The sequence below is a fragment of the Gopherus evgoodei genome, chromosome 11 (assembly GCF_007399415.2).
Source record: "Gopherus evgoodei ecotype Sinaloan lineage chromosome 11, rGopEvg1_v1.p, whole genome shotgun sequence".
Classification (NCBI taxonomy): domain Eukaryota; kingdom Metazoa; phylum Chordata; order Testudines; family Testudinidae; genus Gopherus; species Gopherus evgoodei.
The window spans coordinates 79,333,328-79,390,838 of NC_044332.1; the positions used below are offsets into that span (position 1 = coordinate 79,333,328).

Sequence of the window (57,511 nt, forward strand, 5' to 3'; positions counted from 1 at the left end):
CTGCCTGCAGCGGTGGAGAGTCCAGAGCTCTTTAAATCTCAGCCGCGGCCAGGATTCATAAGGCTCTGAGCTGCCCACAGCAGTGGGGAGTCCAGAGCTGTTTAAATCTCAGCCGCAGCCAGGATTCATAGGGCTCTGGGCTGCCCGCAGCAGCTGGGAGCTCAGAGCTCTTTAAATCTCAGCCGCGGCCGCGATTCAAAGGGCTCTGAGCTGCCCGCAGCAGCGGGGAGCCCAGAGCCCTTTAAATCCCAGCCGCCAGGGCCGGCTTTAGGCCAATTCAACCAATTCCCCTGAATTGGGCCCTGCCCCTAAGAGGGCCCCACGCCCATGCCCCAGTACGGTGTACCAGCAAAAGCCGGTGTGCTGTACTGGGGTGGCCCAGCTTCCCCAGGGGGCAATTTAAAAGGCCTGTGGCTCCCAGGCCCTTTAAATTGCCACCAGAGCACCACTTCTGGAGCCATGGGGTAGGGCTGTGGGGCTCTGGGGGCTATTTAAAAAGTCTGGGGTTCCCGTCGCTTCTACCGCCCCGGCCCTTTAAATAGCCACCGGAGCCCCACCACTTCCCCAGGGTTCCCGCAGCTATTTAAAGGGCTGTGGCGGTAGAAGCAGGGAGCCCCGGGCCCTTTAAATACCCCCAGAGCCCTGGGATAGCAGGTGGCTCTGGGGGCTATTTAAAGGGCCATGGCTCCAGCTGCCTCTGCCGCCCCAGCCCTTTAAATAGCCACTGAAGCCACACCGCTTCCCCAGGGCTCCCTCGGTTATTTAAAGGGCTGGGGCGATAGAAGCAGGGAGCCCCAGGCCCTTTAAATAGCCCCTGAGCCCCAGGCTGCTGCTGCTACCCTGGTGGGCGAGGGAGGTGGAGGGGGCACTCACCATACAGGATGGGCTGTACCCCCTGTACCTGCACCAGCTGTCTGCAGCCAGCCCCTGCTGCACCCCCTGCCCACACCAGCCCTGAACCCCCTGCCCTGCCTGCACCAGTTCCTGTCTCCAGCCAGCTCTGCACCAGCCCGTCTCCAGCCAGCCCTGCACCCCCTGCCCTATCTCCAGCCAGCCCCTGCCACAGCCCCCTGTCTGAAGCCCACCAGTCCCACACTCCTTTGTCTCCAGCCCTGCCAACCCCTGCCACACTCCCTGTGGCCCTGCCTGAAGCCAGCCAGCCCACCCTACACCCCGTCTCCAGCCTGCCCCACACCCCTTGCCCAGCCTGCAGCCAGACCCTACCTCCAGCCCCCTTCCCCCCAATCTCCAGCCAGCCCCACGTCCACTGGTGCCCTGCAGTTCCCAGGGAAGCAACCCTGCACACCTGCTTCAATGAGGTGGGCAGGGAGCAGCTGGGACCCACACATGTGCACCCTAGCACACCCTCAGGGAGTGGCGGAGCTCATTTCTAGTTCAGACCCATCTTTTTAAAAAGGAACTTTAGGTAGGGTTAACATACATCTGTATTTTCCCAGACATGTCAGGCTTTTTGGTTCTTAAATCGCCATTGGGAGGAAAATATGGACGTACGGTAACCCTATTGGTCCAAAAAATACATACTGTGGCAGAACTTTTTATAGGGAACCAGTTGCTAAGAAATGAAAGGCTTTTTTTTACATTTTTTTTTAAGTCATCCCTGCCAGGGCCCCGCCGAAAATGTTCGAATTGGGCCCCGCACTTCCAAAAGATGGCCCTGCCAGCTGCAGACGGGATTCAAAGGCTCTGGGCTGCCCTCAGCGGCAGGGAGCCCTGAGCCCTTTAAATCTCAGCCACAGCCGGGAATCAAAGGGCTCTGGGCTGCCCGCAGAGATTCCCGGCCATGGCTGAGGTTTAAAGGGCTCAGGGCTCCCTGCTGCCACGGGCAGCCTAGACCCCTTCGAATCCCAGCAGCGGCTGAGATTTAAAGGGATCAGGACTCCCCGTTGCTGCAGGCAGCTCAGAACCCTTTGAATCCTGGCTGCAGCTCCAGCGGATAGGCTGGGGCTGGGATTTCAAGGGCTTGGGCTCCCCTCAGCAGCAGGAGCTCTGGGCTCTTTAAATCCCTGCCCCAGCCCAGCAAAGCTCCGGGTTCCCCCAGCCGCTGGAGCCCTGGGCCCTTTAATTTGACCCTGAGGGCTCCCAGCCACCTCTTCAGCTGGGAGCCCCTGGTTGATTTAAAATCAAGTATCACCTCCCCACCCCCAACCTTCCTTTTTGGCCCACAGCTGTTCTGGTAGGGGGGCGCTGGGGAGGGTTTGTTTTTGCAAGGCTGGGCGGTGCTGGGGCGGGGTGTTTCCGCCAGGCCGGGAGGTCTGGGGGAGGGGGTGTTGTGTTTCCGCGGGGCCGGGGGGTTTCAGCCCTCAGCTGTTTTCTTTGGAGTAATGTGGCCCTTGCTGCTTTACGAGTTGTGCAGGCCTGCACTAGATCATCCTGCCTCTGAGCTTTCCAGGTCACCCCTGGTTCTGTTCCCCATCTTAATGCAGTGGGACCCCACCCTTGCGGTACACAGGTGCATCTTGGCCCAGATGATGTAGATCTGAGGACAGAGACAGAAGAGGGGAGCAGATCCTGGGCTGGGCTTACAGCTCTAGGGCTGAATGTTGTGAACCAGGGTAGAGGACTCTGTGGAGAAACACCCCTTTGAGGTGATTGTCTGTCTGAGACACTTGCTGAGCCCAGGGGGCGGTGTCCCCTGGAAGTCTGGAATCATGCCGCTGGTGGGACAGGAGCGTGTGCATCTTTGTGCCGTTTCTCCCTATTGAATTTGCCCCAATCACTATATTTTAAGAGCACAGTACAGGGCAGAGCGAAGACTCTCCTGCCACACCACTCTACAGGGCTTTCTTCCAAGGGACAGATAGAATCAGGACGCACCTGGAAAGAAATTAGCCAAAAGAATCCCTACGAACCGCACGGCATGGGTCTGGCTGTCCAGGGGTAGCCTTCTTGGCTCTTTCTCTCCAGCCTACTGTCTATGTACTTCTGCAGCTCTCGGCACCTGAGCCTCTCTCACAAAGGAAAAGTCTTGCTCTTCGGCCGTTCTACTGGCCAGGTGCTGTCACCAAGGTTAGAAATACCCCCAGAAAACGGGGATCCCACCCACCACCAATACCCAGGAACCCTCCCTTTGCTGATTCAGCCCCATCCTCCCTGAGCTGGAAGGGCAAGGAAGAGCTCTCGCCGCTAGGGAGCTGGCCTCCCCGGGAGCTCAAAGCAAGCTAATGAATGGGATCCATGCTGCGAATGGATTGTCTGGGCCTTTCCCCTTCTAGGGGGCAGCTGGCTTAAGAGCCGTAGATTCCAAAGCCAGAAGGGATCATTGCGAACTTCCCGTCTGACCTGCTGTGTAACAGGCTGGAGAACGGTCCCCAAGTGAGATGGTAACTGTCTGCAGCTGCCAGCTAATGAAGTGGCCCCTTTAGCTCAAGCAGTAGAGGCCTGTGCTTTCAACCTGCTGGGCCTGGGCGTGGTTGGGTGCCTTTGCTGGACAGCCCCAGGAAGCCTCTGGCACTGCAGCTGGACAGCCCTGAAGGAGAATTTCCAGGAGCGTTGAAACTCCCGGGGGAAAGGACAGTTTACAACAGGAAGACGCCTGCAGCCAGCTGACAAGGCAGGGGAGAGCTCCCTGGGTAGGATTCATGCTGGGCACTGGGTTCACCCCATTCTTGGTGTGATCCAGGAGTCAGCATGTCTACTTCTCACCTCATTAAAAGTGTGTTCCCTCCAGCAGCACCATGCTCCATTCCCCAAGCTGGGACACAGAGGTCTGCACTGACTCAGAGGGGAGGGGGACAGCACCCCCAAATGATTCACCCACCCCGCTCACTGCAGTACAGTGCCCCTACACTACAACCATGCTGGGTCAGCACTGACTCGGACGGAATTACCAGCACCAGCTCTTCCCCTCCCCGGCCAGGCTGAGCTTGCATGATGTGCCAGAATCCCGACCCAAGCAGTCCCCTGGACCGGGGCAGGGTCACCCCGGCCAGGCAGCCACGGAGCACAGGCTCCGCCCGGGCGGAGAGCACAGCCAGCACCCTGGTGCAATGAGCTGCACTGGCCGGTGGTGGCACCTCCCGCTGTGCTCTCAGCTTGGGTGAGCAGAAGGCCCTGCTGCAGGAGAACTGGAGCCCCAGCTGGGGGGTGGGGGAGCACACTGCTCAGAAGGATCCAGAATCCATCTGGAGCCCTCAGGCACCTGGCTGAGCTCTGGAGCAGCCAGATGGGCCCTCGCTGTCTCTCTGACAACAGGAACAGCCCAGCCCTGCGGCTTGGCGACATTTACAAACAAGCAACTGCTGCTCGTAGCAGAGTGCTGGATTCAGCTGTGTCATGCCCCCGGTACGGCAGGCGCCTCCTGGACCTCCTGCCAGCACTGCTCTGGGCAGCCAGGCCATACATCCCTCCCTCACTCCCCAGGCACCACAGGTATCGGCTCATGGGACCCGAATGTAGAGGAACATGCAGTGCCAGCGCTGCCTGGCCACCAGGCACAATGCACTGCCCAGGACCATGGTGCCAGCCCGCACTGCCCTGTGTGCGAGGCACAGCCAGGCCTGTGCCCAAAAGATGGCTGGAAAAAAGGGGTAGAGGTGGGAGGTCAGAGCTGCCTTGCACCCTCGTGTTACCCCACGCAGGAGCGGGCAGGAGGGGTGGGGCCCACTCTGGCTCAGCCACTCTCCTCGGAGTGACTGCCCCTGCCCAGCCACTCCCCGAACCCACAAAGTCTGGGAGCAGGAGAGGCCTGGGCTGAGAGTCTGGCTGAACCATTTGGGACTTTTACTAATGGTGCTGGTGCCACCTATTGGCAACCGCTAACCCTGCCTGTTTAGGGCGAAGCCTCTCTCCTCCAACACTCGGGCCTTGGCCCTGTTCTGCCTGCCAGGCCACAGGGTGCTGAGGGGGAGATACAGACAGGCCATGCACAGTGCCCAAGGGTCCCAATTCCCCCCACCCCGGGGGAGCAGCATGAACGGCTCTGCAGGGGCCCATCTGCCATAACAGGACTCCGGGTGGCAAGGGGGACACCCAGCAGAGGCAGGAGCTCAGTCTGGACGCATTAGCCGGACACATCACACTCTCCCAGAGAATGGCAGGGCCATACAGCCCGTTTTATTTGGGGGTAGCACCAAAGGGAGCCAGCTGCAGCCAAGCAGGTAGCTGCACGGCGGGCGGGCCGTTCCTGAGTGGAGCTGGCCCAGGTTCACTGACGTTGGGCATCGAGGCAGCAGAAGGGCCAAGGTTCCTGCCACCACTGCAGAGAGCGAGTGTGAACCGGAACAGCGCGCAGGGAGGGAGTCACCAGCACCAGGCTCGATTTCAAAGTAGGCGTGTTCAAAAACCACATCCCTCCCCCAGGGCTGACCTGGGGCATGCAGAGGACATTTCACTCCATATGCCCAGCCCGTGGCAAGGCAGGACGCCCTCCACACTCACTGCCAGGTGGGTGAACTCCCCTGGGCACAGCCACCCCCCTCCAGTCTTGGGGCTGGCTCCTCTCTGACCTGGCCGGCAGTGCAGAAGGCCTGGCCCCCAGGAGCCAGCTGCTGTGGGGGATTGCAGTAGGGGCTGTGGCCGCTGCCGTTCCTCAGAGAGCAGACTGAGCACTGAACTCGGCTAGCGTGGGCAGCGGTTCTGAGCCACGCCGGCCATCTAGGTGGACAGGACAATCTGAGGGTAACCCTCGGCCTCCTTGCCTTCAGTGGGGAGGCTGGGCCCAGGCCCGGCCATGCACAACAGCGATGCGGGGTGGCCAGGCGTGGCTGGGCTGATGCCTCTGAAAGAGAAGAGATTCCCTTTGGATCTGGCAGCATCCGGCCTGTGGCATTTCCTCAGGGCCTCCTGCACGTCACCCTCCTTCTCCACCAAACAGCCCTGGGGCTGCCCCCTAAGGCCGGGAGATGGGCAGGCTCTCACATGCCAACCACCAAGCCTCTCCCACCCCATCCCAAACACTGTGCCTCTGCCATGCCCACACTCCCCTTCCTCAGCACCCACAGCTGCCTCTTCCCTCATGCAAATGGTTTCTCAGTGCCCGCCCTGCTAGATGAAACCACTTGGCCCTGCCTCCCTTGGCCTCTCTGGCCCAGCCCACAAACAGCGGGCGAGAGCTCTGCCAGCTGCCTCCGACCTTTAAGGAAGTGCCCCCTGTGACAAAGTGGGAATGTTCTTAATGTTTTCTTTGAATCCTGGGTAGGAGCCTGTGACGCAGCAGGGAGAGGGGAGTGCCGGCCTGGAAAGGTTGCAGGGGAGTTTTGCTGGGACTGGCTGCATTGGGGATGGGAGACTTTCCTTGAGGGAAGATACCTGAGCATGTAACATGAGAACCCAGGAAGGAGTTTGGGGGCCAGGTGACATCTCTGCCCAGGAAATGGACAAAGGCTGGGGGTGGGGGGGTGGGCCTGAGTGAGATGTTGGAGGGAGTTTCAGTTTGGAGCTGGCTGGGGAAATGGAGGGAGGCCCAGAACCGGGGTCTGGGCTCCCCACCCCCCAAGATGGACCTGACTGAGGGGTCCGTTGTCTGTACCTACAAGCTCTGTTTTAGACCATGCGCCTGTCATCTAATAAACCTTCTGTTTTACTGGTTGGCTCAGTCACGTCTGACTGCGAAGTGGGGGTGCAGGACCCTCTGGCTGCCCAAGGACCCCGCCTGGGCGGACTCGCTGTGGGAAGCACACAGAAGAGCAGGGGATGCTGAATGCTCCGAGGTCAGACCCAGGAAGATGGAAGCTGCGGAAGCTTCTTACCTGCAGACAGTCTGCTCACAGAGAGGAGGCTCCCCAGAGTCCTGCCTGGCTTCGTCCGGAGCAGTTCCAGAGCATCGCCCAGGGACTCCGTGACACCCCCATCCCCACCCCCCAGGTTTCTCTTGGTGGGGCAGAGCTCAGGAGAGGTATGCGCGTTCACAGCTGCAGGGAAGTCCTGTTATGGGGCTGTCAGGCGTGAGCGTCAGAGTTGGCTGCTGCTCCATTATGCTCTGGGATTTAGATACTTACTGAGGATCATTCACCTGCTGACCCAGCCCAGCTCAGGACGTGTGGAAACCCAGAATCGCACAGACAGACGCTTACCAAGGGCGGGATTTCATCCTCACACACAGCCAGGCCCCTGGCTTCACCCAGTGCGACCTCCTCCAGCACATCCACAGGCACTGAGACACAGCACGACTGCTCACACATCGCACCAGGACTTTTGCATGGACATGAGCAGGCTGGGGTTGGACACACGTTCCTCCCCCACCGCGCTCCCAATTCCCAGGGGTAAATGCACAGGCCACGTTTTAAAATGTGACCAGTGTGAGGAAGGTTTGGACGTTTGCTCAGCTACTCCGTATTAAACAGGGGTTAACGAGTGCACTGTAGGGCCCCAAACGAGGGGTGTCCACCCGTCTGCCCCCCTTCCCCCGCTGGAAGGGAATTAGATGACACAAAGGGAGACCCAGCCCCAGGACCGGCTCCAGACCCCAGCGTGCCAAGCCCGTGCTTGGGGCGGCACGCCACGGGGGGCGCTCTGCTGGTTGTTGGGAGGGCGGCAGGCGGCTCCGCTGGACCTCCCGCAGGCGTGCCTGTGGAGGGTCTGCTGGTCCCGCGGCTCCGCTGGAGCATCTGCAGGCTTCCCTGCAGGGGGTCTGGTGGTCCCGTGGCTCTGGTGGAGCATCTGCAGGCTTCCCTGCGGGGGGTGCGCTGGTCCCATGGCTCCGGTGGAGCATCTGCAGGCTTCCCTGCGGGAGGTCTGGTGGTCCCGCGGCTCTGGTGGACCTCCCACAGGCATGCCTGCAGAGGGTCCACTGGTCCCGCGGCTCTGGTGGAGCATCTGCAGGCATGCCTGTGGGAGGACCACCGGAGTCACGGGACCACCGGACCCCCCGAGAGGTCCACGGGAGCCGCGGGACAGGCGAGTGGCAGAGCGCCCCCCGCGACGTGCTGCCGTGCTTAAGGCGGTGAAATTGCTAGAGCCAGCCCTGCCCCCCCCCCCAGAGCCCACACCCTTGGCCTGGATTCTCCAGTGCCCTGGGCCAGTCCTGCAGCTGCTGTGCCTGTGCCACACACACAGTCCTGCCCCCTCTGGACCCTGCAGCGGGGGGTCGCTCTCTCTGGGAGGAACCTGCCCATTTCACACATGGCAGCTGGGACGACAGAGTCAAGCTCTGTCACCAGGAGTGGAGGTGTGCCGGAGCTCTCAGGACACAGCGAGGCCTCTGCAAGGCATTCCCTCCCCTTACCTTTGGGCGGAGGAGGGGGGCAGGGCGATCACCCTGGGACGGGCTGTCAGAACCACCTCGCCGCGGCTGGCCTCCACCATTATGTTCTGGAGCGTGTTCTCCAGCACCAGCTCCAGCAGGTTCCCGAACGCAGGCAGCCTAGAAAGCCAGGAGGTGCAGGCTGGGGATGTTTAATGCCGCAGGAGAGGTTGTCCATGGGCGCAGGCCCTGCAGCGTGGGCAGCTGGGATTCCCCCAGCACACACGGGGCTCCAGCAGGTGCTCCTGGCGCACAGGAGGGTGCCGAGGGGCCATGGCCAGTTGCACTGAGAGCGGAGAAACGCAGCACTTGACCCCATGCCCTCCCCTGGAGTAGTCCAGCCGCCCTCTCGGCAGAGACTGTGCCTGAATCGGGGGCTGACGGGCAGGAGCCTCCAAACCGCCTCGCCTGAAAACCCTGCCTCATCTGCACTGAATCATGCTGTCCACAGCATTCGGGTCAGGAGCAATACATGCTGGGACTTGTCGTCTGCACAGGCCGCACCTCCCTACGCAAGAGGAGGGTGGCTAGCAGGCTGGGCGGAGAACTCAGTGGGTGGCCACACGGAGTGCATGGCTAGCCCACTGGAGATTCAATGAGACGGGGGAGACAGATCCGTGCTCCCTGCATCACTCTGGCCAGGGCCCCCCCTCACCTGGCGATTGTCTCCTTCTCCTCCCGGAGCTGTTCCTGGTGAAGGACCTCACGCAAGCTATCAGGAGGCTCCTCCCCAGCTGCCCTGGGAGAGGTGACCAGGCTCATCTCACATTCTTCCTGCCTCTCCTCCTCCTCCTCTCCCGGCTCGTCCTTAGCACAAGGGTCTGGGGAAGGAGACACTCTGGAGGAGCCACCTGGGCTTCGCTTCCTGCCCTGGTGCTTTGCTGATTCTGAAGTCCAGAACTGATGGAAATAAGGCACGGGCTCAGTCAAGCTCCTGCTCACTGCCTGGTGGAACTGCGTGTCCTCCAACAGGCCCCTGTGACGGGAGGGAAAGGGGCAAAGGGATCAGAAACAACCCCTCTGGCATAAGTAGACGCATGTCTGTGAGGCCAATGCCCTTGCCAGAGTAATGAGCCCTAGGGATCAGTGTAAGCCAGCTGCTCTCATTTCAGTCAGTGGCCAGCTTGGCCCCCTGCAAGCCCTGAGTGCCTGTGCCCAGAGCTTGTGCAGCCAGTTAGTCTTAATGTAGCGTCCTCCAGTGGGATCTTGCACTCCGCAGATGGGTGTGGTGCAAAGGCCACGGCAGGGGGATTGGCACTGCAGCTGACGCCAGGACAAACAACACCAGAATCCAGCAAGCAGCTGGGGCTGCACTGGTATTTATTACAGCTGGCGGGCCCGCGAGGGAGCGTACACCCTCTGTTCAGCCATCGCACGCCTGGTTTAGCATGACCGGCGATGCACAATCCCCAGGGTAGGGCTCCTGCACTTCTGTCTTTCGCAGGCCCGATTCCCCATTCCACGCCACTGGTCTGACACAACGTTCCCACCAGTGGAAAGGAGCGGAGAATCAGGCCCATCAGCTGCAGTTCCCCTCCCCGTCCCCCCACTTCAGCAGGGGGACACTGACTCCGAAAGGAAAGAGGGGCCTGCACCTGATCACAGCAGTCAGCAGGTCAGTCACCACCTGCAGCTCCTGTTCGGAAGAGCCAACCAGCGCCAGAACGGGGTCCGTCCTGACGCCTCCCCCATCCTTCCTCCTGTCCACAGCCTTGTCTCTCACCGGCTGCTGGAGATGCCTGCACAATGAGGAAAAGCAGAGGGGGCCTCAGAGACAAAGTACAGTGCCTGGAACGTGGCAGGAGGCCTGAGGGAAACCAGGATGTGATCAGGTAATTAGAGTTGGTAGCTTCGAGCACATCACCAGAGGCCGGAACAGGGCACCTGGCTCATCCAACCTTGCACCGAGGACGTTCTGGTGCAGAGAGAATCATTTTTACTGCAGCTCTGAGGATACACAACAACAGGGCTTTGGAAAGACATGGCCCCTCTCTCTCCTGGGACCCTGCAGGATCCATCGGGGGACGGTGCTGGCAAACAGCTGGAGGGGAACAAGGGAGGGCACAGAAGTGCCAATGTGGAGCAGAGAGGCACCTCTGGGTGAGAAAATGGACTGCAAGAGCGCCCCCCGGTGCCCTACGCAGGCACTGCGGAGACCAGCAGCAACCACCTCTGGTGACACGTGCAATGACCATATCAGTGTCGTTCCACAGGGATTTACGGATGCCAAGAAATTGCAGCCAGTCTGAAACCTGGCTCTCAGCGCCATGGCTGAGAGACCTATGCTCCCTGCCTACGATTCCAAGCAGCAGCCTTGTGCGCCAGTCACCCTGCATTACCTAGGCCAAGAGAAGATTCAGGGAAGGTGAGAGCAGGGAGGCTGCCAGCAGGAGAGAGGACATGTGCTGGCTGCTCACTCGAGAGCTGTGATGGAAGCCTCAATCACCATCCTCCAAAGGGCCCGATTCGCCCCTCCAGAGTAACTGCTCCTGATTCACATCAGGATCAGCGAGTGGGGTCTCAAGCCCCAAGTGTCTTCCAGGAGCCTTCCCAGTCTGTTACCAACTCCCCAGGCAAGTGTCGGTGCACTCAGGGGTTACAGTGCACGTGCATCGATGGGAGAGCGCGGGGAGCTCGGCCCTTGCTTGGCTCCAAGCCGGGGCACTAGGTGTTGAGGGATTTAATGCTGCAGACAATGAGCAGAGCGCTGCCATGGTCCCCACCAGCGGCACTGTGGCAGAGCCCTGCACACGCAGATCAGACTCTCGTTCCCCCTGAGTGAGGCAGGGAATCAGCTGGTGGTTTCTGAGCTAGGCCTAGAAGCAGCGGAGGGGAAGACAAGGTGCCACTTTGGTGGTTCTCAAACTTTTGTCCTGGTGACCCCTTTTACACAGCAAACCTCTGAGTGAGACCACCCCCCATATATATTAAAAACACAAACTATTTAACACTGTTATAAATGCTGGAGGGGAAGCGGGGTTTGAGGTGGAGGCTGACAGCTTGCGACCCCCCACGTAATAACCTCACGACCCCCAGTTTGAGAAGCCCTGAGGTAAAGGGACACAGAGGCATTACAGATCCACGGTTTCACTTCCCAAGAGCCAGGTGTCAAACCTGTTATCCCAGCCAGACCGCAGCTCAAGCTGCTGGATTCAGCCTCCCTAAATTCCCCCTGCAGCTCACGGAGAAACTTCCTTTGTCACTTCCTGTCCCAGTGTAATGTGAAAGAGCTGCCGTGTGTCTAGTCCGAGGGCCGAGTCGGCGTACACGGGCACGCGGCATAGCAGGAAGAACTCTGGGTCGGGTGGAGATGCAATTCCAACCAAGAGGCCTGTCTTTTCTTACCGGCAAAGGAAGAATGTGGGGAGCTCCAAGCAGAAGTTACTCAGGAAGTCGTCCATGGAATGGGACCTGGCTGTCACGCCAAGGTGTAGCAGATGGGACTTGGGAGGCTCTGGTTTGGCCCACAGCCTACTGGCTTCTTTGTCTATCAGGTGCCGCCTCTGACTGCGGCTGACGGGTGGATTGGGCGCAAGGAGGTTTTTAATGGGGGGAAGAGTCTGTTGGGGAAGAAGAAAAATTAGCCCTTTACCAAGCCTACTGCAGGCACTAACTTCTCCTTCAGCACTCAGCACTGGTGCAGGAAGTGATCAGAACTGGGTGTGGCTACCTGATCTCACATTGCCATCCACAGAGTGACCAGAGAAGGAGGAAGCATCAAAACATGGAGGCCAAAAGGGATGCAATGAAGACTGACCCCTCTACCCAGCCCTGCAACAAGTTAGCAGCAGGGCCAACTTCCTCCTTACACTGCCCGAGACCCAGCACCTCAGCCTGACCTACAAAGAGCTCCGTTCATGGCAGTGTTAGCCTGGGTGATCGGTGCCCAAGTCTGAGTGCCGGGTTAGTCCAGCCAGAGTGAGCCCTGACCAAGTCACTGTGCACCCCCAGGTGTGTCGCCTGGACTTCTGGAGGCAGACCCCAGAGCTCTCTGTGCTGCATTAAGCTGAGTCCCTCTGATTCTTTCCTGGTGAACTGAGGGACAACTTGTCAGTCTGGCTGGAAACAGGTGGAATTGTAGGAATGCTTTGGAAGACTATTGGCACTCGAGTGATTTAGCCTGCATCTTCACTCCAGAGTGACTGCTACTAGCCCACGTGAAAGCCTATATCCCCCGTAATGCCAGCTGGCCTCAGTTCACAGCACCATCAGTCTCAGGCAGGTGAGAGGGTTTTGTGAACGGCTGGCAACACTCGGGGAAGAGTTCATGTTAACTCTGCAGTGAAGACAGATCGACAGGTGAAAGGGCAATTCAGTCTCTATGGTCACACCCTGGCAAAGGCGAATTAGTGACATTTCTGTCAGGGACACCCAACCAGGCCGGGACCTCCCTACACATTTCACACTGGGGAGGTAGAGCGTTGCTAGCAGGTTCCAATCAGGGACTACAGTAAAAGCCTGCAGCTTCTACCTAAACAGCTGAGCCCTTCTCAGTCATCCCCCTTCCCCAGCCAGCCTCCCTTCCATTCCAGTGTGATCTATGGTGAAAGTCCCAGCCCCACGCTCACCCCAGGGATCTCCTCAGACTGGCTCTGGCAGCTCGAGAGACTCACCATGCTAGATGCACAGAGCCATCTTCAGTCCCAGTCTGTCCTACAGCCCCTGCTCTTGGAACTCCCTTGGGTGCTGGGACCCCTCATCTCACAGCCCTTTAGTACAGCCCCCCATGGAGCAGCCCACATTTAAGACACCCCAACATGCTGCTGACGAACTGCATGGCAGACAAAACCCTTTGTCCACGGTGCCAAACCTTTCACCCAGCAGCACCTGATCTCCAGCCATCAGTGTTTGGTTCTAACTAACCCTCCTCTTGTGTAAAGCTAGCAGCCGACAGGCTCAGGCAAACAGCCTAACTCTTCTATGTACCAGCGTCTCCTCCCAGCTTGGCAGTCTAGCCTCTCAAGCAAGAGTCCTGCTGGCTCTGTGCTCCCCAGCCAGCCAGCCAGCCTCCCCGCCCCGCATTCCCCAGTATCTCACTGCTGGGCTCATTCCACTTCCAGGGATTGAGCCGGCTTACCCTGCACTGTCTGGTCACAGCGGGCGACTTAGCGAGTTTTCCTTCTGCAGAGGAGTCTGATGAGCTCTAGAGGAAGGGAAACGAGAACAAGGTTCTGTTTTACCCCCTCCCAACCGCAACAGAGAAATCGCCCACGCAGCTGGTCAGTTTCCAGAGCCTCCGGCTCTGCTCTTCACCAGGCTCTGATCGGATATCCCCTCCCAAGTTTCAGATGATCTTTAGTAAATGCAGAGTCTGCTAGACAAGGATCACTACGATTTCCTACCACAGATGTCAGCCCTTCTCCAGTGTTACACATGCAGCACAGGGGTCTCAGGTATTCTTGTGGCTAAAGCAAAAGACTAGGAGCCAAGATCATCTTGGGTTCTGACAGCCAGGGAGCAAGTGACCCCGTGAGCATGAGAAAATCACATGACTCCCCCCTTGCTTGTCACTGGCCCAGCGGGGTTTATTTTTAGAGAAGGTTCCTCCCTGAAACCCAGATGCTCCTCTGCAGCTGAGAAGCTGGAAAAACAAATTACACACAAAGAAGCGTCTTGCCCCCTTGGGGAGCTGAGACTCCCCAGGAACTGTTCCTTACTCTGGCATGCTGCTTCAGATTGCTCTCGGCCCCCAGGTCCTGCTCGGTGATGGTGAATTCCACAGTTTGCCGTTGCTTCTCAGTCTCCCACTCCTGGAGCGCCTCCTCGTACTTAGCCAGTGGCTGCTGCATGACAACCTAGGAAACTAACCCTAGATTAGAACGAGGAAGGTGCAGAGAGCTGTTCTTGCCACGTTCTTCCTGAAACAGCCTAAGACCATGGACACTGTTCGGTTCACTCTCTCTGGCTCATAATACATGACCATCAACAGTCATGTGAGTCAAAATTCAAACCCGTGGTGCTGGACCGAGTCTTTTCCCTTACCAGGCCTTCCAGTACCTTGGAGGATATGTCGAGTCCTGCAGAGAGGTGGGCCGATCTCATATCACGTGAACCCAAGAGAGTGTCAGCAGCAAGGGTGCCTCACACACTCTGCTCCCAGCAGTATAAGAAGCAAGAGCCCAATTCAGTGACTGTCCCAGCTCAGTACATTACTCATTACACAAGCATGTCTCACAGTTAATCATAGTGTGACGAGCCACAGCCACACCTCCGTCACGAGTAGGGACTGTACCCGAATGCCCAGTGCTAAACACCAACGGCCTCCAGCATGTGAGCTAAAGGAGAACTCTGCTGTCAGCTGCTGGGGGCAGCCCTAGAGGGAGACATGACGGTGCCTCCCACGTCTCACCTCACACACCAGATCCACGTTGTAGAAGCATGCGTTCCCAGAGGCTTGCAGCGTGATGATGCAGTGGGTACTCTCCCCGGGCTGCACGACCCCCATCTCCGGTACAATCTGTAGCATCTAAGATACAGTGAGGACTCATCATAGTGACCTGTGTCCGGTATCTCTCTCCTCACCGGCTGGGTAACACAGAGCCTCAGGAATTCTCCCAGGCTGCCCTCCACATGAAATCACTAGACCTGGGAGAGATCCTGGATCAACATTTAAAGAGCTACCCCAGGTTTCATTGGTGTGGTAGGGGGATGGGGACCCAGGCTTCCAAACAGGAGGTAAGATGCACCGCTGCTGCTTCTCTGCAGATAGACCTCCACTCAAGTCCAGTCTCCAGACCTCCCAGTTCCTATCTTCTTCTGAGCTCTTGTGCTCTTCCCAAATCCCCAGTCATCACCTTCAGGTTTCTTCCCCCATGTATTAATGTACATGCCACCTCCACCAGACTGCCAGCTCTCCCATTGTTCCGATGCAGTCAGACAACTGGGCCCTTTCACAGCCCAGTGCTGCAGCGCTGGAAGCAGAACTTACCTTGCTGGCATTAGAAGTGCCAACCTGCCAGGCAAAGATGACTGCCTCGCTCTCGGAGGCATTGTTCAGAAAGACGAGCCGGCTGGACTTGCTGTACACTGGGATGTTTCCAAGGCAAATCCTGTGCTGAGATAAGAAGGCTGTCTGGAAAAGAGAAACCAGGCCGGAAGTTCAGGCAGAGAAGATGGGTGCACGTCCCAGAGAGATGAGCAGATGCACAGCTATACCCTGTATCTGTCTGATGGCCAGCAATCGATGGGTCACGTTTGGCTAGCCCTAGGTACACTAGTCATTTATATAATGCTGGACATACCATTCCAGCAAGACAATTACTGCCTGGTTCCAGGGCCAGTCCTGTCCTCCAAGGTGGGGTTAGCAAACTGGGGCATGCGGCTCCTCCCACTGGCCTGCCCAGATTACAAACGCTGTCTCTTTTCGGCAAGGTGGCAAGCCCTTCCAGCAGCAGGAGGTTCCAGGCTGTGCAGTGCAACGACACGGAGGATTCATGCCGCAGCTGGGTTAGGCAAGAGACAGCCTGGAGCACAAGAGCCCCAGCTAAGCCAGAGTCTCCAATCAAAGCAGCTGCTCTTTTGGTAAGTTCTGAAGATCCCCACGCAGTGATATTGGGCCAAATCCTGAGGTCCTGACTTGGACAAAATCCCCGTTGACTGACTGCGAGTTCCAGGTAAGGACTCCAGACCTCAGCCTGGTGCAAGGTGCTGCGAACACTAATTAATTACACTGAAGAGTCAGAGAAGTTTAACAACCTTCAGGGAACAGATTTCAGACCCCCCTAGGAACACTGATATGCATGGCATTCTAGAGCACATTGTAAATTGTCCTGTTTGCTTTCCACGAGAGTGCGATCTTCCTTACGAGAAGTCTGCTCCGTTCTTACTAAGACCTTGGCTACACTACAGGTTATGTCGGCCTAACTTACATCATGCAGGGGTGTGAATAATCCACCCCGAGTGATGTGACCTAAGTGCCGGTGTAGACAGCGCTCTCTCAGCAAAGAGCTTTTCCTGCTGCCTCTTGCAGCGTTATGAAGCCAACAGGAGAGCTCTCTCCTGCCAGCTTAGAGCATTTCCACCATAAGTGATCACACTGAATCCTCTCAACTAGTGTTACACCGCTGGATCTGGGCTCTGGCAGGCCAGCTCTCAGCTGGGCCAGGCAGCCAGCAATCAAGTCCCACTATCCTTTTCACTGTGCCCAGGTGGTTAGTTGCCCTGTTTAAGCAGCCACCCTGCTGTCTGTGTCTGGACCAAGCGCTGCATAGTGTACTGCTGTTAGCACATGGGTGTGCAAGGCTGGCCCAGGAATGAAGAGAGCAGAGCTTTCCCTTAATGAATACATGACCACGGAAAAGCTGCTGTACTCACTAAAGGTGACTGTTAGTAGCTTTAACCTTCAATAACGCAACGGTCACATGACAACACCCCAGCAACCATCCTGATTCCGGTGCCAGGGGAGATGGAATGGCGAGTAAACAGTCTTTCAGGACAACAGCTACTGTGGGCAGGAATCTCCCCGTGCAATCAGAGCCTCTAGAAACGAGGCAACAGCTACTGTGGGCAGGAATCTCCCCGTGCAATCAGAGCCTCTAGAAACGAGGCCACCCGCCAATTTCAAACCTTTTCATGCACTTCTGGGATGACTGCCTTTATCAGGCTGTGGCTATGGTAACATCACACCTGGTGCTTACCTGCCCAGGCACTGTTAGTTTGGAAGAACCTGGAGTCACTGAAGCAGACAAGACTTGGTCGAACTGGGCAGTCTCTCCCATAATATGTGGATCGTAGCCTATTCCCTGGAAGGTGATCAGAGCTGAATCTCCCTCGAAGATGTGGATGGGAACATCCACCTGCCACAGACAGGGCAACAGGGACACATTAAGGGCTGCATTCTGAGGGACCCCCATACAAAGCCATGTCTCTGCTAATGGAGCAGGACTGCAGCCTCCTCGTTTGGAACAGGTGACCTGTGCAGCACTGATTAGCCAAGTCCCCCCAAGACCCACTAAGAGCAGGGACACTAGCTGGGGATGTGGGTACAGAACAGTCCTGTACAACAGACACCTCTCTGGACTAGCTGCTTTTGAAAGACTGCCCAGGCTGATCCTATAGCCAATTATGGATGCGCTGCAACTTCAGGGGCCTGATTCTCCTTTGCACCAAGGCCCCTTTACACCACTCAGACCCAAAGTCCCTAGTATTTCGGCTCTCTCTGTTCTCACCCTGTTTCCTCGCCCCACACTTTCATGGTGGGGCTACAGGGGACTCCCTGTCTGGCCATGGGACCAGTGACACTAGATCCCTGCAAGCTAAGGTTCTGACAAGGCAGAGCACAGACCCCTGGCCAGGAGCACGAGGATGAGGACAAGACCCTGGCTGTGGGGCATTGCTGAATGGCTCCTGCCAGGGGATGGCCCCGCTCCCAGCAGTGAGTGAGTGAGCAGGGTCACAAGAACGGCCTGAGAGGGCAGCTGAACAGTACAAGTGCCAGGAGTGACACCAGGCCCCTGCAGGCGCTAAGTCCAGCGGAGGCTGTGCTTGCCCTCTGTAACCAACAGATTGTTTGTGGTCAATTTCAGTCTGCCAGGTGAAATCAATGTTCCCTGAGGACAAATGATTTAAATCAAATCCTACAAGCCAATTACTGGTGTGAACAGAGAGGGCTGCAGGATCTTGGCCTACTCAGCCACCCCAGGGAAAGTACTTGACTCTGTCGCTCATTTATGCTGAGGAACATCTTACAGAGTATGTTCTGGCTTCCAGTGGCGAGAAGACCCACTCGATGTGGCTTGTCGTGCCGGGAAGGATCTCCCCCCTGGGATTCAGACAGACAAATACAGGGTGCTGGAAATTCTCCTCCTGGATTTTCATCACAGAGTCCAGCTGAATCTCATAAGCCACAGCCATGGAGCCCCCGTTGTACAGCTCATAGATCTGCAGGCAACAGAAGAGGGGTGCAGCGCTCACTAGACCACGCTGAAGTTAAACTAGTTAGCAGCAGCCCTCAGGCCTCAGATGAGGATTAATGAAGTTCATAAGTCAGGGCATTTAACAGAGCAGAGGTTCAGAGGAAGGAGACCCCATAATGCCAGAATTTATAACAGAGGTAGGTGACCACACAAAGCCAACATCTATCACCACACCTACATACACTCTTTCTGCTACAGCGCCTCCCACACACTACATAAGAACGGCCAGACCGGGTCAGAACAAAGGTGCACCAAGCCCAGTATCCTGTTCTCTGACAGTGGCCAATGGCAGGTGCCCCAGAGGGAATGAACAGACAGGTTATCATCAAGTGATCCATGCCCTGTCACCCATTCCCAGCTTCTGGCAAACAGAGGCTGGGACACCATCCCTGCCCATCCTGGCTAATAGCCATTGATGGACCTGTCCTCCATGAATCTATCTAGCTCGCTTTTGAACCCCGTTATAGTATTGGCCTTCACAACACCCTCTGGCAAGGAGTTCCCCAGGTTGACAGTGCACTGTGTGAAAAAATACTTCCATGTGTTTGTTTTAAACCTGCCACCTATTCATTTCATTTGGTGGCCCCTAGTTCTTGTATTAAGAGAAGAAGTAAATAACTCTTCCTTATTTACTTTCTCTACACCACTCATGATTTTATAGACCTCTATCATATCCTCCCTTAGCCATCTCTTTTCCAAGCTGAACAGTCCTAGTCTTATTAATCTCTCCTCATACGGAAGCTGTTCCACATCCCTAATAATTTTTGTTGCCCTTTTCTGAACCTTTTCCCATTCCAATACCTCTTGTTTGAGATGAGGCAACCACCTCTACACACAGTATTCAAGGTGTGGATGTACTGTGGATTTATATAGAGGCAACATGATATTTTCTGTCTTATTATCTATCCCTTAATGATTCCCAACATTCTGTTCACTTTTTTGACTGCTGCTGCACATTGAGTGGATGTTTTCAGAGAACTATCCATACTGACTCCAAGATCTTTCTTGAGTGGTAACAGCTAATTTAGACCCATCATTGTATATGTATAGTTGGGATTGTTTTCCAATGTGCGTTACTTTGCATTGATCAGCATTGAATTTCATCTGCCATTTTGTTGCCCAGTCACCCTGTTTTGCGAGATCCTTTTGTAGCTCTTCACAGTCTGCCTGGGACTTAACTACCTTGAGTAGTTTTGTATCATCTGCAAATTTTGCCACCTCACTGTTTACCCGTTTCCAGATCGTTTATGACTATGTTGAATAGGACTGGCCCAGTACAGACCCCTGGGAGACACCACTATTTACCTCTCTCCATTCTGAAAACTGGCCATTTATTCCTCCTCTTGTTTCCTGTCTTTTAACCAGCTGCCAATCCGTGAAAGGAACTTCCCTCTTATCCCATGACAGTTTATTTTGCTTGAGCTTTCGTGGATGAATACCCACTTCGTCGGATGCAGGGTATTCACCCAGAAAGCTCATACTCCAAAACGTCTGTTAGTCTATAAGGTGCCACAGGATTCTTTGCTGCTTTTACAGATCCAGACTAACACGGCTACTCTCTGATACTTTATTTTGCTTAAGAGTCTTTGGCGAGGGACCTTGTCAAAGACTTTCTGAAAATCTAAATACACTATGTCCACTGGATCTCCTTTGTCCACGTGTTTGCTGACTCCCTCAAACTGCCCACCAAACGCAGTTTTACTCAGGTCCAGTAGCAGCAGGCGGCAGGAATCAACAATATACGTTTGCATCTTATGGGACAATCAGTCCAGTCAGCTCTCTGGAAATGGGAACCAGAGTTCAAAGATGGTGACCTCCCGCCCATCTCCTCAGTGCAGAATAGGCCCTACAGCCCATCTCCAGGGCTTTGGCTAGTTCCAGTCTCAAACCACCCATGTGATGGGCCCTCACTACTGCCCTTGAGAGGCTATTCCACAGCCCACAGCCTAACGCGTCCCACGGCTTCCTTCCCTCCCCTGCACAGGACGCCATTCTAGCTATTTTGCTCTGCCTGCTGGTAGGTGAGAGTCGTGACCACTCACCTGTTTGGGTGGGCTGGAGCTGCCGATGGAGATAGGGGTGAACAGATGCTTAGTGGAGGTAAAGTGAACATACCGCTGCTCCCGTTCCACCGTCACACCAATGAAATTCAGCTACGGTGCAAGCAAGGGAAAAGAACCAGTAATTCTCTCCAGGAAGAGAACATCACGCGATCACAGTCACAGAACTGAATCAGTAATAACAGGAGAGGCAGACAGGAGCTAAGAGGCATAAGTAAGGGAGGTAAATATTACTGACCTGAACATTCTTCCTCTCAGGAGGTTTGAATTGCACCAATCTCCACCCCTGCCCACTCCCAGCCTGACAGCTGTGAGACAGAGCTTTGGCATTTTATCCCCTGTAACAGGAGATGGTACCCGCCTTACCAGGGAAGAACTGTAAGCGACTGCCCTTCCTCCAGTTCTCAGTCATAGGCCCTCAGGCTCGGACAGTGACCCATTCCAGGGAGGTTTCTAAAGCACGGGAGCGTAGACGCTGCCACAGGAACCTCCAAGCATAAATGTGAAGTGGCAAACCAGTGGAGTTATCAAGAGTGTCCCCTCTGCAACACAGCAGGAAGAAACCCCAGAGACTGGGTGTTCTCCTCTCATCCGCTCTAAGGAGTCCCTGAGAGGGCAGACCTCATGCCGCGGGGGGCAGGGAACTGCAGGCTATAACTCCCAGTTGGAGCGCACCGGAGAAACCCAAAGCTGTTTGATCTAGAGCGTGACGGCAGCGTCGAGGGTGGAGACTGCCGAGGAAGCCCCAGATACAGCTGTTGGACAGGATGCAGGCAGAGTTCACAAGAAGCTGGGAGGCCTCAGAACTCCACAGCGAAATGGCTGAGCTGAATGTGAAACTGTTTTAAGAGCCCAGGTGGGAGAGCTACTGGAGCAAGGGGGAGACAGGAGCTGTGATGATCCACAGAATTCCTGGGTTGTCAGAAACCCACAGGAGATGCTGATGTAGTTCAGTAGTTAAACAAGAGGCTGGTGGTGCCCCTAAAGTATCTCCTCACCTTGATCAGGAAGCTGAGCCTGATACAAGAAGAGAACAGGACTAGACAAACGGGCAGTAACCTATTCCCAAGGCACGATATCAGTATTTATCATCTCAAATCACTGTACAAATACTTAGCACCCCAAGGATCAGGGCTCCATTGTGCCAGGCTCTGCACACATACAAGGGAAGACAGTTCCTGCTCCATACAGTTCAAAACTGAGAAAGAGAAAAGTGCCCAGGCATGAGACAGTCCCCAAACCCTGCACTCTGATGAGAGCGGGAGATTCCATTTCCTGAGCTTGACTCGGGGAGCCAGGCCTGCTGACTTTATCCAGTGGGCTCTGCTTTCACAGGACTCTGATCCCCAGTATGAGACACCTGTTCCCCTGGACACAGGGGCTGGTACCTACAGGCGGTTGTCTCCATATAACCGACAACCAAAGTAGCAGGATGGAACTTAGGGAAAGAGACCAAAAGGGTCAGGCTTGCTGAGATCAATACTTTTCTGACGGACTCTGTAGGCGCTGGAAGTCTGCCCGCAATGAAGCATGCAGAGCCCAGGGACAGCAGACACCCACACAGGAGCAGAGCTTGCTCAGAGAATGCCAACTCCAGGTAACCATATGTAATGAGCGGTTAATAAGCTTTGAAAGCTTGAAGCATTTGCAGGTCCACCCTGTGGATTCCACATGCCAGTGGGGATCCCCCCTAGGATCCTGCCCTTCAATGGAAGTGATCGAGCACCCTCTCTGATCTGAGCTCTGGGAACCAGGCTCTATGGCTCAACATCTGCAGCCTGCAGTGGGCTTCCTTTTGAAACCACCAACGGTGGCAAATTCTGCCCACTCACTCTCCTGACAGAGAAGTCAGAGCTGCGGTGTTTTGGATAATGGAGAGTGACCAGGCAAAGGGTTTCCCATGCCAAAAGCTACCACCTCTCTAGAAGAGTGGGGCATGCAGGTTCACAGAGCTGGGGATTTTTTCCTGCAAAAAGTTTCCTGCAGGAAATCAATGTGATTTCCCTCAAAACCCCCACAAACCTAGAGTCACCTCAAAGCCAGAACAAGTCACTTTTGACCATGAGCCTGCAATCCCAGTGGGAAGGGAGGGAGTGAAGATCCCATAAGAGACCTCACTCCAGATGAAAAAGGTCACTTATGAAGAGGGGCAGTGCCAGAGGAGGATGAGAGAGGTGGGAACAGATCCATCCTCCTGATCCTTTCTGGGCTGGCTCACTAGTGATCAGCACCAAGCTGTGCGTGGGGCTCAAAGATGGACAAAGAAAATCCATGCCTTGGGTTTGGCCCACATGGCCCTAACATGATGATACAGACCCCAGCCCGCAGGCAGTCTGCTCTCCAGTCTGGCGACGACCCCCACCCCAGAACTGCTCACTGATGCCATCTGAGATATCCCACGTTCAGTCCTTGGGCTCTTGGGACAAATACTAAAGCAGCTGTTTCCCATGAGGCTACAATGGATTCTTCAAATGGCTCAAAGCCTCAATGAATTCCCAGGCATGTGTCTCTCCCCCTTCTTTCCCATGAGTGCAGGCAGAGAGCAATCTTCTGCACCACCCCTGTTCCTCTTGAGAGGGGAGGAGCCATATTAGCAGGAGCGTTGTGAGCAAGACACAAGCAGTAATTCTTCTGCTCTATTCTGTTCTGATTAGGCCTCCACTGGAATATTGGGTCCAGTTCTGGGTGCCACATTCAGGAAAGATGTGGACAAATTGGAGAAAGTCCAGAGAAGAGCAAAAACAATGATGAAAGGTCTGGAAAACCTGAGCTATGAGGGAAGATTGAAAAAACTGGATTTGTTTAGTCTGGAGAAGAGAAGCCTGAGAGGGGACCAGAGAACAGTTTCAAGTACATAAAAGGTTGTTACAAGGAGGAGGGAGAAAAATTGTTCTTCTTAACACCTGAGCACGGGTCACAACACGACTGTGGTAAAAATGTTGAGGTCCATGGTAGTTTTTCAAGAAACGTTGAAGGACATAACCCTCCCGATATCCATCACTAAATACAGTAATTTTGCCAAGTGTCCGTCGCACAACATGGTAATGCCAACCCTTGCCTCTGAGGACAGGACAAGAAGCAATAGGCTTAAATTGGAGCAAGGGTGGTTGGACATTAGGAAAAACTTCCTGTCAGGGTGGTTAAGCACTGGAATAAATGGCCTAGGGACGTTGTGGAATCTCTATCATTGGAGGTTTTTAAGAGCAGGTTCGACAAACACCTGTCAGGGATGGTCTAAATAATACTTAATCCTGCCTGGAGTGCAGGGGACAGGCCTAGATGACCTCTCGGGGTCCCTTCCAGTCCTACGATTCTATATCATGCTTCAGCTCCTGTCTAGCATCCTCCACGTGCCATGGGCATGCGGAGGGGTCTCCTCACTACCTCTCCCTTTTCCCCTTCTCTCTCTCTCCCCACAATGTATCAGTGCAGGAGAGGGCAAGTGTGGGGCACGGGCAGCTCCTTTCTGATGCAGCATATCAGCACTCTTGACACACAGATGCTCCGTAGCCTGTGTGACACTTGTGAGTGCACTGGGGGAGGTGTTCCCTTTAGTGCACTGATGCTGCATTTGCCCCTTCATTGGTCCAGGTCTCCTTGAGCACAGGGGCCAGCGCAGCTCTCTGTGCACTGGCTGCGGCAGTTCCTCCAAGACTCCTTCAGCATCACTCCATTCTCGCTCTCCTCTGCTCCTCATTCTGAGGCAGGCTGGTGGCCACTGGTCTTAAGCCACCAGAGTTTCTGCTGGGCAAGGCAGGGCCACGTGCCTCTGGAGCTCTAGAACTAATCCCTCGCTGGCTGGCTGGCTGCCAGAGAGCTGCCGGCCCCGCTCTGGAATGTGCCAACCAGCAGCGCACAGGGAGCCCATCCAAGGGTTTCAGGGACAGGTACAGCTAAGCCACTGTTTGAACAATTTGTTCAACAGGCTGGATTTCCAGCTGACAATAGCCCTGAAAGAAAGGAACGGAAAGTAAAACGCGATGTGAACACAAAGCTCTCAGAGGAAACTTCAGAGACAGATAGGAAGGTTCAGAGGGGCCTGAGCCGCGCCCAGTAGAGCACAAGGTGACGTTGGCTCTAACTGAGAGAGAAAAATGAGTTCCAATTCCGACGAAACCCTCAGGGAAAATGCACACCAGGGGCAGCTCTGAGCTGCTTCAGTGATTGGCAAGGCAGGGAGAATGAATGGCAGCTCCTCAGTGATGGGTGCGGAGAAAGGAGCTGAGAGCTGAAGGCACGTGGCTGCTGTCCCACCTTTGCACAGACAGGACAGAATGTACCTGCTGGCACTGGGGGACCAGCTGCCTCTACACCTTGGAAGCCGTGGGAGCTCCTGCCAATCACATGCTGGAGCTCAGAGCAGCTGGTGCTTTAGGAGAAGGCCCATCTCAGAGGGATTTGAAGTGAGACAGTGTTGATGAGGAGGAGTGATGGAGGGAGGGTACATATATCAGAGAGAGGGCATGAACTGCAGAGGTGAAGACTCTTGCACCAAATGTGAGGAGCAGCAGAGAAGAGGCCAGTGTGAGACTAGGAAAGGGAGTCTGGAAGCAAATAGAGAAACAAGGTCTATGAGATACCACAGAGTGGGTAAGTGTGCAGAGAACTGAAACAGGGTGGGTAAGTGTGCGGAGAACTGAAGAAACAGAAAGGCCGTTTTGAGCTGGCTTCTGAAATGAGTGTGGAGCCAGCAGAGCAGTCTACGAATGGGGCTGCTCTGCATAAGCTGTACAATGTAACAAGACATCGGGCAGAGTAACAGACCCCCTCCAAGGAGAACACCAGTGGGGTTCAGGTTGCAGGACGCTGGCACCCGTGCAGGAATTTTGCCATGGCACTGACATTTATAGCTCACTCTATAGGGTTGAATTGACAAAGGATAGGAACAGAATTAATGTCAGCCAACGTGGTTTATGGGAAATTGGTCTTGTCCAACAAAGCACATTTTAAATGCATTGAGAACTGGCTAACACACAGGTCTCCAAAAATAGCCATCAGTGGGGAATCCTCATCAAATAGGGGTGTTTCTGTGGGGTCCAGTAGGGAGTGGGTCTAGGCCTGATGCTAGTCAACATTTTCATCCATGATCTGGATGTAAATATAAAATTGCTGCTGCTAACATTTGCAAATGACACAAACGTTGGTAGAATGGCAATAACGAGGACGGCAGGGCTGTCCTACAGAGTGAGCTGGATCACTTGCATTTCATTATAGCCAACTGCAAGGTGACACATCTAGGAACAAGGACTGCAGGCCCACTTACAGCATGCAGGACTGTCCCCTGGAAAGCAAGGACCCTGGAAAGGGTTTAGGGCTCCCAGTTCGATGATATGGCGAAGAGGGTTAATGCAACCCCTGGGTGTATAAATAGAGGAATAGGGAGTGAAGTAACAAGGTGATTTTACGTCTGTACATAGCACTGGTGAGACAGACCCTGGAATAGTGCATCCAGTTCTGGAGTCCACATTTTAGAGAGGACCTTGAAAACCTGGAGATGGTGCAGAAAAGAGCCACAAAAATGATCCAAGGGCTGGAGAAACACCCTAGGGTGAGACTCAAGGAGCTCAGTCCGTTTAGTTTCTCAAAAGGAAGATTGAGGGGTGACCGAAGTAGAGTGTACAGTATCCGTGTGGGGACAAAAGACTAGGTAGTAACGGGCCTGTAGTCTATGTAATCAGAGAAAGGCAGAACAAGAGCCAATGGCTACAAGCGGAAGCCAGACAAAGTCCAATTACAAATAAAGCCCAATTTTTTAGCAGAGGGTGATTGACCATTGGAACCAACTCTCACGGGAAGGGCTGGATTCTCCTTCTCTTGATGTCATCAGCTCCAGACTGGAGCCTTTCTGGAAGCTGCAGTAATCAAACGAGTTCTTGGGCTCAATTCTGGTGTAACTGGGTGAATGTCAATGGCCTGTGCCGTGCAGGTAGTCAGACTAGACGATTTAATGGTCCCTAATCTATGAAAGGTGCCATGGGACACAAGCCGTCTGAATCTGGGTTTCATGCCTCGTCCACAAGCAGGCACCTCCATCACAGCGCCCCAGGCTAAGGTACTGGTTCGGTGCTGACTCCACAGGAAGGCCACCATTCAGTGAATGCTTTGTGGCTCCTGCGTAAAATGCCTCGGTGTGAATTCAGCCCCTGGAACTTACTGGCCTGCTAGCTGCACGGCAAGCAATGCCTGCTATCTTACCAGAATCTCACGGCCATGGGAGACCTTCAGAAGGACCGGGAGCCGATCAGTGCCAATGAAATCATGTCTAGCAGGGCAAGAAAAAACACCAGGGTCAGCAAGAGAGGAAAACCTTAAAAACCTAACCCTGTGCCTGGAGTGACAGACTCAAGGATCACACAGTGAATGAGAGACAATTCATTTCCCTGCTAGAGAGAATCATTGTAGCATAAGGGCCATTGACACACGGAGGGCACAACTGTATTTGATAAAGACACGCACCAATTTACAGGCCCGAGCCCCGGAGTTCCTGAAGTCCAAAAGAGTTAGAGACAATCAGGATTAGACCCCAAGTAAAAGCTGGTTAATTTTTCTATATGGAGCCACTGTTGTTGACACAGCCAGTTTCTGAGCCCAGCCTGATTTTTTTAAAACTACTAATAGATAAAACCACACAAACTGGCTCTGGAGAGGAGCTATCCAGCCATCTCTCCTTCCCCACTCTGTCCAGCTGGCACACGGTGGGTCCAGAGAGTACATTCCTGAATGCCTTGGCCAATCCAGTTTTAAACGATATTGACGTGATTCCGGTAAAGACCACATTGGGGTCAGAAAAAAGGGGACACAGTCGAGGGACTTCTCTGGGGCCCTGCTGGGGATGCACTGTGTGATGGGAATGGTTCCAGCACTGAGGTGTAGGGGGATCCTGGCAGGTACGCACTGACCTCTATGGAAGGGAAGGCCCCAGAGACGGGGGGCATGAACGGTCACCTGTGTGAGAGCTGCACTGTTTGCTCCTGTCCTGGGAAGAGTCTTCCTGACTTTGGGGAAACACTGAAGAGCTGGTTGTCCTGAACTCTCATCTGGTGCAGCTCACTGGGGTTGAACTCTGTGTTCTCTGCCCAGTGCTCCAAATCAATCTTCTGGTCAGAGGGGAACAGAAAGGCCCTATGGACCCAGCAAAGCCAGTCAGCCAGAGCAGGAATGAGAATGGGCAGCACTCCCACACGGGGGCTTGTTCTGATGAGATCATGAAGGTATCAGCTTTAGCACAAGGCATGGAAGTGCTGGAATCTCCTCACCACTGCCATCCTGCTAACCCCCCTCAGCCCTGGCCTGCAGAACCCTCCTGGAATCCAGCCCTGGGTTCCCCACCCAGACAGAGCCACGAGTCTCAGGCCTGACCTGCAGGACACAAGATGAATCCATGAAAACTAGGACAGTCCCGCACAGTTTGTGATGGGCAGTGACCCTGGCTTTTCCTCTGCAGAAGGACCCCAGGTGATAGGACGGAGTTCAGCCGAGTCAGGTATTCAGAACCCTCCTGCTGAAGTCCCCGTCAGATCTCCTCTAACTCAACCCCTCAGGACAGAGCCCCTTGGATGCCAAGAGCACTCAGTGCCCGGGGAGCAGCTCCATGTCCAGGGGCAGCTCTGATTCCACAGGGTTTAATGAGAGCTACGTACCACGCCACTGGCACGACCCCATTGTTCTCCAGCATGAGGATCACCACGGACGGCTCGGCTTCTATTGGAGCAGCCCCAAAGTTGAAATCCAGCAGGATGGGGGTGTGCACACGGGGGACTGGGCAGACGCTGTGCAGGGCAGAGAAAGAGGAGATGAAATCAAGCCAAGAGGAGGGAAAGCTCACTGGAGGTGCTGCAGGAGATGGATGCAACACAACTGCCGGGAGGCTCCTCCCTTGGGTACCAGCAGAAGCTAGTGACCTTCACTCCTCATGAGGGCTCCACACTCCAGGAAAATCAGCTGCCCAGAGTGGAGGCACCCAGATACTTAAACACTTTCCCCTCCTCCTGAGAGCTGCCTCTGTCTAAGGTGGCTCTTCAATCTACATTGGGAATCTCAACACACAGCGAGGGCTGAGCATGCTGGATAGGCACAGAGCATTTAGTGCCTAGAGCGGGCACAACACAGGTCATAGCCAGGAACCTCCCTGGCTGACCCAGGAATGCTACTGCCCTCCTACAAAGAGAGCTGGGCACAGCCAGAATGGCAGCTCAGCCGGACGCTGGGCCCTGGAGAGGAGATGGGGGCCTGCAGAATTGCAGTGCTCACCCAGGCTCAATGCATCACCTCTGGATGACTGCAGACAGGGGAGCGGGGTGGGACTATTCCCATTCTCCATGCCCTGCTACCATCCAGCAGGCTCACACCCATGCAGCAGGGCAATGCTGAGTCCATGCAGATGGACCCGAGGAGAGGGAGAAAGGCGAGGTGAAGTTTCAAGGCTTCCAGCCTCCCTGCAGAGGGGAAAGGACATGACAGGAGCACAGGCAGTGGGCCAGGGAGAGGTGAGGAGCTGCCTGCTTTGGGGCTGAGAAGGAGCCAGTGAAGGTGACACCGAGCTGCATATCAAACCCTCCAGCCATGCTTTCCCTTCCTGGATTGTACTGCAGGTTACAGGCTCCTCTGGGCTGGGTCTCTAGTCACCTGTGCCTTGTGGGAACCCTGTAGGTGAGCTCTGCGGAGGTGGGCTCTCGCTCCAGGTACTGGTTCAGAGTTTCCAGTGCAAAGAGCCTCCAGAGGTGCAGCTTGCTGATGCCGCGGGCACTTCCTGCTGCACACACATCCGTGACACAGACAGAGGGGTAGACGCCCGTCGCTACTACACAGCAGAGGGCCTGCTCCTCCCCTACGGAGTTTGCAGGATCCCGAACTTGCAGGAGAAGAGACAAGAACTAGTCAGTGCAATGTCGAGGGAAGCTGCCCAGGGTAGGCTAGAAGTAGGGTCTGGATCCCCACCGGAGAGCCAGACCCCTGCCTGGGATGCCTGGGCACATGTGTCAGAAGCAATCAAGACACGAACATGTCTATTATAAGACACATAAAGGGAAGCTGCATGGGTGGGGCATCAGCATGTGGAGGAGAGGGGACAATGTGGGGAATGGGTGGACTGGGAACCATCTCTGCCTCGGCACCCCTGTGTCTAACGCCATCTCTGCCTCAGCACCCCAGGGCTCAGCTCTGTCTAACGCCATCTCTGCCTCAGCACCCCTGTGTCTAACGCCATCTCTGCCTCGGCACCCCAGGGCTCAGCTGTGTCTAACGCCATCTCTGCCTCGGCACCCCTGTGTCTAACGCCATCTCTGCCTCGGCACCCCAGGGCTCAGCTGTGTCTAACGCCATCTCTGCCTCGGCACCCCAGGGCTCAGCTGTGTCTAACGCCATCTCTGCCTTGGCACCCCTGTGTCTAATGTCATCTCTGCAGACAGCATGGGGGCAAGGGAGAAAGCAAAACATCCCGTGAGTCCAGCCGAGCTGTTCAGCACAGAGACTCCTGCAGGCAGGAGTAATCCACTGAGAACGGAGGGAGAAGCGCAGCTGGGAGCTGATATCTTGGCAGATTCAGACAGTTTGTCTGGCGTGGAAAGGGCCCCCTGGCTGGATGCAATGGAACGGCCCTTTTGGTCCTTCCTGGCAAGCTAGGGCTCTCACCTTTGGGCGTGGAAATGGTGTAACTGATTGCCCAGGTGTAATGCAGTTGACGGGCTGGGCTGACGGTTGCTTGGACAACAGCCTTTGACCTTGCAGGAATCATCCCCTTGTAATGATCCAGCTCTAAAGCTGCAAGGGAAAGGAAAGGAAAGGAAGTGAGTACTGGGAGGGCACTGACCTCTTGGTCTCAGGATAATTCTCTCTCTGTATATATCAAGCTACATCATATACATAGCGTGTTCAGAATGTATATATTCATTCTGCACACACCCAGTGTGTCATTTTCAAACAGACCTAACTGCTCAATCCAAACCAAACACGGACACACACTAGTCCTCATGGAGGACTCTCCAGGACAAGCGCCTAGTGTCAGTCTGGTTTTGCTTCTAGCCCTGTTTAGAAATCTGTGCACTGATATTATTTTAAAAAGAAAGTGGTTTTTTTTCCCAAATCCAAAAACTTCTGAATTGATTTTGCTCAAAATTTTACCCTTTAGCTGAAACTTTGAGCAGGACTCCAGCATGGAAATTTTCAGATGAAGTGAGCAATACTGGTGAGTGATGAGAACAGGGAGATTTTGTTTTAGTAAAAATGTGTTACAGCTCTAATAGTGGCAGAGGTTTGTACTAGGTACCCAGTATAAAATGGACAGACAGACAGACAGGACACACCTGCACCTTCTCAAACGTACCAGCTGTCACAGAAAGGTGTTTCTCAAGCTGGCAAGAGCAATTCGTCCATTTTAGAATGCCTTTGCCTGCAATAAAAACAAGGCCCAGTGCCCCCCATCCCGCCTCCCCACACATTCTTTTAATACCTAGCGGATCGCGGAGGACTTCCTCAGGGTCACATGGTCCTGCGATTATCTGCTCCACGTGAAGGATGTAGTTCAGAGAACAGGTCCCATTATTCAACAATACAAGGTCACAGGACTGCAGGCTCCCAACCAGAATGTTCCCTAGGTCCAGCTGCTCTTCCTGAGCCTAGAGCCCAAAGCCAGCACACAAGGATCAGGCTGGTATTGTTACATCAGCACAGACTGCTCAGGGGGCAGGACAAGGCTGCTATTGGGCTCAGCCAATATACACAGTGTAGCACAGGGATGCGTAAAGTTTCTCTGGGACCCAATTTGCACCATAGAGATTATAAAGCATTGCCTGCTGGAACTTGTAGTCTTACTATGGAGCCTTGCCCCACGCAAAGAGGAGGGGAACTGCATAGGCACCTGGTAACAAAACAATGGATGGGTGATGGATCTTGCTGAATGCAAGGCCAACCCAGAAGTACAGCAGAGTGGGAGTAACATTCTTTCCTCTACAATCACCTCCTTCCCTCTGGAAAGAAGCTGCCATTGGGCTCCAAGCACCAGTTGTCCCACCCTCCTCTACTACTTTACTAGGAGGCTGGAGATTCTGCTTAGCCAATTAATCCCTCGGGGAGACACTCCTTCTCTTCCCCCTCTCCCACACTCTGGTACTTACCATAATGGTGCCGAGTGCCCCCTCACCAATAACCCGCAGGGTGTAGCGGGTGCTCTCAGGAAACTCAGGAGCTGAACTCCCTTGGGCTCTCCAGACTGACACCCAGCTTCGCAGGAGATACTTGGTCTCCTCCCCAGGAGTAAAGGTCCATGCCTGAGCCTGGAATCACAGGAGGGAGAGGGCATTCACTGGTGATCCCAGCCTTTCCACTGCCCGGCCCAGGGAGTCAATTCCAAACACATTGTGGAGCAGCTGACAATCCTGGGTGTGTAAGACAGACAGCACCTTCCTCCCTCACCGGTGTCTCAGTCACACTCCAGCAACCATCCTTCCATTCAGCTCTGTCCTGACTCCCGATTGTGTCTTCTGTCCATTACTTGACCCCTGTGTTGGGGGTTCTTACTGGCAACACATGCCTAGACACTCACAACCAGGCATTCTCAGATACACCAGTTCTTGCTACACTCCACGGAGGTGCAGAGGAAAACCTGCCCAGTGGTTTACAATATATTTGCTCCTAGTGCCTGGAAGGAAACAAGGATGTGGTGGAGCAAACTTACTTCCAGATCAAGTTGGAGGAAGCCGGTTAGCTACCCTACCCGAGACATGCACTGGCACCCTCTGCTCTTGGCCAGTGGGGCTACGAACTGCTGCCATGTGTTTTTGCTCTCAGCTGTATGGTGGGTGGCAGAAGAAAATGACTTTGGCAGAACTCACCAAGGCTTCGTTGGGCTGGATGACCCCTGTGGCAGGCTTGACGGACAGGACCTTGCTGTCAGACTCCTGGATCTTCCATTTGAAATGCATCGGTAGCCTTGTGCAGTTCTTTATGGTGTAAGTGCGCGTGGTTGAGGTCCCCACACAGGTAGGCTTGAAGAACAGTTTCCCATCTCCTTCTAAGAGCAACAGAAGGGACTCGCCACTGCTCCGGAGCTGGATCTCCTACGGGATTCAGGGAAAGGGAATAGACAGTAGCAGGAAACCTTAGCTGAGTTCTAAAAGGACCAGGCAAATTTGCAGCTCCTTCCAAAAGGCATCTGGGATCACAACAGGGCTGAGCTTGAAGGGGGAAGGACTCTGGGCCTTCCTGTTGTGCTGTCATGGAGAGTCCTGAAGAAACCGTGGCATAAAGCAGGCAGGAGAACAAGGGGCACCAGGCCCTGGAAGGCATCTGCTGTGCCAATAAGAAATGGGCACACTGATGCCACCTAAAGGACATTTTAGAAGACTTTAAATTCCCATTTCCAAAACAGAAGAAACCAAACTACCAAAAAGAAGGAATAACCAGGCCCATGGTGAAGGTTATCACGAAGGGAGGGAACAGAATACAAAACAGCCCTTCTACCCTCGCCCTACCTGGGTGTACTTGGGATAGGAGTTCAACTGCAAGGACAGGATGTGCTGGTGTGTGGCCATGTCCGCCGGCTGCGTTGAGAGAAGGAAGATCTGGTGGGCTCCCGGGGCTACGTACCCTGAGCAGGGTTTGACCAAAACAGAGTGACAGGTGTCCTGGTTCATGCAGAAGGTGATCGGGGAGGTGCCAACGTTCCAGAGCAGCACGCTGCAGTAGGTGTTGGTGTTCGGACCCACTGCAGGGAACACCTGATGGACAGAAAGTGAGCTGGGAGGGCTGGGTTCATTTCAGAAGGCCAGTTTACACAGGAAATCTCTGTCTAGTTGAATTCCCCTTTCCGGAATCTGACAAGCACCAGCCTGAGCCCTTGGTGAACCCTGTCACTACTTCTAAGGAAGCAAGAGAAGAAAGTGAATTCACTCTAAGGCAGAGAAAGTGCGGCCAACAGACTGGCAGCAACCTGTGGAGCTGTGAGGACTGCACCTGCCCGCTCCTTTATTTGTCTGAAGTGGCCTGCTGAGACTCCATGCCCAGCACGCCATGCTCCTTACCAATCCAAACAGCACCCTGGGGCCAGCAGCCTCTGCAGGCCCCACTCTGGGTTAAAGACAAAGATGGCTGCAATCTGCTCCACTTTATGCAAATCATGGGTGGCTATTGGGTTCTTGGCAAGTTACCAAGGGAGCCCCTTTGCTGGGTGCCTCTGGGCTAGCTGGGGAGTCTCGCCTGACTTCTCAAGAGGGCTCTTCCTAGAAGGCTGTAGGCTCCTGGAGATGGGGCAAGTCAGATCTTCCTTAGCCTTGTGGGAAGGACAACCCCGGTATGGGAGAAACAGCAGCAAGAGCACAACTTATGTCTCACTTTGCCTTGCAGGACAACTCTCTTCCAACAACGTCTTGGTGTGCTGCTCTGTCACTGACCCCCCCCCACCCCCAATGGCTGGAGACTAGCTAAGGCACATGGGGAGAGGGGCTATCTCGGCCGTCCTTAAAAGTGACAAGATCGGCTTTGACAGGAAGAACCAAGCTGTTCACTACAAGCTGGGATGCAAGAGAACTGGGATACGGGGGGATTCCCCCACCTGTCCTAAGTTGGGAGTTCTCCATAGGGTAGGAAGCCACCCAAAGCACATCTCTGACCAGGACAGGAGGAGAGAGGGTTAAGTACTCCAGGACTCTCCACATCAAAGATTCAACACGTACTTTCCACGTGACACACACCGACCACACTCACCTTGGGGGAGTCCAGGACATAATGCGGGATGAAGTGCTGCCGATCTGTTTCAAAGGTGTGGCCCCTCAGCCGGATGGTCAGGCACCAGGATGGACACATGGTGCTGTCCTCCTCCATGTTACTATAGTGTCTCAGCACCTGCAGGCAAAGGAGAGACAGAATCGTGCATCTGTGGGGAGGGAAAGTGTCACAGAACCATCTTCAAATGAGATAGCACATGGGCCAGCATGAGCAGCCATTCATATGACTGCCACCCTCAGGGGATACAGAGGAGCCGACCTGCGTCAGGGAAGCAGGGCGGGATCAGGAATGACCTCCAGAGAGTGACATCCCAATGCCAGATAAGTTATGTACTTATCTGTCCCCCATTACTGCAGGTATCTGAGCTTCACAATCTTTAATGCATTCACCCTCACCACATGCCTGTGACGTGCTCTTAGCCCCATGTTACAGCAACTGAAGCCCAGGGAAACTAAGTGACATGCCCAAGGTGACACAGGAAGCCTGTGGAAGAGCTGGGAACTCAACCTTGCTCTTCTGAGTCCTGGATGATTGAACCAACTCTTCGCTCCCCAGCCATCCTGCTGTTCACACTGACTGGCCTGAACTCAGGACATGGCAAAAGGAGGGTGCCAGTGAAATGATTCTCAACCATTTTGTTGTCAAACTTTGTGGGTATTTCCACGCCTGCTCACAGAGAGGGAAGGAGCAGCAATGGAACACGCAGCTGGTTGGGGAGCATTTGTCCTCTAGGCCACTCATTCAGACCAGAGAAAGTCCGATATGACAAAATGCAGTTTAAATAAAGCCAACTCAGCCTAACCCACCCAGGCAGTGTGGTGGCAATGCGATTTCTCCTTAACTCACTCTCTACCTTGGCACTGGAGCACTGGGGTGGACAGATCTTAGGCCCGACATGGTGAAAGCCATAGGTCTAGATTTCAGTAGAGCCCTTGACATTAATGCTGCTGCATTTGGTGTGGATTCTGGTAATTCCTACTGACCTTGTAGAAGGCAAAGCCTTCCAGCTCTGCTGCATACAGAGTGTTGAGCTGAGAGGGGCGGAAAATGAGGCGAAAGGCTGTGGATTTCAGAGGTGGGATGTCGCAGGTTTCAGGGGTCACCCGGAAGGGACTCTCTGGCCTGCATATCCATGTAACAGTGATCTTTCCTTTGGTGTGGTTGGTCAGGCAGAGAGGAAGTGGTTCCACCTCCTGGAGCCGCACACAGCAACCAAAATCAAACTCCCTAACGCTGACACTGACGTGAGGGGGAAAGATGGTGAGGTCGCTGGTTATGCCATCGTGGAAGTATTCGGTCATGGGGTCGATGTATGGGTACTCCTCAGGGGGCTTATCTTCAGGGACCTAGGAGAAGGAAACAGATCTCTGTCTAGCCCTGGGGTAAACACTACAGCAAAGCACACTCCCTACAGGGAAATGAGACTCAGGACATGGGAGCCCAGGTGACCTCACAGTCCTGGCTGCCAAGGTGACCAGCAAGCTATAACTAAGCACAGAGGACTTCCCAGGAAAGCTCAGCATTTGGGATCCAAGGAGGCTCCTGCTTTTTAGCCAAATTTCAATCAGAGGTTGAGGCAGGAGAAGGTCCAGCGATTAGTTCAAAGGCCCACAGTGGGCTAGTAACTGAGCTGGGATAAGAACTCAGGCAGATGAATGCCAGTAATATATGCTATATACAGTTATAACTGCATAATTAGCATGAGTGCAGCCTGGCATTTGCAGTGGGCAACTGGTACCCTGGTGGGCAGAGCAAGGGCAGCATGGCATCTGCACAGGGCAGCCCATACCTGTGGAGGCAGCTTGAGGGCTCTATTTTCATCCATCTGCAGCTTCCCCTCCCTCAGCATCGAGCTCAGGATGTCTGGGGGGTAGAAGGTCAGTCCTCGTGCCATGTTGGTCCTGTACCACGAGAGGTGTCTTGGCCGCAGGATGGCTGGTTTAGTTGTATCAGAATGGCAGGTACCAAACAAATCCAGGAAAAATGGATTCTGGGAAAGTGCCAGAAACACTTGCAAGAAACAGGCTACTTTGACTGCCCTCCGGTTGGCTGCTTTTCCTGTTACGCATCACACATACACTCTCCCCTCCCGCCCTGGGGTAAGTTACAGACTTAGCACTGTGTCACCACCATTGACATTGCCTCTGGATTTGGCCCAATATCTTTGCTAGAATTAGGGAGGGATGTAGATGGCACACGATGCAGGGTCAGTGCACCAGCCCTTCATTTCCAGACACATAACCTGACTCACAGGTGAGAGGCGTTTGCAGATCTAACACACCACCTGGCAGAATACACCCCAGTGAAGAGTCTGCTCAGAAAAGGCTCAGGCTGGATTAGGAGGAGACGCAGTGATGGGTTTACAGGGCTACGCAGGGGAGCCCAGGACTAGAAGGGAGCGCTGCAGACAGGTCAGGGTTGAGGTGGGGGGCCCTGTAGCCAGGCTTATGGTACATTGGCAGAGCCCCACCCTGGAACAGGAGGTCAGGATTGAGGTGTGCTGGCAGAGTCACGTGGGGAAAGCTTGAGTAGCACAACCTGACCCAACACACAGCCCGACATTCATCACCAAACAAGGTGGGGGAGGCAATTTGTGTTTCATTTTTTAACCTGGTGTTGGTGATAAACATCTTGCTCTGAAATGAGTGCAGCTGCCTGGTGCCTAACAGAGCCAGATCCAATAGACAACACTAGCCCCTGAGCCTATACACATCTCCCCAGCAGAACGCCAGGCAGCACTCTCCTGCCACTTGCAGATCCCGTCCCTCTCTGGAGACACAGAACCAAGCGATGAGCAAGCATTTTGCTCATCCCCTCTCCGATGCAAGTTCCCAAGCTTTCCTTCGTGCTCTGACAGCTCAGTAACAGCGTCACCTGCTGCCCCTCCTACCTGCTGATGGACGAGGCAAACCACTCTGCGGTAACAGATGATAGGGTGAGTAGGCTGAAAGGTCACCCTCAGGATGAGAGTGGCCATCCCGCTCAGGACTCCACACGGGCGGTCAAAGGAGAAGACACTCTCTCTGCCATCAATGTCAAACTGGTAATAGGCAGGGACATCCGAAATGTTGCTGATTTCCAAAGGCTGCGTCACACACTCTCCAAGGTTGAGCCAGCCAAAGTTCATGAAGGAATGTTGCAGGGACACTAAGGGACCTGGAACAACCACCAATGCCTGGGGCTTTCATACCAATTTCTATCCCTGCAGCCAGAGCCGGCTCTAGCCATTTCGCCACCCCAAGCATGGCGGCACGCCGCAGGGGGCACTCTGCCACTCGCCGGTCCCGCGGCTCCAGTGGACCTCCCGCAGGTGTCCCTGCAGATGCTCCATCGGAGCCGCGGGACCAGCGGACCCTCTGCAGAGACGGCTGCGGGAGGCCCACTGGAGCCACAGGACCAGCGGACCCTCCGCAGAGACGCCTGCGGGAGGTCCACCGGAGCCGCAGGCCCAGCGGACCCTCCGCAGGGACGCCTGCAGGAGGTCCACCGGAGCCGCAGGACCAGCGGACCCTCCGCAGAGACGCCTGCGGGAGGTCCACCGGAGCCGCAGGCCCAGCGGACCCTCCGCAAGGACGCCTGCGGGAGGTCCACCGGAGCCGCCTGCCGCCCTCCCGGCAACCTGCAGAGTGCCCCCCGCAGCATGCCGCCCCAAGCACGCGCTTGGCGCACTGGGGCCTAGAGCCGGCCCTGCCTGCAGCACACTCTATTTCAGCGAACGTGGATCATCCCAAGTCAGAAGCGAATCATCTGACAGGTTCCCTGAACCAATCTGCCTCAGCAAACAGCTGGACGTGCTCTTCCAATAGCCTCATGTCGAAGCACAAGCGAGTGGTAGAATTTACACCCCACTGGGGCCAAGAGGAGCTTGGAACCCGGCAGAAAGCCAGTCCCAGCCCATATACCGGGCACTCTTGTCAGCCACTCCCCTACCCCACAGTGAGAAGGGGCCTGAAGACACGGGGGACTGTCCTTTGATACCTTTGCATGATCCAATCACCTTCAGGACCGTTTGGGTGAGGCTCCCTACCGGCTCGATGATGAAATAGTCCACACTCTGCACCCCTACTGTCTGGGGGCTAAAGCACACAGAGATAAGCAGCTTCCCATTGGCTGGAACAATGGCCCGTGTGACATCGCAAGAGAAGACATAATCCCGGAGCAGGGGCTCCTTTGCTCTCTCAATCCTAAATGGGACGCTGACCTGTGGGGGAAGATGAGCAGGTTCATACAGTTCCGGTCCAGACTAGGTTGCTCTGCATTTTGAAGACTATCAGTTTAAGATCTGTGTTCTTATGTCAGCTGAGTCCTGAGTAGGCAAATGTACTTGTCTTTCACCTTAGAGAGCTGGGTCTTATTTATAGCAAGTCATAAGTGACGTGAGTTGGGGAGAACCTCCCCTTGGTTTCTAGTGGGCATCTGCCTACACTCCCAAAGCAGCAAGCTTAGCTGCTTCTGTGCAGGAGACACCAAGAGAGGGTTTGCCGCCAGGTGCGGCAGTTCAGAACTGAGGTGCATTGCAGAGCTGTCTGAGGAAGCTAGCACAGCCCCCACCTGCACGGTCACTGACTATCTGTCCCTCAGTCTGTTCAGCAGCAAACTCAGCCAAAACTCTAAGCAGCCAATGAGGCCTGACAGCAAAATGTCCGTCAGAGAAGGGAGCTCACCCTCCTTTGGGGTCACCAGGCTACCCAGTGTAAAGCAGGTGCCTTTCCTGATTTCCCAGGAAATGCTGCCATCTGCTGGGCTGCTTTTCGGGATGGGAGACAGACAAGGTCAGCAAGGCAATATTTTTTATTCTGGTGGCGAGAGAGACAAGCTTTCAGGCTTACACAGAGCTCTGCTTCTTTAGGGATGGTCATCATTTGTGTCCCAGAAAGCCTCAGCCAGCGGGAACATAAAGCTGCAGGTGGGTCTGGCTAGCGATTACTGCCCACTGAGACTGATACCCCTCTCTACTGCTTCCTGTCCCCCATCCCCGTCTGTCTGTTCAGCCATCTGTTTTACCATGTAAGAATCTTAGACAAGGGCAGGGACTGACTGACTAATAGGGCCCTGGGCCCTGGATGGGGCTTCTGGGTGCTTTCACAACAGAAATAAGAGTAATCTACAGGGGAAGGCTTCCTGAGTCTGTTTCTCAGGCTTTTCAACCTGTGCTCTTATCTTCTAAATCGATGATCCCCTTCCACATCCAACCCGTAAAGTGTGAAACAGGTGGTTTGTTTTAATGGAAAACAGCCAAGGTTCTTGAGCCCTAAGGTAGAGCATGTCCTCCTCGCCAGCAAGGCTCAGGCGAGCCCCGGGGGCACATCAAACAAGCTGCAGGAGAGGCACTTGGGAATGAGAAACCATCAACCCAAGAAAGACACCTCCTTGGCACCAGGACAGACAGGGATCACTCTGAAACACAGGGCAGGCTGGAACTATGCAACCCCATCGAAATCAGCAGGGCTCCTGGGTGTATCAGATTTTAATGCCATCACTAAGAGCATTGAAAGGCAGTTTGCTTGACTAATTAGGACACCATCGGGGTGGCTTCGGGCACCAGCATGACAAGCACGTGCCTGGGGTGGCAAGCCACGGGGGGCACTCTGCCGGTCGCTGTGAGGGCGGCAGGCAGGTTGCCTTTGGCGGCATGCCTGCAAAGGGTCCGCGGGTCCCGCAACTTCAGCAGACCTCCTGCAGGCATGCCGCCGAATCCACGGGACCGGGGACCTCCCGCAGGCAAGCTGCCAAAGGCAGCCTGCCTGCCATGCTTGGGGCGGCAAAATACCTAGAGCCGCCCCTGGACACCATGGTATTATTTATCTTGTGTGTTGCCACCTGACATGCCTGACCAGGATTGGCAGAGGTGGGTGCAGGGTGGCCAGGACCAGAACAGCAGGGGGCTAAGGGTCAGGAGTGAGGCACCCTGGCAGAACTGTGGGGGTGGGGAAGCCTGCACAGTGCCTGTCTGCATTATGCCTGGCTCGAGCTCACTGCCAGCTGCGCCCACCCCCCTTTCCTCAAGCATCAGTCATTCGCTCATTTGCAAAGTCCAGTTTTGCTCTGAGAAGTGACCCTCTCGGCGTGGCTGATGCCCAGTGAAACGAGAGAAACGCATGGCTCTTCTTCACTGGTTATAAATCTATTTGTCTCTTCGAATGCGCCAGTCTTATTCTGTGCTCACACTCACAGCTTCCTGACATGCAGGCCCCCACCGCTCTCTCCCCTGCACACACCCATGTTATTTGTACAGCTGTAGTAGGGAGAACAAAGCGTGTTAGCGGCTGAGGTCTGGGAGGAACAGACTTATGCCCGCCTTGCCAACTCACCACGGATGGGTTACAGATCTCCACGTGTCTCTCCACAGTGGTGCCGACAGCCACAGAACCAAAGCACAGCACGTCCCGGAAGTCCCCAGGCTCGACATCTTCACACAGTTCCCCCAGCACACTCACCAGAAGGCGAGGATATTTGGCTATTATAAATTAGAATGCTGGATCAAAAGGCAAGTCCTTTTGTTTGTCACTCTCCTGATAACGCACATCAGGACCTAGCTGTTCTCTTTACGACAGCAGGGCCCTTGGCAAGAACAGTTCCATGTCTTAGTGACTGTGGTTGCTCAAGATAATCGCTCGCATGGAGCCACACTTTGGCCTTAGAAAAACACTCCAACTGGTAGCACTGAGAGCCCTAGTATAGGCAAGGCTCCTGCTGCGTCTAGTGTTTTTACTACTGTGCAGATTAAATCACCTTGTCTTCCCGCATCAAGTGACTGAAGAGGAAGAGAATTACCCCTTTGGACCAAGCCACAGCACTGCATGCTGGGACCTGTAGTCTCCACACTCTCTCTGTATTAAAGATGACGATGATCGCACATCATATTACAGAATTTCATGGGCCAGTTTCAACCTGCGGGCTTCACTTTGGCCACCCCTGGTTCGCATGGGACAACAGAAGGGCCATTGGTCACAGTCTCTTGATGCATTTGTCTGGAATATGATTCCACAGGCTCCCATGCTTATGGACTGTGCTGGCTTCTTTTGCCTTTATGCTCTAGAAAGCCTCACCAATGGCTCTTAGCTGGATGGTCCTCTTCTGTTCCTCATTGTCTCCAAACCAACACACTGCTATCGCATCGTACACCAGTGCCACCTGGGGCTGGAAGGTCACCTTCACCACGCACTCAGAGCCTGGCTCCAGCATGCCACTGACAGGAGTCAGCTGGAAAGGGCTTGGTGTCTCCCAGTTAAATAATGTCATTAGATCACTAGGGAAATGGAGATGTGTGGTAAGCAGACATCAAACCCTCAGCCCATCGCTCCCAGCACATTCACCCCGAGGCTGTGCCTCCCCAGGGCCTCTGGGGCCCGTGCCCTGCCTCCTGCAGCAGCCAACCCCTGAGTTTCAGCAGAAGGCAAGAGCCCTCCACAGTGCACTTGGACACTTAAAATGGTTTCTGACAGATCCATCTGCACCTGGCTCCCCTTGTGCCATCTGTGCCCTCTAGCCACAATTTACTGCCAATGGCCCCACACACTCACCATCCCAGGTTTAGAACATGGGATAGTTTCCAAACAAGAAAGGTCATTTCACTCCAGGGGAAGCCTGGCCCGTTCCAGTTGGCCTGAAGCCGACCTGCCTGCTTTCCCACAATAGCCCTTTCCCCTCCTGCCCTGAAAGTCCCATCACTGCTGGCCCTTTTATCAAGCCCTCCCCACAGCTTTGGTTATCTTCTCTGGTATGACATCCCCTGAACCTACTGCCCTTTCATTCAAAAACAATCAAAGCCATGATGACTCCTACTTTTCTTATTCTTAGATGACATCCTCAGGGGCCGAGTCCCTCACCAGAGTAACCAGTTTGTAGTGAGAAACAGTCAGCCCACTTTACAGCACCCCTGTGGCTCCCAGCCAGTTCAAGAAAAGATGACGTAAGGGCAAAGCAGTTCAGTTACTATGTGTGCCGATGCAGCACGAGGAGGAGCTAACCAGGCCAGTTCTCGAGTGACAGGCCTTGGCATAGATAACACAGATGTAACGCGCCAGGCCAGAGGATGCCACCACACAACCAGTACTTGAGGCTTGCTACGCTTTCCTCTTCACTCTCTCTGCCTTCCTTTCTCTCAGCCAGCTGGAGCAGCAGGATTATCTATGCTGTCTGCCTCAGCGTGGAAGTGACGCACTAGAGAACGGACTCGGGTCCTGAAAGCCCTGCTGTCATTGCTGTGCTGCTCACTTGCCGGGGTGGAGAGGCAAACTCAGAGAAGGGCTGAACAAACAAGCTCCGCCACCAGCCCAGCTCTGCCTGCTCCCCAGGAATGGGGTGGGAATTTACTAACAAATGTCTCAACCCCGAGATTCGCTTTTTCAAATCAGGTACACTGGCAGACAGAAATATGGAACACTTAGCCCAGCTGAAAGGCTGTGTTGAGGAACGGGCACTAGAGTGCCCTGGAGGCTTGGACCCCTTGGATAACTGGGCATCTCCCTGCCATCATTCCCAGCATCTGAACCCCAGCTCTCACAGGAGACACTAACCGCTGGCAGCAGGGCCAGCCGGCTTTCACTCTTCTTTCTCTAGATAAAATTAAGGCTGGATTGTCAGCCCTAGAGACTGAAGGCTTCTGTTCACCCACAAAGCATGCTCAGCACAGCAAGCTTCCCACACACTCTGCCCTGCCCACGTGCCCTAGCCCTGCCCCAGAGAGTCCAGTTCTAGAAGTGAGAGGAGAGTTTCATTTCCATGGCTTCATTAGCCAAGACTCCCACTAGGGTGGTGGGTGCTCTGGTGGTGGGTGATGTAGATACCTGTCCTGTGAGGAATTATAGAAACATAGGGGCTGGCAGGGGCCTCGAGAGCCCACCTAGTGCATCCTCCCCCAGGGCCTTTTATGCAGTCAGACTAGATGATATAACAGTCCCTTCTGGCCTTAAAATCTAGGAGAGCCTCCCATTCCCCAGGCCAGGTAACAGGTTACAGAGATTAGACTTACTTTCAATCAACAAAGGCCTGGGATACACTAGAAAATTAGGTCAGTTTAGTTATGTCAGTCAAGGGTGTGAAAAATCCACACCCCTCAGCAACACAGTTAAACTGACTAAGTCCCTGTGCAGACAGCACTGGGTCAACAGCAGAAATCGTCCGTTGCCCTAGCTACCACCTCTCAGGGAGGTTGATACCTACACCGACAGGAGAACCCCTCACATTGGTGTCAGAGTTTCTACACTGAAGCGCTGCAGCTGTCCTGCTGTAGCATTTCAAGGGTAGACAAGCCCTAACAAAACAGTGACCTGGATCAGAAAGGCTGTTTCCCACGTCCGTCCTCTGGAGCTAGCCAGTCCTAGAATCATAGAATCTCAGGGTTGGAAGGGATCTCAGGAGGTATATAGTCCCACCCCCTGCTCAAAACAGGACCAACTCCAACTAAATCATCCCAGCCAGGGCTTTGTCAAGCCTGATCTTAAAAACATCTAAGGATGGAGATTCCACCACCTCCCTAGGGAACCCATTCCAGTGCTTCACCACCCTCCTAGGGAAAAAGTTTTTCCTAATATCCAACCTAAACCTCCCCCACTGCAACTTGAGACCATTGCTCCTTGTTCTGTCATCTGCCACCACTGAGAACAGCCAAGCTCCATCCTCTTTGGAACCCCCTTTCAGGTAGTTGAAAGCAGCTATCAAATCCCCCCTCACTCTTCTCTTCTGCTGACTAAACAATCCCAGTTCCCTCAGCCTCTCCTCATAAGTCATGTGCTCCAGCTCTCTAGGGGGAGGGATAGCTCAGTGGTTTGAGCATTGGCCTACTAAACCCAGGATTATGAGTTCAATCCTTGAGGGGGCCATTTAGGGATCTGGGGCAAAAATCTGTCTAGGAAGTGGTCCTGCTTTGGACTAGATGAACTCCTGCAGTCCCTTCTAGCCCTGATATTCTATGATCAGTCCTCTTGATCAGGTGGAACTGGTGCCTTGTCTCCCAGTCCCAACCCCTGAGCCTCCTCTTTAGAACCTAACCCTGGAAAGTCTTGCACTGCAGAGGTGGCTTTCCAGAGGAATGATGACAGCCTACAGTGGGAATCGTGGCAAGATCGAAACAATGAGCCAAAGAAGCCAAACTGGCCTGAGGGCACAAAGCAGCTGGCTCAGCCCCGGCAGGTCTCGAACATGGTTCTGCTTGACCTGCAGCAGCTTTGCAGGCTTACTCACCCAACGTTGCACAGTGGAAACGAGGCCTCTGTAAAATCGTGGACGGCGCAGAGAGGCAGCTGGATGGTGTCTGGGAAGAGCAGCTTGTGGCGTGGAAGCGTAGCCCGCAGGGCAACAGAGAACTTACCCTCAGGCTTTTCAAAGCAGATGCTGTCCTCGTACTCCTTCTGCTCAAAAAATAAGGAGAGAGAGAGAGCTGGGCAGTGAGACAGGACCCAGCCTGCCACCACCTGGGGCTCTTTCCCTGGCCACTCACGCTCCTCTGGGCACAGGAGATTCTGTCATTCCAGCACCGTAGGAAGAGCATTGGTGATGGAGCACGCACGCTGGAGGTGCTAGGGCCTGGCAATCACTGTCTCATGGAAGTGACTCAGCAGCCCCAGAGAGCACAGCGCTTGAATTACCAGACACATTCATTTAACCTTTCTTTGTTTCCCGGCAGTTTGCTTTTTTCAACCGCTTTAAGACCCTGATCCAGCAAAACACATTTGCATGTACTGAATTTCAGCCTGCGAGAGCTCCCCTTGCCTTCAGTGGGGCTCCGCACGCACAGGCACTTATGCATGTGACTAAGTGCTTTGCTGGACTGGGGCCTAACTACATTTCCTGCGGGTGGAAGGTGCCAAATTGAGTGTTGCAGGCTGATGGCCTCTGTTTATCCAGTGAACAGTTACAGTGCAGGGAATGGCAAGGCACACATCTTCCACACACCACAAACCCATTGGGCCACACTCGTGCCTTGGAACTAATGCTTGTGTAGGCGAGATGGCACCCACTCTCTACAGCCCAGTCAATCCTTGGTGTCTCTGCCAGTAGGCGGACAATTGCACGGGTGGCACAGTGTGATGTGAACATAAGAACGGCCAGATCGGGTCAGACCAAAGGTCCACCTAGTCCAGTATCTGTCTGCCGACAGTGGCCAATGCCAGGTGCCCCAGAGGGAGTGAACCCAACAGGTAATGATCAAGTGATCTCTCTCCTGCCATCCATCTCCATCCTCTGACAAACAGAGGCTAGGGATACCATTCCTTACCCATCCTGGCTAATAGCCATTTATGGACTTAACCACCAGGAATTTATCCAGTTCTCTTGTAAACTCTGTTATAGTCCAGCCTTCACAACCTCCTCAGGCAAGGAGTTCCACAAGTTGACTGTGCGCTGTGTGAAGAAGAACTTCCTTTTATTTGTTTTAAACCTGCTGCCCATTAATTTCATCTGGTGACCCCTAGTTCTTATATTATGGGAATATGTGGACTCATCTGCTTGAAAGTGGAACGAGACCATCGACTCCTTTCACACAGACCACTGAATCGGAAGTGGAAGGTAACACCACTGACATAATCTGGACTCAAACACAGACCTCTAGGAGAAATGTTCCATAACCCCTTCCCGAATGTCTGAGCCAACCAGTCCACCAAACTCAGGCTGGAGTGGAACCAATGCCCTCAGGGTGAAAGGCTTCCTACTGTTTTTCTGAGCCCCCACAGCATACAAGTTCACAGTACATAGACTTATATACTGCAGCTGTGCACCTTAGCCAAGTTATAGATGCTGTGGGAACCAGCACTTTGAATCCTTGATTTTTGTTTGCTCAAATATCTTTTTTTATTTAACATGCAATCCACACACACACATTGCCCATCACCGTCTTTCTAGTCTCAGCGCATGGGCAATACACAGAAAAGCAAACAATAATCATCAAGATTAACACACTACCAAAAATGACATGAAATGAATTCTCCAGTGGACTGAAATAAAATGGGGGAGGAGCTTTTTGACACTCAGCCTGTCCTGCAGTCAGTCGATAGCCCATGCCCTGTGCTCAGGTCAGTGGACTCAGGCCTTGTTGGGCCAAGGGGGAAAGTCAGTTCCAGAATCAAGGGCTCTTCACTAACCCCCCCGCCCCCAGTTCCAGGCCCCAGAGTGACAATAAGAGACTGTCAACTCAAGCATCACTGAGTTGAGAAGGGAGAGGCAATATGCAAGATATAGAGAACGTACCCTGTGGAAACCACATGTTGGCAAACTCTGCAGAGAAACCATGCTCCCTCCATAGGAGGTCCTGTCAGGGCAGGACTGGGGCATACTAGCATGGGGTGTAAAGTTACCCTGCTGCTGCCCATGCTGTGCCCATTCAGTGGATGGACAGAAGCTGTTGGTCTCCAGGGCTGCCACTTCAGCACCTTCCCCTAGTGATGTATTTGCTCAAGAAATTAAAAAAAAAAAAAAAAAAAAACCCTAAAAAACCCCAAAGAATGCCTGAGAAAGGGATCTCTGACCCCCACAGCCACAGCTCTGACCTCCCTTCCCGGAGTCTTGTCTGAACGCAGATGTGATATAAGCAGCAAAAAGGGCTCTGGGAGGTACTGTTTTACCTTTTCCAAAGGGCGGAAAATGATGGGAAGAGTTAAGGACATCCCAGGGCTCAGGACAATCGGCTGTGGGAAAACAGTGATGAAAAATCTTGTGGCAGGAGGTCTAGAAAATCAAATCAAAACAAGAGACACATCAGAGATGATGTCAGCACCTGGTCAATTATCCCAACCATGATAACTTTTACCCTTCCGTATCACCTTCCTCCCCCTCACTTCCCCCGTGGCAGGTAGGGAAGCAGTATTATCCCATTCAACAGGGCACAGAGATGCTAAGGACAGTGTCCCCAAAACCAGCCTCTAATTTCAGATGTCCAGACTGAAAAACCTTGGACCCCATCCTCAGAAATCCTGGGCACCCAAACTCCAACCAAAGGCAGCAGGAGCTGCAGTCGCTCAGCATCCCTGAAAAAAAAAAAATCAGGCCCTGGGTGTCTTAAGATAAGCATCCAAATACTTAAGGAACCCAAAATTAAAGGCCACTTTCAAAACTTTGCATCCAAGGTGTGACGAACTGGGAAAGTTCTTAATGTTTTCTCTGAATACTGTATTGGTGCCTCAGTGTCCCCATGGCAGTTCTTAAGTATCTGGCAGAGCAAAGGGCCAGTGCACCTAAATGCCTGACACTTTGTCTCCTAGCAACTGATGGCCTCGGCCCCTCCCCTGCAAAGGTGCCAGCTGAAGGTGTTGGAGACAAAGGGATCAGGTGACCTCCTGGCCCGGGAAAGGGGCTGAGCAGAGAGGAGGGGCTGGGAGGGGTTGTTAGTCTGGAGCTGGCTGGGGTCAAGGGTGGAGGGCAGACCTGGGGGTCTGGCTCACTGCCCCCCAGAATGGACCCAGCCGAGGGGTCCGGTTCGCTGTATCTACAAGCTCTGTTTTAGACCCTGTTCCTGTCATCGAATAAACCTCTGTTTTACTGGCTGGCTGAGAGTCATGTCTGACTGCGAAGTGGGGGTGCAGAACCCGGTGGCTTCCCCAGGACCCCGCTGGGGTGGACTCGCTGTGGGAAGCGCACGGAGGGGCAGAGGATGCTGAATGCTCCAAGGTCAGACCCAGGAGGTGAAGCCGTCTGAGCTTCTTGCCCTGAACAAGTCTGTTCCAAGGGAGAGGAAGCTCCCCAAAGTCCTGACTGGCTTGGTGGGGAGCAGTTCCAGAGCATCGCCCGGTGACTCCGTGACACAAAGTCACCTGGCAAATCAGCAGCAGAAGCAGAAACAAAACCCTGGTGTTCTGACAATTCTGATCTCTAAGCACCAGACCCCTTTCCTTCCCTGAATAATATTTTTACACTGCCCGCACCCAGGCAACCCAGCATGATATATAAAGCTGCAAAGGGCAGAGATGTGACAGTCAGAGCTGAGTTAGTCACAAGGGATGCAGGAGTAGCCCTACTGGGCTTACCAGAAGCACTGGCTCCAGGCCACACCAGTGACAACCTAATATACATCTTGCCTGAATTTCTATCCCCCTAGACGCCGATTCCTTTTAGGGTTAGAAACAGCTCAAGGACAGAAGTATTATTTTAAAGAAAAAAAGCCATTTCACTTGAAAAACTATTGCCAGGAACAACACTTGCTATACCCAAGCTGGCACGTTTCAGACAGGGCATGCCCTGAAGCAAAGAGCACAGCCCTGCCCTGTGATTCAGAGAGCACATTCTCCACCCCACAGCAAAAGGGAGAAGGGGCAGAAGGGACCCATGGAAGGGTCCATGAGAGTATCAGTGTGATAGGAGGGATGGGGACGGATTGTTCCCACTAGTGAGGAGGATCTCCCCTCTCCCCACCTACCTGTAACTCAGCTTCTGGGTTTTCACGTGAACGTTTTTCAAGGATAAATGTTTGGTAAACTCCTTTCCCAGCTCCCAGCCATGCCAGTGGAGAACCTCTGTCACTTCCGTGCCCCAGAAAGTGCCTTTCTTCTCCTTGGCCTTCCTCACAGAGTGCTCGCAGGGCCTCAGGGGGGACATTGGCTTTTCCTGAAGGACAAGGGAGAAGTCACTCACACTGGTCACCTGCCTGTGCTGGGATCTCCAACTGCCACAAGGGGGGCGAGGTCCATCCTTCCTACAGCATAGCCCCAAGGGCCGTTGGATGGCTTTTGTCACCCTCCTTCACAACAACACAGTGGCCTCCCCCACAAACCCACAGAAGTTAGGGTGCCATGAAACAGGCAAGTAGCAATGAGAATGTCCCTGAAGGCCCCTTGCTTTAGCCGCTCACCTGCCTGATGCTGTTGCACCGGCGTCTCCGGCCGGAGTTGGCACTTGGCAGCCCCCTGGGCATCTGGGCGAGCATCGGGCACCTGAAACAAACGGGCAGGTTGCTCCTATGTCCTGCGGGAACGTCCCAAGGGAACAGCCTGGCCTGGGAGATGGGCTGATCCAAGTAGTCCAGCTCCAACCTGCCAAGCCCCATTGAAGCCATTGCCCAGGGCCAGGCTGTTCCCTCCTGCTCGCTCCAGTCTAGCCAGGGGGCCCCCCAGGCTCCCACCCTCGACACCTGCTGAGCTGGGCGAGGGAACAGGTCTCCCCTCGTGGGTCCTGGCCAGGGCCCAGGCAGCCTGCAGGGGGCACAGTGCTCAGGGTAGGTGCTATCAAAATAGTGGGGTCCTGGGGTGTGAGTTCCCGGGGTGGGGCTACCTCAGGAGGGGGGAGGGGCAGGGGTACAGGGGGCTCCTGGGGGGGTTCAGTGGGGCCCCAGGGCGAGGAGGGGGTAGCAGGGGAGGGGGAGGGGGGTTCAGTGGGGCCCCAGGGCGGGGTGGGGGTAGCAGGGAGGGGGAGGGGGGTTCAGCGGGGCCGCAGGGCGGGGTGGGATTAGCGGGGAGGGGGTTCAGCGGGGCCCCAGGGCGGAGTGGGGTTAGTGGGGAGGGGGTTCAGCGGGGCCGCAGGGCGGGGTGGGGTTAGCGGGGAGGAGTAGGGGGGAGGGGTAGGGGGGTTCCGCGGGGCTCCAGGGCGGGGTGGGGGTAGCGGGGGGGGAGGGGGGTTCCGCGGGGCCCCAGGGCGGGGTGGGGGTAGCGGGGGGGGGAGGGGGGTTCCGCGGGGCCCCAGGGCGGGGTGGGGGAGGGGGGGGTTCAGCCGGGCCCCAGGGTGCGGTGCGGGTACCGCAGCGGGGGGGGCGGGGGATTCAGCGCCGCGCGGCCCCGCGCCCCGCCATCTTGCCGTCTCTATGGTAACTGGACGCGGCGGCGGGATCGCCTCGAGCAACGACGGCGGCCGGGAGGGACCCGAGGAGCAGGAGGCGAATCGCGCCGCGGCAGGAGCAGCCGCCAGGGGGCAGCGCCGAGACTCCCCCGCCCCCAGGGTGGGAGGCGGGGCTGGGGGGGCTGTGGGGTGAAGTACTGGGGGAGGGGCAGAGGGAGTTAGGGGCTGGGGGCTGGGGGGGTGAAGTAGTGGGGGAGGGGCTAGGGAGGATGCGGGAGGGGCAGAGGGAGTTAGGGGCTGGGGGCGGGGAAGGATGTTAGGGGCTGGGGGGGCTGGGGGGGTGAAGTAGTGGGGGAGGGGCTAGGGAGGATGCGGGAGGGGCAGAGGGAGTTAGGGGCTGGGGGCGGGGAAGGATGTTAGGGGCTGGGGGGGCTGTGGGGGTGAAGTACTGGGGGAGGGGCTGGGGAGGGTGGGGGAGGGGCAGAGGGAGTTAGGGGCTGGGGGCGGGGAAGGATGTTAGGGGTTGGGGGGCTGTGGGGGTGAAGTACTGGGGGAGGGGCTGGGGAGGGTGGGGGAGGGACAGAGGGAGTTAGGGGCTGGGGGCGGGGAAGGATGTTAGGAGCTGGGGGGGCCTGGGGGGCTGTGGGGGTGAAGTATTGGGGGAGGGGCTGGGGAGGGTGGGGGAGGGGCAGAGGGAGTTAGGGGCTGGGGGCAGGGAAGGATGTTAGGAGCTGGGGGGGGCTGTGGGGGTGAAGTACTGGGGGAGGGGCTGGGGAGGGTGGGGGAGGGGCAGAGGGAGTTAGGGGCTGGGGGCGGGGAAGGATGTTAGGAGCTGGGGGGGGGCTGGGGGGCTGCGGGGGTGAAGTACTGGGGGAGGGGCTGGGGAGGGTGCGGGAGGGACAGAGGGAGTTAGGGGCTGGGGGCGGGGAAGGATGTTAGGGGTTGAGGGGGTTGGAGGGGCTGTGGGGGTGAAGTACTGGGGGAGGGGCTGGGGAGGGTGGGGGAGGGACAGAGGGAGTTAGGGGCTGGGGGCAGGGAAGGATGTTAGGGGCTGGGGGGGTTGGGGGGCTGTGGGGGTGAAGTACTGGGGGAGGGGCTGGGGAGAGTGGGGGAGGGGCAGAGGGAGTTAGGGGCGGGGAAGGATGTTAGGGGTTGAGGGGGTTGGAGGGGCTGTGGGGGTGAAGTACTGGGGGAGGGGCTGGCGAGAGTGGGGGAGGGACAGAGGGAGTTAGGAACTGGGGGGGGTTGGAAGAGGGTAGCTGGTTCTAGGCACGAGAGCACTGGGTTACCCAGGTGGGGCCTCCAGCCCCATGGCCCTGTGTGGGGCTGGCTGTGAAGCTGGCTCTGGGGAGTCCAGGCGGGCTATGTGGTGTGGGAATTGGGCCCAGTGATGTGCAGAGCCTCTGGCCTGGGCTGGGCCCTGGGAGAATGGAGGGATTCCCAAGGAGCGCGGCTGCCAGCCGGCCACCTTCCCCTGCTGACCCTCTCCCCATTAAGAAGCCAACAGAGCATCTGGTCCCATCCGCTGTCTCCTGCATGGACTAGAGCAGCCCAACGGCCCCTCGAAGCTGGTGCCCATATCAGAGGAGACTGATGGGCCATCTAGATGGTTGACTCTGGCTCCTGTCTCTCCTGGTTGGTTCACATCAGCAGGTCTATCTGGAGAGGAGCCCTGCCTCCTGCCGGACCAGATCAGACTAATGGGCCATCCAGCCTTGTTTCCTGGCTCCGCACGCCCTAGCCCCTCCCCCACTACTTCACCCCCCACAGCCCTTCCAACCCCGTCAGCCCCTAAGATCCCTTCCCCGCTCCCCAGGGCAAGGGGCCACACATACCACACCCTATTGCAGGTGGGCAATGGGGATTCCCTCCCCCCACCTGTCCTGCTTTTCAAGGCCAATACTATGTCCTGCAAGCTCAAGTAACAGGCCTTTAACGTGTCACAGAACATATCCCGGCCCAACCCGAGACGCTTTCCAAAGTGGTAGGGCTAGGTGGATCTCCTAGCCCTAGTGGGGTTAGCAGAGGCCTTTGAATAGGTGCTACCTGGCCAGGGTGCCCTTGGCCTGGCACAGAGCCGCTAAGGTTGGAGACCTGCATGGCCATGTGGGCAGAGGGGGTCGGGAGGGGAGAAATGTGTCTTTAATGGCATTTGTCTATGTTTACATCGTGAGTCATGCGGACAAGTGGCTGTAAATCAGCCTCCATCTCCCCCAAGACATCCAGAGTGTCCCCTTCCCTTCATCCCCCCAGAACTGGATGTGTGCCCGGATCCTGCAGAAACAGCCTCATAAATAACAGCAGCAAAATAAACCCTTTTCACAGCAGCAAAGGCCCCAAACACACTTGGCACAAGATTAACACCTCCCATTCATCACTTTAATGGTTGTACTTTGGAAATTAAACCTGTCACGGCCCATCAAGGTGAACATTTTAAACCTGTGCCATCCCTACGTGCCTCTCGCCTTCCATCGCATCCTGGAGCACGCTCGCTCGCTCTTCTCCAGCTCGTTCCCACGTCCTTGCTCTCCTCTCTGGCCGGCCGACCCCATGTCCTGCTCTCTCCCCTTCTCGCTAGGCCCTACACCATGGTGTCCACCATGCCAAGGCTCAGCGCTGGGTTGGAGTTACAGGAGGTTGTGTCTTACGTCGGGAAGGGTGCGTATAAGGCCACAGACCCACCCAAGCCCCAGGCCACAGCACCGGGCTGACGGAGCTGGGAATAGTGTGATGCATCTCGCCCAGGCTCAGTGTTTTGGAGGCAGGGCCTGCATCTCTCTCTGTAGGGTACCCTGAGCTCCCCGACGTCTCTGGTCGCTCCTGTAAGGCTGCAGCTCAGGGGTTTACAGGTGCTGCGGGAGGGATGGAGATGAATCAGGGTCCGTGAGGAGGGACAGCCTGGGGGGGGGGGGTGGGCATCCAACTCTTATGGCCTTATTATGAGAGGCAAAATGCCCACAAGAACTCACAGACAGACCCCCCTGCCACCCTTCTGGCTCTACCCAGGCTCCATGCTGCCTGTGCCAGATCACTGCGCAGAGGGTGTCAGGGTGCCCCCATCACGGCGCATGTGACAGTGCTCCTCCTACTCCCAGGGGCCTGCTCCATCCCGGCTATGCTGCCAGCGTTCATCGTCTGGCCCCACTTCCATCGCCCCGTGAGCGTTAATCCTCCTGTATTGCCTTCTCTCCTTCCCTCTCACCCTGCACCTCCCCGGCCTCATTACAATCCTCTGTCCCTCCCGCATCCCGCTCTCACTCCATTCATCTCTCGCCATCATGATGGGGTCCTCCAGGCCCCTCATTCTTTGCCCCTTGCCACGTACGGGCTGGGCTGTGTCCCCTCTCCTGGAGCGAATGTTAACCTTGCTGATGCCACGTGAGCGTGTCACCTTGTGGCTGACTAAGGCTGCTGCTGGGGTGTTTTCCCAGCAGCTCTGGGGCCTGGTTTCTGGAGCAGAAGGTCCTGGGCTCTAGGCTGAGTGTTGACCAATATGTCTGCATAGCTCCTTACTCCACCTCGCTCTCCTGTCCAAGCCTGCGCTGAGGGGCTGCTTCACTTTCTCCTGCGGCCCTGGCAGGGCCTGTGGTATTTGAGATGGACACTGCCCCATGCTGGGTGTAGGGCAGGGCTGGCCAGTTCCCCTGGCTCCCCAGCTGCTCTCAGTTCTAGCCAGGCCCTCACAGAGCCCTCGTCACTGAGGTGTCTGTTATTAGGGCACCCCTCAAAGGGCCCTGCAGCAAACACCTGCCCTACCAGCTCTCTGGTGATGTGTGAGCTGCACCTTCCTGCAGCAGCCTCCCAGTGCAACCCTGACCCCTAAGGCCCCAGCTGCTGCTGAGAACACCCAGGGCTTTGGTCTTGCTTTATCGTGTCATCTCTCTCCAGCTGTGCAGCACCCCCGGTACCCCCGTGCCAGGAAGACCGAGCCCACTAATACCCCGAGCGGCTTAGGCAGGCTACAAAGGTGGCATGCTGATCTGCAGTACTTCCAGGCAGCCACCAAGTGTCACGCTTGCCCCACACAGACTGTGGGCTAGTCATTCCCCTGCAGGCACTGGATTATTGACAGCTCGCAGCCGGGCCTTACTCTCAACTCCCTGGGTTTAACCAGCTCTGCAAAATTACTGTGCAAATGCACCACCCAGGTGCCAAACTCTCCTGGCTGCCCTTTGCCCTGGTGCCAATGGAGAAACTAGTGATCTGGTCCTGGCCTGCCGCCAGAGGGGGACTCCCCAGGGGGAGTGGGCCTGACAGCCGTTTGAAGACTTAGACTGCTTTTTGAACCCCCTCCACTGTCCCCCTTGGGTTCGCATTTGCTGCTGTTGTTGGGACAGGCTGGGATTTGCACTGGGACCTGGAAGTCGCAAGGATCAGGCTGAGGCTCATTCAAACCTCATCTCCAGCTCTGTGCAGATGCACTGCTCCACCAAGCACACCCTGCTCCACTGCCCCCGTGCCCCATCCCGCGTTCCCATCCTACCTATAAGTCTCCAGCAGAGATGAGTGCTTGGGCACCCCTGGGTCTCAATGCAAACCTTTGCCAGGCTCTGAGCCTCCTGCAGGGTAGCGGGTGCAAGCGAGACAGCTGGAGGCTGCAGTACCCGCAGGGGATGTCAGGGCAGTGAGTGCAGCCTGGGCTGGAAGGTTGGTCTGCCTGCTGCAGGACTGATGGGTAGAAAGGGAGCGAGGCAGGAGAGATGGAGCTGGGACAAGATGTAAAAGCAGGACCCGCATGCAGTCGGCTCCCGCATTGTGCCCTGACCCCATGACTCCTGGAGCCCAGCCTGCACCCCACATCTCCTGCCTCTTTCCTTTCCAGCACTCCTTGCCTTCCTCTTCCTCCTTTTCCCTCCTTCCACTGCAGCTCCGTCCCGCCACACACATCCACTCTCCCCTTCCCCGTGGACTCATGCATTCACCTCCACACTCACCCTCCCTCCCCACAACCGCCCCACGCAGCCCCCACCCCCCACCCCCAGCAGGCCACGCTCCCACTTCCCCAGCAGCCACTGCTCTCTGCAACAAGGCGCGTGAGCCGCCGCAGGGGGGCTGGAACCCTCTCTGGGGCTCCGAGGCGGGGAGAGGGGGCCTGGCACATGAGACAGCCTGCACTAGACGGCTGCTCAGCAGGCAGGCTGGCTCTCTGACCTGGGGTGCTCATCCACCTGGTACAGCTAACAGGGCAGGTGACTAGTTTGCTGGATAGACAATTGGCTGGTTGATTGGACAGATGGGTGGTTGGACAGGTGAGTGGATGGCTCTGTTCTCTACATGCTTAGATGGCTCCCATCTCCATAGTACCTGGGCACCTGGTTGGCCAGGGAGGTGTGTGGTTGGATGGGTGGGTCCATGGCTGGCTGGCTGGCTGGCATGCTGAGTGGCTGTTTGGATGGGCAGTTGGGGTTGGCTAGTTGGGAAGACTGGCTGAAGTGGGGGGCTAGCTGGGGAATTGACTGATTGGCTCAAAGAGTGGTTTGTTGGTGATGGTAGGATGGGCTGGTACGTGCTTAAGTGGTGAGCTGGTTAGACAAGCGGCTGAGTGATCAGTCGGCTGATTGGTTGTGGACAGGCGAGTGGTTATTTGGGTGGGTGGGTGAGTGCTGTGTTAGTTAGCTAGTTAGAGGTGCAGATTGTGGTGGTTAGGGGGTAGCTGAGAGTTGTTTGGCTAAGATGGTGAGTGGCTGTTTCTTTGGACAGGAGGGTGACTGTCTGTTGGGGGTGAGGGAACATTGTATCTGAATGATTGTTTGTTTTGCTGGCTAGGTGCCCAGATGCCTGGCTCAGTGGTTGATTTGTGGGTAGACTGGTGAATAGGTGGCTGTTTGGTTCAGTGGGTGATAGGATAGGTGTGTGGTTATTTGATTGGCTGGCTGGGTAGGTGGTTGGCTGGGCAGATGGTTGATTAGTTAGACGGCTGGTGGGTTGTTGTTTAATTTGATGGATAGGAAGGGTTGACTGGATAGGTGGCTAGTTAGTCAGATGGCTGAGTACGGGGATGGGTGAACAGGTAATTGGTTAGTTGTATGGATGGGTAAGGGCTGGCAGGAAAGGCAATTGGTTAGATGGATGGTTGGGTCAGGGTTGGCTGGATGGGTGGTTGTTAGTTGGATGGTTGAGTAAGGGATGGCTGGACAGGTTGGTTAGTTGGAAGGCTGGGTGGGAGCTGGTTGGCTGGATGATTGGTTAGTTGGATGGCTGGGTAGGGCTGGCAGGTGAGTGACTGGTTAGTTGGATGGCTGGGTAGGGCTGGCAGGCGGGTGATTGGTTAGTTGGATGGCTGGGTAGGGGCTGGCTGAATGGTTGGTTGATTTACTGGATTGCTAGATAGTGGCTGGCTGGATGAATGGTTGGTTAGTTGGATGGCTGGGTGGGAGTTGGTTGGTTGGGTGGTGGTTAGTTGAATGGCTGGGTAGGGCTGGCAGGATGGGTGGTTGGTTAGTTGGATGGCTGGGTAGGGCTGGTAGGACGGGTGATTGGTTAGTTGGATGGCTGGGTAGGGCTGGCAGGCGAGTGATTGGTTAGTTGGATGGCTGGGTAGGGCTGGCAGGACGGGTGGGTAGTTAGTTGGATGGCTGGGTAGGGCTGGTAGGACGGGTGATTGGTTAGTTGGATGGCTGGGTAGGGCTGGCAGGCGGGTGATTGGTTTGTTGGATGGCTGGGTAGGGCTGGCAGGACGAGTGGTTGGTTAGTTGGATGGCTGGGTAGGGGCTGGCTGAATGGTTGATTGATTAGCTGGATGTCTAGATAGGGGCTGGCTGGATGAATGGTTGGTTAGTTGGATGGTGGGGTGGGAGTTGGTTGGTTGGGTGGTGGTTAGTTGGATGGCTGGGTAGGGCTGGCAGGACGGGTGGCTGGTTAGTTGGATGGCTGAGTAGGGCTGGCAGGATGAGTGGTTGGTTAGTTGGATGGCTGGGTAGGGCTGGCAGGCGGGTGATTGGTTAGTTGGATGGCTGGGTAGGGCTGGCAGGATCGGTGGCTGGTTAGTTGGATGGCTGAGTAGGGCTGGCAGGATGGGTGGCTGGTTAGTTGGATGGCTGAGTAGGGCTGGCAGGATGGGTGGTTGGTTAGTTGGATGGCTGGGTAGGGGCTGGCTGAATGGTTGATTGATTAGCTGGATGTCTAGATAGGGGCTGGATGGATGAATGGTAGGTTACTTGGATGGCTGGGTGGGAGTTGGTTGGCTGGGTGGTTGGTTAGTTGGATATCTAGGTAGGTGTTGTTTTGATGGGTGATTGATTAGTTGGATGGTGGGTGGGTGTGAAACTCTGTACCTCAAAGTAGCACCCTGGAAACCCCATATTCACCATGGTGATATGATTATGATATGTTTTGTTCAAAGTATATGTTGTCATTTTAAAAGTCTTTACCTGTTGAACAGTAATAACCTGTTGGATTGTATGTACTATCATTGTATGTGAAGTTATGACGTGTTGCTATATGTGTTACTGAAATGTGTTGTGAGGTTGGGAACATCCACAACCAGCCTTTCAGGTACAACAAAGGAGCAGACATCAATAGTCAGACAGCGTTAATGGCTCTTCAACACCCATAAAGAAAAGAATCCACTATCCCAGATGCAATGGAGACAGCCTGACCCATAGGGACTGCCTGACCCCACAGCACAGCAAGGATGTTCCAGCAAGCTGGAAGACAATATAAAAGAAGGGAAGTGACATCATTACTTGGCATCTCCCCCCACATACACCCCAACACAACACCTGGAAGAACATCTGGAGGACAAAGACTTTGAACTGGGGAAGTTTGGTGCCAGACTGGAAGGGATTCCCAGCCCGTGTATTGAGGAATTGTGACCCGCTTGTGCCATGCGTCAGGATGAGAAAAGCTGTTTGATTCAACTCATTGTTAGACTAAAAGTTTAGGCTTTAGAATGCATGATTCTGTTTTTATCTCTGACC

The 57,511-nt window shown here is 55.1% G+C and overlaps 1 protein-coding gene across 5 annotated transcripts; it reads right to left on the reverse strand.

Annotated features, from left to right (window-relative positions):
* Nucleotides 1-5,046: 5,046 nt before the first annotated feature.
* CFAP65 (cilia and flagella associated protein 65) lies at nucleotides 5,047-49,628 on the reverse strand. Of its 5 annotated transcripts, none has more exons than XM_030579347.1 (33): nucleotides 49,554-49,628; nucleotides 48,673-48,754; nucleotides 48,241-48,428; nucleotides 46,454-46,556; nucleotides 44,079-44,245; nucleotides 40,943-41,142; nucleotides 40,205-40,350; nucleotides 37,872-38,094; nucleotides 36,784-37,049; nucleotides 35,683-35,883; nucleotides 34,877-35,239; nucleotides 33,873-34,010; nucleotides 32,642-32,887; nucleotides 32,003-32,227; nucleotides 31,286-31,444; nucleotides 30,622-30,787; nucleotides 29,805-29,933; nucleotides 28,800-29,025; nucleotides 27,815-27,943; nucleotides 27,120-27,296; nucleotides 26,370-26,436; nucleotides 20,157-20,267; nucleotides 17,888-18,079; nucleotides 16,837-16,995; nucleotides 15,129-15,272; nucleotides 14,550-14,666; nucleotides 13,858-13,995; nucleotides 13,278-13,343; nucleotides 11,546-11,760; nucleotides 9,796-9,939; nucleotides 8,856-9,176; nucleotides 8,183-8,320; nucleotides 5,047-5,737 (listed from the first exon to the last, which is right to left on the reverse strand). In XM_030579347.1, the coding sequence occupies exons 2-33, from the start codon at nucleotides 48,745-48,747 to the stop codon at nucleotides 5,614-5,616; spliced, it is 5,463 nt and encodes a 1,820-aa protein (XP_030435207.1). In that variant the 5' UTR covers nucleotides 48,748-48,754; nucleotides 49,554-49,628; the 3' UTR covers nucleotides 5,047-5,613. The 5 variants fall into 5 exon arrangements, with proteins under 5 accessions (XP_030435207.1, XP_030435208.1, XP_030435206.1 ...); XM_030579348.1 differs by lacking the exon at nucleotides 49,554-49,628 and adding an exon at nucleotides 48,952-48,979; XM_030579346.1 differs by lacking the exon at nucleotides 49,554-49,628 and having other exon boundaries at nucleotides 48,673-48,935.
* Nucleotides 49,629-57,511: the final 7,883 nt, after the last annotated feature.

Bases quoted from the DNA above. Each gene is read 5' to 3' on its own strand.
- CFAP65 (XM_030579346.1), bottom strand. From the start codon at position 48,876: ATGGCTTCAATGGGGCTTGGCAGGTTGGAGCTGGACTACTTGGATCAG. The intron at 13,996-14,549 runs GTGAGACGTGGG...TTAGTTTCCTAG, and splicing joins ACGTGGATCTGGTGTGTGAG to GTTGTCATGCAGCAGCCACT. The intron at 13,344-13,857 runs GTAAGGAACAGT...CCCTTCCTCTAG, and splicing joins ATCTGAAGCAGCATGCCAGA to AGCTCATCAGACTCCTCTGC.